This window comes from Cornus florida, unplaced genomic scaffold, assembly GCF_030987335.1.
Source record: "Cornus florida cultivar Cherokee Brave unplaced genomic scaffold, ASM3098733v1 CherokeeBrave_3.0.0_Hap2_Chr04, whole genome shotgun sequence".
Taxonomy (NCBI): domain Eukaryota; kingdom Viridiplantae; phylum Streptophyta; class Magnoliopsida; order Cornales; family Cornaceae; genus Cornus; species Cornus florida.
Genome location: NW_026775574.1, coordinates 6464209 through 6525156, shown reverse-complemented (window position 1 = coordinate 6525156; position 60948 = coordinate 6464209). Strand labels below are relative to the sequence as shown.

Genomic DNA, 60948 nt, shown 5'->3' with positions numbered 1-60948 from the left:
AGGAGTGCTAGCTTTTCTTTGTGATTTCCTCTTACGAGGAACAATATCTTTTGCACCGACTGGTCTACCACGCTTTAGGCGTGTTTTAGATGCATTTGCTGCATTACTGACAGAAGGTCCCTCAGGGACAACAATTCGTGCTGGCACATTTGCAGCTGGTATATGTGATTTTATCACTTTCATTGTATCAATAAATGCATCAGGTAATTGATTTGCAACATTTTGCAAGTGAATGATCCTCTGAACTTCTCGTTCACATTGGTTTGTACGAGGATCAAAATGAGACAATTCCAGGGCATTCCAAGTAAGATCACGTTGCTGCTGTGCCTTTTCTCCCCCTAATGGTGGGAAAACAGTCTCATCAAAATGACAGTCAGCAAATCGTGCTTTAAAGACATCACCTGTCAGGGGTTCAAGATATTTAATAATAGATGGAGAATCAAAACCAACATAAATTCCAAGTCTACGTTGAGGACCCATTTTAGTGCATTGGGGTGGTGCAATTGGAACATATACAGCACAACCAAAAACTCGTATGTGAGAAATATTTGGTTGTTGACCAACAACAAGTTGCAATGGTGAGTACTTATGATAAGCAGTTGGTCATATACGAACTAAAGATGCAGCATGCAATATGGCATGACCCCAGGCAGAAACAGGTAATTTTGTTCGCATAAGCAAAGGACGACCAATTAACTGAAGTCTTTTAATAAAAGATTCAGCCATACCATTTTGAGTATGAATGTATGCAATAAGATGTTCAACTTTAATTCCAACTGACATGCAATAATCATCAAAAGCTTGAGAAGAAAATTCAGCGGCATTATCAAGACGGATTATCTTAATTGAGTAATCAGGAAAGTGTGCCCGTAATTTGATAATTTGAGCAAGAAGTTTAGCAAATGCAACATTACGAGTAGAAAGTAGACAAACATGTGACCATTGTGTTGATGCGTCAATTAAGACCATAAAATAACGAAATGGTCTAGAGGGTGGATGAATTGGCCTACATATATCCCCGTGAATTCGCTGTAAAAATGGAGGAGACTCAACAATTACTTTTGAAGGGGATGGTCTGATAATTAACTTACCTTGTGAGTAGGCGGTGCATAGATGATTATTTGGTAAGATGATTTTTTGATCCTTTAGTGGGTGTCCATGTGAATTTTCAATAATTCGACGCATCATTGTACTCCCTGGGTGACTAAGTCGATCATGCCAAAGCATAAAAAATTTTGGGTCACAAGATTTTTTATGGATCACAACATTTGACTCAACTGTTCTAATGGTTGTATAGTATAATCCAGAAGAGAAAACAGGGAGTTTCTCTAATATCAGTTTCTTGCCTGAGGTAATGGAAGTAATGTAGAGATATTCCATATTTCTTTCATTTGCAGTCTCAATATGATACCCATTACGACGCAAATCTTTAAAACTCAACAGATTTCTCCGAGATCTTGTAGAATATAAGGCATTATCGATTTGTAATCTTGTTCCATGTGGTAAAATGATGTTGGCTTGTCTAGATCCTTCAATCAAGTCGGTGGGACCTGATATGGTACTGACACTGGCGTCTGTCAGAGTTAAGTGGGAAAAATATTTTTGATCTCGAAGGATTGTATGTGTTGTTCCACTATCTGCAAGACATATGTCTTCACCATTTATTTTGGAACTAGTCAGATCCATTCCTATTCATGCAAAACATTTTGTTATCAGAAAAGAAACTTTTATAATAAAGGAAACTTTAATACAAACGAGAAAATCAACACTTTAATATAAGGAAAATAGAATCATAGTAGACAGAACATGAAAAAAAAAGCATAAGATTAACTGGTGTGGACATTTCCATCACCAATCAGGAAGTCTATCCTTCTATCACGATCATCAAAAAAATCTGATACATCCAGATTGGTGATGTTAACTGGCTCATCATGATCAATGAAATTCATTTCCAGATTTGTGGTGTCAACTGGCTCATCATGATCAAGGAAATTCATTTCCTTTTGTTTTCCCTTTTCTTTCATTGAGGCTTGGTAAAGATCAGCCAGATGCTTCGGTGTACGACATATAATTTGCCAATGCCCTGTCATGCCACACCGATAACAAGTATTATCGTGTGCCTTAGAAGGTTGAGCCACATCCTTCCCTTTTACTTGTCTCATTTCATTATGATATTTCCTTTGAGGGTATGGTGTGGATCTCTGATTGCGAAAATGTGAGAATTGATATCCTTCACGATAATAAGAATGATTTCTACCACGACCATATTCATTATTGTGGTAGTTATTTTTGCCACGACCATATTCATTTCTACCACCACGACCATGACCACGTCCATGTCCGCGTCTACGACCACGGAATGAGGCAACATATGTTTCAGGGATCGGTGTCGATCCAGTTGGACGGGACTGGTGGTTTCTCAACAAAAGCTCATTATTTTGCTCTGCCACCAGCAAACATGATATCAGCTCTGAATATTTTTTAAACCTACGCTCTCGATATTGTTGTTGTAAGAGTACATTCGAGGCGTGAAATGTGGTGAATGTTTTTTCTAGCAAAAGTTCATCAGTAACAGTATCACCACATAATTTCAATGTAGAGCTGATTTTGAATAGAACAGAGTTATATTCAGCCACAGTTTTAAAATCTTGCAACCTCAGTTGCAGCCAATCAGCCCTGGCCTTTGGGAGGATGACTATTTTTTGATGATCATATCTTTCTTTCAAAATATTCCACAAACAAAGTGGATCTCTTTCAGTGAGGTATTCAGTTTTCAGTTCCTCACTAATATGGCGCCGGAGAAAAATCATGGCCTTTGCTTTATCTTACAATGATGACTCATTGTTTCTTTAATTGTGTCACCAAGGCCCATGGCATCCAAATGGATCTGAGTATCCAGAATCCAAGATAAATAATTTTTGCCAGAAATATCCAGGGCCACGAATTCCAGCTTTTTCAAATTTGACATTTTCAGAATAACTAGATGTGACAACAATATAAAAATATAATTTAGTATATAAATAAAATGGAATTAAAATGAAATAATAACATAATATAAATTATTTAGACAACAATAATGGTCAATCTGGTCATTATAAATAAATTATTAAATAATAAAGGCGGTAAAACCAGCCATAAAAATAGTAAATAATAAAGGTGGTAAGACCGACCATAATTAGTAAATTATTACATAATAAATGTGATAGAACCGACCATAATGTAAGCACATATATTATGTAAGTGAACAAAGTTATTTTATGAACAATAATCCATAATTAAAATTTTTTTACCCTTTGGAGTCACAAATATTATTTTCTTCGATAAAGCAAACCAACCCAACAATCTATCAAAACTAATATTACAAAATAGATATATAGTTGGGATAGAAAGAGAGAGAGAAAACTTTCTTCTTCAAATCTCAGATGGATAGCTCGTGCTGATGATGTATAATAAAATATGTGTATGTGTAGATATATATATAGAGAGAGATAGTAATATTATGTAAGAAAAGAAGTAACACTTTCACAAAATAAGAGAGAGCGAAAGACAGAGACAGAGAGAATGAAAGAGAGAGTAAAAGAGGGAATGAAAACCTTTTCCCACACATATCAAAACATTACATATGCATAGCCTTATATAGGCGTACAGGTAAGCTTCCCTAAGAAGCCACTAAATGCAATCTTCCTTTGTAAGACTAAAATCTTGATGTCATGGATGATGCAATATATTGTGGACCCCACTCATTTATTAGATATATACATAACACTTTAAGATTTATTGGTCAATTTATGAATTATATGCATGGTTGTTGTTTGGTTGATCGATTTGTTGATGAATTTTCTGAGTTCTTGATTACATTAGGTCCAATTGGTGAATTGGGTTGTAATTTTCTCTTCCTCCGCTGAACTGGGCGTACTCGGCGTGGTGTATAAGATTGTGGGTTCTTTTTTAGCTAATTTTTTTTTTTTTTTTAGTCATTTCATAAAATATTAATTTTTTATATATATTATTAAATGTGTAATTAAGGATATTTTAGTTATGAATGTGTAAATAGGACTTATTCGCACAAATATTATAATTTAGTAGTGTTTTTTTGTACCTGAAAGGTGGAGTATGCACTCACCCATAAGAAAAATACAAAGTGGGTCTAAGAAACGCACAGCAAGGTTACAGTAAAAAGAGACACAAATAGACCCAAAACAAAACAAATTTGCATGGGTTGATTTTGAACATGTGACCGACCTTGGTTTGGGATCAAAATATGAGTAAAAAATTAAATATATATAGTTGCTTGGCTTGTTCTTTCATTGACGCACCATGCTGGTATCATTTTTGATACCGTCGTCCTCTAGATCGGGCTGTTTTTTCTAACCTGATCCATTTACACTCTGGTCGATAGTCGAAAACAAATAGCGTGTTAATCGGCCCGAGTTGCATCTACCGTCTGTGGTCTGTTGACCTACGCAGAGATCTACATATAGGCTGATCTCACGAAGAAGGCGATCAATTGGGTCTCACCCATCTATCAATTCTTTCTAATCATCAAAAGCTAAATTGGGTTTTTAGGGTTTTTGATTGATGATGGAGGATCAGAAGCAGAAGAACAAGTACAGTATAATCGTCCCCACTTACAACGAGCGCGTCAACATTGCTCTCATTGTCTTTCTCGTCTTCAAGCACCTCCCGTACACACTCTTTTAACTCATATATATATATATATATATATATATATATATTAATCTTAATTTATTTGTTGGTGATGTTGTAATGTTCTTGAAAGTCTGTTAATATCTGATGTGAGACTTGTTTTTGCTTTTAGGATTTCAAATTAAGATAATTTTGTGGGAAAGTGATAAATAACTAGAACATTGAAGATGCAACAAATTTTTTCTCTCTAAATTGAGAGAGTTTCATCACACTTTAAAATTTTTCTTCCTTTTTTCTTTCATTTTCCTCTATTTATAGATTGTTTACAATGTTTTAGAAGATCCCTCACTCACTTCCTCCATTAGGCCCTCCATTAGGCCCATCATCGAGGCTTTTGTATCCATTGATCCATTAGTCTTTCAGGCCTTCAGCTTCACTCTTCAGCATTGGGCTTGTATCATGACAACTTGATTTGGGCCCAGGCCATTTGCCTGGCCCATTTTTCATCATGTGGGTTAGATCCGGCCCATGCCGTCCTTGGTATCCTCATCTGTCCCCATAATTACTCCCTTATTAATTAGGGTGTGATTATCAATAGACCTAATGATGACTTGACGGCTAATGATGATTCGACGGCTCGAGACGATCACATGGGGCATCGAGCGGTCGGCCTCAGAATTAATGTCTTTGAAATTTGAATCTTCTTAACTCCCCGACGTCTCGGTTGACGGGACCACTTCCCCTTTATAAACCACTCCTCCTATCCACATCTTCCCTTGTCGTACCCCCCACAAATCACTGTCAATCGATTTCAATTTGTTCTCTCAAGGCAACCCAGATTTTTCTAGTCCATCCAGATACTCTCCGGCGAATCCAGTGAAAGGTTCTTCACTCTCAATTCTTTTACAACATCCCTCGCTGATCTTCATCTTTTCAAGGTTAGTTCTGTTTATTCTTCTTAAAGTATTTGTACATTTTTCCAAAGATCATAACAGTCAGCATCTTGCCTATAGATTTGGATATTCTACGTATGAAGCTTCATCTCCCTTCCAACATTCAACTTAGAAAATGTCCCAAAGACGTTAATGTCAGAACTGGCGTCGGTCTTCTTCCCGGCGAAGTCTTGTTTTCCCTTCATCACCTCAATATTTTTAGATTCCCTCTCCACCCTTTCTTTTGCTATGTGTTCAATAGGTTGAAACTTTCTCCTCTTCAAGTCAACTCCAATTTTCTTAGGGTTCTGTCCGTTCTGTTACTTTTGAATCATGACAGAGGCCTAGATCTTGACTTGATTGATCTTCTCCTCTACTACAAGGTTAGCAAAATCAGGCTGGAGGATGCATATTACCATCTTTATCCCCTTGAAAAGAAATCCATCTGTACAGACAAGCTTAATTTTGAAAAGGGGTGGAAAAAGGGTATTGTTGGCGTTCGGGGTGCTTGGTTTGCTCCGGCTGCCAAGGACTATCCTATCCCTACAGCTTTCGGCGAATGCTCCGTGTCTTCGTATAAAAAATTCAAAACCCATAAGGCAGATTGCCCTTGTGAAATTTGCATCCCTCGATTCTATTCGTTTCTTTGCAATTCTTTGGGTATCCCGCAGGATAATGAACTTAGTTATAACATTTGCAGGGATAGGACCAATTACCTGAAGGAGTACGTTTTGAACGACATCTCTTCCTGTTCGGAACTTCTCACATCCGAGAATTTAAGTGATATATCTCTCCTCGGCACTACAATGAGCCAGCTTCGGATTCCATCCTTCAGCAGGAGGAAGGATCCTCCCAGGGTCAATGCTGCTTCTGCAGCTTCTTCTTCTCCAGTTTCGGCATCTTCATCTGCCGCCACATCCAGCACTACCCCGAACGTGGTGACTGTTCGCTTGATTGTCACCGCTCTACCTGTCATCCAGAACTCCGTCCCTTAAGCTTGGACTACCACTGCCCCCATTGCATCAGTTCAAGATAAAGAACGGGGAAAAATGCCTCAGCCTGAAAGCGAAGGCAGCCCTGATGACGTTCCTCTGACAAGGAGGATTCGTACCTCTGGGCCAAGTTTGTCTATCCCTCCTTAGGTTAGGCCAACTGCTCCTTTCGGGTCCGGCACTGCAGCCGGCTCTTCTTCTGGTGAGGCTCCGTGGACCCCCAAATTGGTCCGAGCTGACGGCTCGGTTGTGAAGCCGAGCGAAACCATGTTCAAGGAAGGTCAGACAACCATGACCTATTACAAGAACATGTGGTCTCCTAAGGACATTGAAGTCGCCAAATCTCTGTCTCAGAAGGAGGTCTTCGGCCGTTTTCCCCTTGCAGCCATGGAGGTAATTCCTCTCCCTTCTCTTTGTTACATCTGAAATGTCTTTTCATTGTAATTCCTCCAGACATGCGATCGGCTTAATTAGTACTCATGTATTGCTCTACAGACTCTCTTTGGCATGATGGTCATGCAAAAGCATGTCGAGGCTGCCAATGCTAAGGTGTGAAAGTTCGCCAAAGATGTTGAAGTGGGTCACAAAGAGAACAAGATCATCAGCACCCAAAATGCTGAACTCATGGTGCAGCTGGACAAGGCTGAGAAGGAAAGGGATGGTCTGAAGAAGGAAACAGACTCCCTTTAAGACGAAAAAGACTCCCTTTTGATCGAGAAGAGTGTCTGGCAGACCGAGCGTGAAGCGCTCAAAGCCGAAAGAGACTATCTTTAGCGCCTGTTTCATGATGAGCAAGCAGAGCGTATGGCCTTTGAAAAGAGGGCTCTGGATGAGCGTAATGCCCTGCTCGGTGTCATCGGTAGAGTCAATGGAGGGATGATGGCTCTGCACAGCCGTTTCTCCCGCGCTGGGGCCCTTAGGTATGCCGAGGGATACCGAGAAGGTTTCAACGATCGCCTTCCAGCTGAGGGTCAGACAGTCTCAGGCACAGGCCCGGATGATGTTGACAAGGAGCTGGGAATTGATCCTCTAGGAGTCTATGCTGATCCAGACCCCATTCTTGCCGAACACATTTTTGAAGAATGTGATGGGATTGCCTCATCTAGAGTTATCCTTGTTCCTCCTCCCGCTCTGCCTTTAGACATACCTCCTCTCTCTACTGTGGTTCCCCTCATGACTACCATTGAATGTGGAACTTAGCAGACTGAAGTGGTGATTCAGCTTGACTCCCCCACCTCACAGGGATACCATTACCAATGATGGGGAGGGTAATACTAACCATCCTGGGGATGCTACCGAGGGTGAGCAGGTGAACGAGGAGACAGATAGAACTTGATTATACCCGTCTTATGTATATCTTTGTAATCTTTGAGCTTATAATGAATGAAAAGATACTTTTTGACTACATCTGATCTGAATCTCTACATCACTTGGTAGTACTTAATAATAATTTTTGTTTAACACAAGTGTGTGGCATTCGGCTCATAACACCAACCACTTGTCTTTTTCATTACTTTTAATAAGTGTCTGGCGCTCGGCAAGAACGCCACTTGCCACTTGGCCCTTTTTTTTTATATTATTTTTTAGCAAGTGTTTGGCGTTCGGCTCGTGGTGCCAGTTGCCACTTACTATGCTTAAGTGCCTGGCGCTCGACTAGAATGTCACTTGCCACTTGGCTTTTTTCATTATTTTTTAAGCAAGTGTTTGGCGTTCGGCTCGTGGTGCCAGTTGCCACTTACTTTGCTTAAGTGCCTGGCGCTCGGCTAGAATGCCTTGCCACTTGGCTTTCTTCATTATTTTTTAAGCAAGTGTTTGACGTTCGGTTCGTGGTGCCAGTTGCCACTTACTTTGCTTAAGTGCCTGGCGCTCGGCTAGAATGCCACTTGCCACTTGGCTTTCTTCATTATTTTTTAAGCAAGTGTTTGGCGTTCGGCTCATGGTGCCAGTTGCCACTTACTTTGCTTAAGTGCCTGGCGTTCGGCTAGAATGCCAGTTGTCACTTGGCTTTCTTCATTATTTTTTAAGCAAGTGTTTGGCGTTCGGCTCGTGGTGCCAGTTGCCACTTACTTTGCTTAAGTGCCTGGCGTTCGGCTAGAATGCCACTTGCCACTTGGTTTTTTTCATTATTTTTTAAGCAAGTGTTTGGAGTTCGGCTCGTGGTGCCAGTTGCCACTTACTTTGTTTAAATGCCTAGCGCTCGGCTAGAATGCCACTTGCCACTTGGCTTTCTTCATTATTTTTTAAGTAAGTGTTTGGCGTTCGGCTCGTGGTGCCAGTTGCCACTTACTTTGCTTAAGTGCCTGGCACTCGGCTAGAATGCCACTTGCCATTTGGCTTTGCTCATACTCAGTCACCTTTTTTAAAGGAAGACGATACTTTTTTTTTATAAATTTTTCAAAGTTTTTGCTCTCTTGCAAGTATACAATTGAAGGTAGACATTAGTTAAACTGAAACTCAATTTTTATTGATAATACCTTTTTAAAGAAGTGGCATTACAAGGCTTGTTTACCAGCCTTCCAGCCATGGTTTCTAAGACATATGCCTTCTTTCCGATAACCTCTGCAACTCTATACGGACCTTCCCATGGTGACACCATTTTCTTAATAATACCGACTTTTCTTTTCAGAACCAAATCACCAGGTGCAAAACCCCTATGCCTCACCTTTCTGTTGTGACTGTTCATGAGCGTTTGTTGATATGATGCGAGCCTTATTATTGCAGCATTCCTCTTCTCTTCAAGCAAGTTGAGGTTGAATTTCAACATATGATCATTCTGCTCCTGATTCCACGCTAAACTCCGAATGGTAGGAACTTGGTGTTCTACCAGTATTATTGCCTCAGTACCATACGCCATGGCGAATGGGCTTTCTCCGGTCGGTCGTCTTGGAGTTGTTCTATACGCCCACAGGACGTTCGGGAGTTCATCCAACCACTTCTCTTTCTCTTCTTCAAGCTTCTTCTTTATACAAGTAAAGATCGTTCTGTTTGTGATTTCAGCCTGACCATTCGCCTGTAGGTGGCTAACCACTGCTAACTTTTGATTAATTCCATATTCGTTCAACAACTCCCTTAACTGCTTGCTATCAAGGTTAGTCTCATTATCCATGACGATCGCCCTCGGCACACCAAATCGACAAATGATATTATTCCAAATGAAGCGTCTCACATGAGTCTGAGTCACACTGGGGTACGGTTCTGCCTCCACCCATTTGGTAAAGTAGTCTGTTGCAAGCAGAACGTACTTGTTTTGCGATCTGGCGGTCGGTAATGGGCCAACCACATCCATCCCCCATTGCGCGAAAGGCCATGGTTTGGCCATTACATGTAAATCTTCTGGTGGTTGGTGGATCAGTGGTCCAAACCTTTGACACTTGTCGCACCTTCGCGAAAATTCCTCTGCATCTCGTGCCATGTTTGGCCAAAAATAACCCTGTGTCATCGCCTTGTGTGCTAGAGACCTTCCTCCTAAATGATTGCCACAAACCCCTTCATGGATAGTTTGCAGTAGCTGCTGAGCTTCTGCAGGGGTTACACATTTTATGTAAGGTCCTAAATAAGACCTCCTGTAAAGTTGGTTGTGCACTATGGCATACTTTGCGGCATTCGATCTGGTCCTTCTTGTTTCATTCCTCTGTTCGGGCAAAACACCATCCCGTATATATGTAGTAATTGGATCTATCTAGCTCGGTTCATATGGTATAACATTCACCTGCTAGGGATCCGAACTGGACGGTTTCTCAAGGATAGATGGCTGGCGTAGTACCCCGATTGGAATTACCCTTGCCAGTGTTTCTCCCGAACTTGACGCACTACAAGCCAACCGATCGGCATCTTCATTATGCTCCCTTGGCAACTGAATGAACCTGATCTGATCGAAGCTTCGTACCTCTTGCACAACGGCAGAATGGTATGCCTCCATTGTCTCATCCTTTGTTCCATACTCTCCAGTCACTTACCGGATTATTAACTGCGAATCACTGAAGGCAACTAAACTTTTGACCCTTAGCTCCTTGGCCAACCTTAAGCCAGCCAGCAACGCTTCATACTCTGCTTCATTGTTGGTTGCTTTGAACTCAAGCCTGATCGCTTGGCTCAGCGTAGTGCCTTCTGGTGTTTGTAACTTGATCCCGATTCCTGCCCCCATCTGATTTGAAGAGCCACCAACGAAGAGCTTCCATGAAGATTCTTTAAGGCATTCATCCGGCTCATCTACATCACATTCCAGTAAGAAATCAGCCACAGCTTGCCCTTTAATAGCCGTTCGGGGTTCATAAGCTATGTTGAAAGAACTAAGCTCTATTGCCCACTTCGTCATTCGTTCGGACAGATCGGGCTTATGCAAGATCACCCTTATAGGAAATGTGGTCAGGACGACTATAGGATGAGACTCAAAGTAATGCCTGAGTTTCCTTTTTGCGTTTACCAAAGATAGGATTACTCGTTCGGCCTTCGAATACCTTCTCTTTGGCTCGGTCAACGTTTTGCTTACATAGAAAATCGGGAATTGCTTACCCTCGGCACATCGTATCAGCACACCACTGGTCGCAATGTTAGAAACTCCAAGGTACAGGAAAAGCTTTTCGCCTGGCACTGGGGCGTTCAGGACTGGTGGGTTCCGCATATATTCTTTCAGCTTGATCAGCGCTTGCCTTTGCTCATCCCCCAGGACTGTTTTCCATGACCCCTGATTGTATCGAAGAATGGCTTGCATCGATCGGATAACTTAGAAATGAAACGACTCAATGCCGCTATGCGTCCGGTAAGAGCTTGGATCTCTTTGATAGTTCTTGGTTCAGCATTTTTTAGCAACGCTTCCGCTTGGGTTGGACTAACCTCAATTCCTCTCTTGTTGACCACGTGGCCAAGGAATTGCCCGGATCCCACGCCGAACGAGCATTTAGTTGGATTCAGCCTCATTCCATACTTTCTCAGCACGCCGAACACCTCCTGTAAATGCTTTAAGTGATGGTCCTTCTGTCTGCTTTTGACCACCATGTCGATGTAAGCATCTACTGTCCTGCCCATTTGATCCTTAAAAATCCTGCTAACCAACCTCTGATACGTGGCTCTGGCATTCTTCAGTCTGAATGGCATAACCTTGTAACAATAGATCCCTCGTTCGGTGACAAAAGAGGTCTTTTCCTCATTGCCTGGGTCCATCGGGATTTGATTGTAACCTGAATATGCATCCAGAAAGGTCAGTCGCTCATACCCGGTTGTTGCATCCACCATTTGATCAATCATTGGAAGTGAAAAACTATCCTTCGGGCAGGCTTTATTCAGATTAGTGAAGTCAATGCAAACTCTTCATTTTCCGTTCTTCTTTTGTACAACAACCACATTCGACAACCAGTCCGGGTACTGTACTTTTTTGATGAACCCAGCCTCCAGCAATCGATTAACTTCATCTGCAATGATCTGGTTGCGCTCCGGGGCGAACCTTCTTTGCTTCTGCCTTACTGGCTTGACGTTTGGATCTACATTAAGAGAATGGCAAGAGACTGATAGGTCGATCCCTGGCATGTCGAGATGGCTCCAAGCGAATACATCAGCGTTCTGGGAGAGGAAATCAACTAATTGACGTTTTTCTTCCTCGGCAAGCCCGGAACCTATCTTCGTGATCCGATCTGGGCTTAAATGATCAATTTGAACTTCAACCAGTGGTTCCTCGGTCAGCACCGGAAGCTCCTCCTCTCTGTTCATGCTGAGGGGAGGCTTCTGTAATTGCTATTGCTGATCAGCAGATCGGGCAGGAGCTTTTCCCGTCCCTACAACTTGCAGAGTCACCAAGTAACACTTCTTTGCTGCGACTTGATCTCCATGGATATCAATCACCTTACTCCCGTCTGGACTTATGCATCTCATCACCTGATGTAGGGTCGATGGGACTCCTTGTACCCTATGGATCCACCCCCTCCCCATCAGCAGATTGTAGGAGGGATGGATGGATTTCCACCACCACGAAACTTTCGACAAGGTTCCTTTCAGCTGCACGGACCATCAACTCCACTGTGCCGATCGGTTCTACCCGTTTGCCATCAAACCCCAACAATGGGTTTCCAGTAGACTTCAACTCCTTTGGATTGATTTCTAGGCGATTAAAGGTGACCGTTGGCATGATATTAGCACTAATCCCCGGATCAATTAGCACTCTTCGTACTAAACACTCTTGCCACTGTCAAACTGACAACCAAAGGGTCCTCATGAGGAATCTGAACTCACATCAGGTCTGTCTTATCAAACCGTATCGGTGTTGTTGTGCTTTGTTGGTGCAGAGTGTTGACACTGCCTATTCATCTCTTCATTTGTGCTTGTCGATGCGTTCGGGTCAACTCTTCGGACTCTTCGGCTCGTTCAGGTCGACCATGAATGGCATTTATAATCCGAACGGGCTAAGTGTTATGGTGATTCGACTTTTGATTTCTTTTGACTTGGTCAATTGGTCGATTCTGTTCTTGGGCTGGTCCTTGAATATACCCTGCAAACTCTCCCCTAGCGATCAGCATGTCCACTTGTCTCTTTAAGTTCTTGCATTCATTAGTCTGATGACCAAAATCACTATGAAAAGCACAATGTTTGGATTGATCCCTCTGCTTAAGAGGTTGTCTAATTGGCAAGGGAGGGTGAAACTTATCTTTGTTCTCTTGGTACAGCCTTGCCAGTGTAACTTTGAGTGGAGTAATCAGGTCATCCTCCCTGGGCCTCTTCTCTGCCTTCCAAGAGGTCTGACGTTGCGTAGGAACTTGTTTCTGCCGTATCTTCGCTTTGGACTTCTCTTCCATGGAGATGATAGATGTCTTCCTAGCATTAGTTGCTTCTTCCTCTTCCAGGCGTACGAAATCATCAGCTCTCTCATTCAGCTCGTCCATTGTCTTCGGCGTGTTTACTACCAGACTGGTATGGAATGGTGTCTCTCGGGTTATAGCTAACTTGAACGCCTGAACTGCTGTGGAAGGATGGCACTCTATCACCATGCTCTTGGTTAGGTTAAACCTGGTAAGAAAAGCTTGGAGACGCTCATCGTCATGTTGTTTCATGGTGAACAAGCTGGAGATATCTTTTGCCAGGCGCTTATTCCTATAGTATTGGCTTATGAACCGATCACATAAGCTACGGAAGCTGTCCACTGAGCCCCTCGGCAGGTTCTTAAACCAGTTGAGCGCCGGTCTAGCTAAGCTTGTAGGAAAATATTTGCACATTAAAGGATCATTCTCTGTGTTTAGTGCCATTTTCAACTGAATGTGATAGACACGATCAATCGGATCGGTCGTTCTGTCGAACAGAATGAAAACAGGCATGGAAAACTTCCTCGGGCTCGGAGCATTCAGGATCTCGTCAGTGAACGGCGAATCAACCGTCCGTGCTGCCGAACGGAGGGCCTCATTCTCTCTTTCAAACCTTGTGACAACTCTTTGATCTGTAGATCTTCTTTCCGAACTCCTATAATCATATGTGACCATTGAAGGCCGATAAGGTGGATCGAACGACCTTTCCTTAGTGAACCACGGCGAGTTAATCTTGTGACAATCAAACTCCATATCCTGTTCGCGATTGTGCCTTTCCTGATGCGGATTGAAAGCTGTATTTTCATCCCGCCTGATATGCTCACGATGAGGATCGAGATGTACAGATCCTTCTCGATCCTCAGCTCGACGAGCGTTTGGCGGTAAATTCTCCATCCTAACCTCCTCGCGGTGGAGATTGACGTGGTTATCTCCTTCTTGCTCACCTTGATGTGCGTTATCAGGTCGCATGCCTCTTTCACCCACCGAAGGCGGTCGTGGCGCAACCGGAACCTCTCGGCATTCCATTTCAGCTCTCAACTCTGCATTTTCTTTTCTCAGTGCCTCGATCATGTTCATCAAGCTTCGTCTGCTGGTTATTCTCCATTGGATTCGAACTCTCTTCTCCGATCATCATTCCGGATCGTAGCAAAGTCATCAACCGCAAATTTCTGATCAGATATGAGTTTTGCCAATGTTGACGCTCTAGATCTGGATACTAGTGCAGCTGAATTCTGATCATGATTAACTAGATCTGAATTGCTCCGGCGACGAACAATTTCAGCGACTCTCGACCGCACAACTCTCGAAAACAAGCATAAATCAAAACTGTGTAGATCGAACGCCAATTTCTCCGGTCACAATTTCACTAATCTTAATTCTGCCTTCAACGATTAGGCTTCGTCTTCAAGCGCTATACCACTAGATCAAATCAATCTGAGTGAATCATCAATGAATTCTCATCGGTTCCCACGGACGGTGCCATTGAAGATGCAAGAAATTTTCTCTCTCTAAATTGACAGAGTTTCATCACACTTCAAAATTTTTCTCCCTTTTTTCTTTCATTTTCCTCTATTTATAGATTGTTTACAATGTTCTAGAAGATCCCTCACTCACTTCCTCCATTAGGCCCATCATCGAGGCTTTTGTATCCATTGATCCATTCGTCTTTCAGGCCTTCAGCTTCACTCTTCGGCATTGGGCTTGTCTCATGACAACTTGATTTGGGCCCAGGCCATTTGCCTGGCCCATTCTTCATCATGTGGGTTAGATCCGGCCCATGCCGTCCTTGGTATCCTCAAACATATATTGAATGCACAGCAAAACATATAAAAGGAAGAGATCAATGAAGGCCATAACTTGCCCCCTTTTATATTGAAAACAATTTTAAAGTTTAAATATTTTTTTTCAACTCGATACAGTAGTTCCAAATAGAGAATTCTGGTTTGACATACAATGAATCGCACAAAGTAAAAAAAATAAATATAATTAAGATGAATGGATGTTTTGTGCTGCTTAGGCAGTTTTTTGAATTCGTTTAGTCTTGCAATGCCTTATATACTCCAAACTTCAGATTGATTATGTTAGTAAGTCGATAGATTTTTAGAAAATATATTATATTACCTTCATTGATAATAGCTAAAAAATATTGGCCGTATATTAGTATTACAATTTCCCGAGTGGTCTGAGGATTTAAAAGAATGGGCTGGAGAACACTTGCCCCGGATCGACTTCCAGATCATAATTGCTCTCGGGAATAACTAAAGATTACGTTTCTGGAGTGTCAGGGCCACATTTGATTACAAAATATGCAAGAAGTGGACATATGCATCATTGTGAAAAAAATGTGGAACTACTTGCTGGTGAACTTGAGATAATGTTCTTTGTTCCCTGTATATGTGGCTTTGGGTTAGTGGTATTTTGGAATTTTCAAGATACTATTTCCATTTCCGAATAGAGTGGTATATTAGCATCTGATAACTCGAATATGCTTGGGTACTGTGAGGAAATTTGGCTAGATGACACCTATGCACACTCCTGAATGCAAGTCCTCTGCCCCTCTGGCCTGTTTAAATATTCCCACCCCGCTTAGTCTTGGTTTGGCATACTTTTACATCAAGACCTCCTTTGATAAATGCTATAATTACTCTACAATTTTGCACGTAACTTTTTCTTTGAAGTTTTTTTGATAATATATTTCATTCAATCGGCATTAGAATTGGATTATAAACCTTTTTATGCATAAGAGATGTCATGGTTATAACTTCCTTATTGCCTGGTTAGGGAAGTTGATTTTGAAATAATAATCGTGGATGATGGAAGTCCCGATGGAACTCAAGATGTGGTAAAGCAGTTGCAGCAGGTTTATGGTGAAGATCACATTGTAAGTGTTGTAACGGATAATTTGCTCATTCATGAAGTTTAATGTTTTTGCTTATTCTTAGCTTGTTAATTGCCCCCTACATATTGGCTTATTTATTTATTATATTTTTTTAAATACAGCTGTTGAGAGCTAGACCTAAGAAGCTCGGGTTAGGTATGTATGTATATTTTTCTGAATTTTAATTTTAATTGTTTTTTATAGATAAATGCAATAACCTATCCCTGATTCGGATTTGAATTGCAGGGACTGCTTACATTCATGGTCTAAAGCATGTGTCAGGCAATTTTGTTGTAATCATGGATGCTGATCTATCACACCATGTAAGTTTGTTTTTTGGCAGGTAAGACACGCGTACACACCCACAATTACCCCTTATTGGGACTTGAATCTTCAACCTTCCATTTTGTTAGTAGAGCAGATACCTAGAATTAAGCTCTTGGTGGTACACATTGTAAGTATATTACGTGTTATGTAAATGATTATTTTGGAACAATCTTGTGGATATTTTTCGAGTTTTTAAATAATTTAGTTAGGAGGAAAACTCGTGGCAATGTACAAGTTTTCCGTGCAGGAAATGGAATTGTGGTCTTGTGTTTTTCATCCCGTAAGTTATTTTATTGTGTAAAACTCTTCTGAAGTTTACTATCTGTCATGAAAAAAAATCCTAACTTTTTCAATTAAGTAATAGATTTATTTAAACTATTATGGAATTTTGCTCTAACATGTTTTTTTCAATGCCAACAAAGTAACCTATACCATGATATTTAACATTCAGAAATCAAAGAAAATGTTCAGAATAAGAAAAAGGTTGGAGATATAACAACGTAGTGGATAGGCCTGCCAATTAGGAGCATTTTAGGCGACTTGTTAATTAGTGTTTCCCGTTTGTTTTTATGGGGCTTTCCTTTGGGATATGCATTTTGTGGGCCTATTCACATTTTGTCAGATCTGATTGTGACAGTTGTTTACCACAAAGATTTGTCTTTTTTTGCTATCTTATTCAAGATCTAATTCATTTGCTCTTTTTGGTTCTTGTTTCACAGCCAAAATACCTGCCAAGCTTCATCAAGTAAGAAAATGGAATCAGGCCTGGAGTCATGTTATACTTTTCATAAGCGTAGTAGTTCCAATTTCTTCTTAGCTCTGTTTCTTCAACAATTTTTGTAGGAAGCAGATGGAGACTGGTGCAAGTATAGTTACTGGAACCCGATATGTCAAAGGCGGTGGCGTGCATGGGTGGAATCTTATGCGCAAATTGACGAGTAGAGGAGCCAATGTCCTTGCACACACACTTCTTTGGCCTGGTGTATCAGATTTAACTGGCTCTTTCCGGTGAGCTAAATATATTATGATATTAAACTGCTTATTCTTCTGATTTTCAACTTTTTAGAAATTGAACTTTTTTGTTGCTTGTTTGAAGGCTTTATAAGAAATCTGCACTTGAAGATGTCATAAGCTCTTGCGTTAGTAAGGGGTACGTTTTTCAGATGGAGATGATAGTTAGGGCTTCAAGGAAAGGGTACCAAATTGAAGAGGTATTGTTACATTTTTTATTCATGTGTTCATGGTCATGATTGATGACTTGTGAGCTATAATCAATTTTTTTTTTGTTAATTTTTTATGTGAATTTGACTTTTGGAGTTTTTTTTTTTTTCTCATAAATTCCTTCTTTTTTCCTTACTTTTTCTGGTGGTAATCTGAACACGAGCATGCAACTTGGTGGTTAAAGTGTGTAGGTAGTTATAACGCTTTCAAATTGATTTGTGAGCTACAGAGGGCTGTAACAGCTGTTTTCAGCCAAGCTGTGGTGCAACTTGCTTATTTTCACCGTACCTTTTTACTTGATATTGTCAAGATTTATGCAAATAGTAGTGAACAGTGAATAAGAGGAGAGGAACTTGCTGTGTATTCAATCGTAAAAAGAAAAAAAGAAAAAAGAAAAAAAAAACATGAGTACAATACAATACATGATAATATAATAAAACCTAAATTAATAAACTGAGAAAAGGACAATACTACCCCTCAATAATGAAATAAATCCTACTCTAACACCCCCCTCAAACTCACGATGCAACAGTAAGAAGCATCGAGAGTTTTCCTAGAAGTAGATGAACCAAACGGGAGAGAGATGGTGCCAAGTTGCAGGTGTTGGCGCACAAAATGACAATCAATCTTGATATGCTCTGTGCGCTCATGAAAGACTGAGTTGTTTGCAATTTGAATGGCACTCTTGTTATCACAATGCATGGGAGTAGGAACAGGAAGAGGAACACCCATATAACCAAGCAACCATCGCAGCCAGACTGTCTCCACTGTAATAACAGCCATGGCACGATACTCAGCTTCAGCATATGAGCGAGCGACAAGTGTCTGGTTCTTGCTTTTCCAGGAGATTAGAGAATCACCTAGAAAAAACACAGAAGCCAGAGAGTGAGAGAAAGAAATGATCGTTGGTGCTAGTATTGTGCGATGAAGAGAACAACGCGACAGCTGTGATTCACAAACCAGAACCAAAGCTGCAATTACAAATTTAGAGTTTCAATTGGGCGACATCGATAAGCGAAGTCTGCTGCAATGCAATCTGACTGCTGGTGCCAAGTTGTAGGTGATATCAATTAGTGTTTGCTGAGTTCAAACAAAATCAAACTGCAATAATGAGAAGAGATTGAGAGAGTTACTTTTCAAAAAAAAAAAAAAAAGAGATTGAGAGAGTCGATGCTATTGGAGTTGAACGCTGCAATATTGCAATCGCCAGTTAGGTTTTGCGATTGCTGAGATGTGACAGTGATGGTGACGAACAGAGGCGATTAACAGGTGTGATATGATTCCCACAATCAAACCTAGCTCTGATACCATGTCAAGATTTATTCTAACAGTAGCGAATAGTGAATAAGAGGAGAGGAACTTGCTGTGTATTCAATCGTAAAAAAAAAAAAAATAATAATAATAATAATAATTTAAAAGTACAATACAAACATAATAATATAATAATACCTAAACTAATAAACTGAGAAAAGGACAAATACTACTCCTCAGTAATAAAGTAAATCCGACTCTTAACAATCCTTTTATGGCTCAGTGGCCATATGGATCAATCATGAAGACATTTAGTAAACTTAACCAAAATTCTTTAATTTGTGTAATATTTGTTTCTACTCCTTATGTGTATAATCATGCACATCTTATACCTTCATTTTGGATTTTGCTCAATGTCACTATTGCAAAAGTGACCCCAAGAAAATAGTGCCATTATGTGAAGTAATTGCCAATGTTGGTCAGCCCTGGATGATTGTTGTATGAATTTTATATTTAATCAAACAGGCTATTGATGCTCTATGATGGCCGTTGTTTTTCAAAGCGTTCATGGGAAGAGTACAATGCTTTATTCTTCTTATTATTATGTGGACAACTACAACACAGACACGCATGATGCCCCCTCCACCCACACTTGGGAGATGGAGGAAATAGAACTCAAGCCAATGCTTCGTGGTATATGCCGTGCTAGATTATGTCAAGGAAGAAATGGACCGTCTGGGTTTCATCAACTATAGTGACTGAAGGGGATGGCATGCGGTGTCTGAATAGTGTCTCATCTATGAAATTTTTTGGTGGTTGAAAGGGTGTTGGTCTATAACCATAATGGATTTTGAGCTTTATTGTGCCTTCATTTGAAGTAATAATAATAATAAAAAAATTCTTTTGTCCTACAGTTTCCAGGATTTAGAGTAGATTGCCTAGATGATGGTAAAACCCATGAAATGCAGAATGAGATACTGCATGTTAAGTAGTTACCGAGATACTACCTGAAGCATGGTTCGATTTATAGATCGTAGATTTTCTGTGCAAAATTTTGGCTACATATGCACTAGTTAGCTTTTGAGATGTATATGAAATTTGTTACATTCAGTTAGCTTTTGAGATGTATGTGAAATTTAGTTAGCTTTTGAGATGTATATTCTGTGCAAAATTTTGGCTACGTATGCACTAGTTATTTTCTTCCTACACTGAATAATTGCTGCCTCGATCTTTTTATTTATAGCCTAATTTTCTTCTCTTTTTATTTATTTATTTATTTATTATTTTTTTTGTCTAAATTACCATGCCTGTAGGTTCCAATTACTTTCGTTGACAGAGTTTACGGAAGTTCAAAGCTTGGAGGATCTGAAATAGTGGAATATCTGAAGGGCCTTATGTATCTCCTGGTCACAACTTAAAGTGGAGGTGGATATTAGTCAGAAGCCATCCATTTTTGTGTTTAGAAGTCGTTGAAAATAAAAATAGATATAATAATTTCATTTTATAGCTTGTCAATATTATTATTATTATTTTGCCTTGTAATAAATGACTTCAAGGTACATTTCTTCAAATATAATCCATGATTCTGGCAGTTTTTCATTTGCAACAATTTATCACCCTTTCTGTATAACAATACAACGGATTTACCAATCTATTTTGGTGGTGGTGGTGATGATTAGATTGGCGGTAACTCGTGTCATGTTTAAGGGACAGGTAATCTACGATTTATGTATTTTTTTTAATCATAAACTTCATCTAATGAAGTTGGATTTCTTTCTCTCGAATGCACCTTAGAAGTGGCAATTCACCATGCTAGCTTCTACTGGTTTGAGATTGCCAGTTTTCCTGAGACTTGTTAGTAGATGACTAGATGTGATCAACATATTCACTTCTCACTTCTAGTAGCTGAAGAAGCACCATATAATGACCAATCTTTAGGCAGGGTTAACACTTCCACATATTCTGAAGCAAAAGTTGTTAGCTGCAAGACAGATTATGCCAGTAGTCTAAATTTAGATTTGCTAATACATTGCGAGTTCGAATGAATTAAGATCAAGTCGCCTCCTCCTGATAACACTACAGACTAAATGTGTGAAATGACATGCAAAAACTGGCAAAATACATCAATCTCAGAGGCATAATGTTCCTCACTCTTTCAGTCTGGGAATCCCGGTTTCTGTAATTGGTACTGGCTTGGGTGATTACCCAATATGATGGAGTCCTGAACCATACACAGTTCTTCAGAGTCCAAACCTCCATGTCTCAATACCGTGTTCTTCACAGAGTCCAAACCTCCATGTTGCTACTTTCCCGCTAAGGACTACGCGGTTCAGAGACAAAAGATGATGAAAAATGAAAAATGATGCTCGTCATTTTGTTTATTGAAAAAAGGGAGTTGGACCTCCTAAGTTTAATTTTGATGATACAGATGAGGTTAAAGTTCCCTTCACTCATATTCTGTGTGATCATGTTGTCTACAAATAAATAAACTATATATATATATATATATATATATATATATATATATATATATTTTTAATAAAATCAATGGAGGCAAATTGAACCAACCAAATTGAACCGTGTCAAAACTGTAAGTACTTTCCAAGATAAATACTGATCATGATATAGTTTTTGAAGAGCTAAAAAACATGTAAAGAATTGGACAATGACAAGTTGTCGGGGTTCATTTACAAACTAAATGCAGCACTTGTCATTCAACAAAGCATACTCCACTAGGCTTATTTAAGGGGGTGAACACCATGTGATAAGTACTCATTATAAATATATATTGTTTGCTTAATGGCATAGATAGGAATATTGCGTATAACATGGGAAAAGGTACTTCAAGGTGAGAGTCTGTATCTCAAAAATCTAGCATGAAAATATACTAATGAAGCTGCTTATGTCAAAATACTTTAAAAAATTGCTTAATGTATGTATGCCTTCGCTGGCATCGCGTTGTATAGTCTCTGAAATGACTCTCACATTCTTCTATACACAATCCAGAAAGACTCGAGGACATTCATTTGAGCGAGTGATTTGATTCTCACAATTAAATTGAAACATAATGTGAGAATATGTCAACTCTGATAGGGTTAATTCCATCAGAATTTCAGAAACGTAGGTTCATCTTCTAGACCAAAAGTTGACTTTAATTCTTAACACTAAAACAAATTAAAAAATTTCTACAGTTGAATAGTCAATAAAATGTGACCTAGGGAAAAGAAAGAAAGAAAAAGAATAGTCAACATAATGTGAGAATATGTTAACGCCAACCACTTCTCATTGTCCAATTCTTTACAATGGGTGAATGGCAGTCAAAGCTAACTTATCAAGAAAATTGATTTAAAAAATAAAACAATCCATGTATAGACGATTCAGAACACCTCCCCCCCCCTGAGTTTGGGTCCTTCCATAAAATATTATCGTAAGATAGGACTATAACAACGATAACCCTTCTGAGTGCTAGAATACCTAAGAAACACACACTTAGTGGCATCAGAGTCAAGTTTGTTAAGACCATGTCCAATGTTATGAACATAACAAACACACCCAAAAACCCAAAGATTAAGAGTGAACTGGACTTAATCAGAAAATAGAATGGAATGGGGAGAATTCCCTTGTAACGCAGATGATGTTATACGATTAATGAGATAACAAACTACAATCTTCTTCTTTTTTCCTTGATATGCATAAACTCCATCACTACAGCAGTATGAAAAAGGTGCTACTTCTATCTGGCTTCCATTATTGTTATTGTCAAGGAATTTCCAGTATGACTGCTCTCACCTGTTGATGTCTCTGCATCCATAGAACTTCTTTCTACAAAGAAACCAGGCTGTTTGGGTTCAGGCAATGCCACTCCCTCATTACCCAACATGAAAACTACTGATGACATGGAAGGTCTGTCTATTGGCAGTTTTTGAACACATAGTAGTCCCACTTGAATACATCTTTGTACCTGAGATTCAATGTATGAATTTTTCAAACATGAATCCACTAGTTCCAGGGCTCTGTGATCATTCCACAGCAACCAAGCCTATAACAATCACAATCCTCAAATTTAGTAATTCACAAAGGAAGTTAGAGAGAAAAATAAAACAAAATAGGGTACATTTCACCACCATACATGTCCCAAAAGCGAATGATAGTGATCAGGATGATGAAATTTCCTGTTCTTCTTGCCGCTCACTATCTCCAATAAAAGCACACCTAAACTAAACACATCAGATTTTACTGAAAATTTTCCATCAATGGCATACTCCGGCGACATGTAACCACTGCATAAAATTATCAAATTTAAGCATTTGAAATCTTGAACAAGTACTATCTTGACATTTGTTTGCAAAACTTACTATGTTCCGATTACTCGCTTTGTTTTGTCTTCAATTTGATCTCTCCCAAAACTTCTTGCTATCCCAAAGTCTGAAATTTTGGGGTTTAGTTCATCATCTAGTAAAATGTTGCTGGCTTTGAGATCTCTATGAATGATTTTTAATCTTGAGTCCTGGTGAAGGTAGAGAAGTCCCCTTGATATTCCCATAGCAATTTCAAATCGCTTTTGCCATGGAAGTTCTAGTCTTCTATTCTGATCTGCATGACATTTCCATCCATATAAGCTTTACATCAGTTATCATTTTAAAAATAGGGCAGAGGACTCTGCTGCATAAATTGCAACATGAAATTAATATAATAAGATAAATGGTCAAGAGACTAGACCAAAAATAAAATAGTCCAAGCTTTTGTTCGGCATGTACTCGTATATTAGCATCCTCTCTTCTCCTTCAACGCAATAGCCCAATAGCCTAACAAGATTCCGGTGTTGAAGTTTGGATATCAACATAACTTCATTTTTGAACTCTTGTAGACCTTGTCCAGAATTATTTGAAAGCCTCTTGACTGCTATTTCTTGTCCCGTTTTTAGCTTACCCTACAAGTTTTTGAATAGCAATGTTAAAATCATTGGGTTCACTTTTTGATTAGATATCGAACCAAAGATTACTTATTTAACCTTATAAACAGGACCAAAACCACCCCCTCCGATCATATTTGTGGAAGAGAAGTTCTTAGTGGCATTTGCAATAGTCTCCAGATCAAAAATTGGTAACTCGATGTCTTCACTCTTAGTTTCCATACCTGCAAAATAAAAAATGTTATAGATGAAACTAGATAACTGTCATCACTCAAATAACCGTCTGGCATGCTAATGGATCACCCTGACTCTCTTTCCAGAATGGTATGGCATGACACTCTCAAATACAGCGGCAGCATGATAATCATTTGTTTAAGAAAAAAAGAAAAAGAAACTTTTAAGCAACAAGTGAGAACCCGAAATTTTGAAATATATTATTATCGTTAAAATAGAAAAATAAATAAATAATAAATAAAGGGTCTATGACTTAAGAAAATAAGGGGTCCTTTGCTAAGGGATCACCCTGACTCTCTTTCCAGAATGGTATGGCATGACACTCTTAAATACAACGGCATCATGATAATCATTTGTACAAGAAGAAAGAAAAAGAACCTGGTAAGCTGTAAGCAACATGTGAGAACCCGTAATTTTGAAATACTAAAGTTAAAAATACATTATTATCATTAAAAATTAACTAAAAAACAAATAAAGGGGTCAATGACTTTATGAATGTGACCTTTGGTATGATACATGGCTAAATGAGCTTTTATTTCGAATAAAATAAAATAAAATAATATGCAGAGTCATACAAAATTATAAGACTCACCTCTTAAGTAGCTTGATACTTGATGACCCAGACATCTTGATACTTGATGGCCCAGTAGTTACAATAGTTACATGATTCTATATATTCCTTACACATTAATTACACGACCTTATATTTTCTGCATTCACCTATAAATTAGAATCCGGATGGGTAGATTGCTAATCATTTGAGGGAATAACAAACAGAAAGAAAACTCATTTTACAAACTATGGAGTGGAGTAGGTTGGTTTGTGAACAGTAAGGCTTCTAGAGCGTACTCTTTTCTTGTGGAGTTATTCAACACAAGGTAGGAGATTTACTCTCAGTTTATATGCCCAAATAGATGGGATCAAACTTAAAATTATTCTATTTTGTAGTATATTTTAACCTTTCATCTATGTGCATGTTATATGTTCTTGAAAGTGATTTGCATGCGTGTGCTCGTACATTTATAACCATTTTCTGGAACTTAGTTGGGTGTTAGCGGTCCGCTGGAGAATGACCAGGAATCGACTGACGTGTGCAATATTCATGTTGGGGATTGTTCTGTGGATTGAGATTTGACGTTGTAACTCAAATTTGAATTATGTTTGGAGTATTTGTATTATTATTATTACTAATATTTTAATTCAATGTTACTTAGGCTTTGTTATTTGTGAGTACAGGTATGTTATAATATTGCTCTAGGCTTGGTGGTGTTGCCCGAGTGGTAAAGGGCCAGGCCTTTAGTGCCACCCACCCTACTGATCCTAGGTTCGATTCCCCCCTCTCCCAACTAACCACTAACCATTTTCAAGGCAAAAAAAAATTATGATATTGCTCTTCATATTCTATCTTCTTGTATATATGGATTTAGAGTATTTTTCCTACTGAGCGGTTGTGCTCACCTCAATATTTTTCTTGGCCAAAGTCGGAAGAAATGAAGTTGTTTCTGAACTCAGTTGAGAGTGTGTTTCTTGAAACTAAAGTTTAAGACAATGTTTTTTTTTATTTTTTTTATTTTTTTTCAGTTGTTATGTTTGTTTTAATTTGAAAAGTTGGAATATTGAAATGGTTTATCTTTAATGTTATAAGAGCTTATTTTATATTATCATGTCCAAAAAATCTGGACATGACACAACACCAGTGGATGGAACAAGAATTGAGATGTCTATTCTCCTTTGTTATATTAGCAGAAAAGAAAGTGAAATAATGTCAAAGTAAAGTAATGACGCCCTTAGATATCATTTTAGCAGCATTGAGTTGTTTCTTTAATCATTTGCCTACTTCAGTAAATGTCATCTATAGCGGTATTGCTGTCACTCCCAGTGCAAAAACCATATTGGTTCCAAATGATAAATTTCTAGGAGGCCGGGTTAGCTACTTGTTTATTTGTTATGAGACTCTCATGATGACCATTGATATCACTAGCACCACAATCTTCTCTAGGTCTTACAAAAGAATCTTCACCTAGTAGTTTTGTCCTTTTCTAGTAGTACATATTGTATCTTTCTATAATACTCTAGCAGATTTTTTTTTTTTTTTTGATTAGTAAAAATATTATAACAAATGCTCAAAAGGGAGCGGATCCCAAAGAAACATAAAGGCCAAAAAAAAAAAAAAAACGCCTCAGGCCTTCAAAGAGGCCAAAAAAGCAACAATCTTCTCTAAAGATCTATAATCTCTCTCTCAGACCCAACAAAAAAGAGTAGAAATAATAAAGAACTTAAGCATAGAGACAGGCTTCTCCTTTCCCTAAAAAAATCTCTGATTTCTCTCCAGCCAAATGCACCACCAAATACAAAGAGGAGTAGCCCTCCAAGCATCCAGAATGGGAGCCCCAACTGGGAAACCTCTCCAAGCCTCAATCAACCCTCTAGAGGAACAAGGCATAAACCAGGGAACCCCAAACAAACCAAGCATCAAAACCCAGCAGTCTCTGGCCATACTGCAATGCAACAGAAGATGATCAACTGTCTCCTCATCACACAAACACAAGAAACAACGGTTGACCACCACCTGATTCCTCCTCCTCAAATTATCTTGGGTTAAAATCCTACCCAAGACAGAAGTCCAAGCAAAGAAGGCCACTTTGAGGGGGGCCTTGGAACGCCAAATAGACTTTCCAAGGAAAGGGGCTTCTAGCAGATTTTGGGAGATTTAGTCTCCTTCTCTAGTTGGAGAGCTCTTCTACCCTGATAATTAAAATTGAAACACGTGTTGGACCAAAATAAGGCCACCTGTGGGGCGTGATGAAGGATCTAAATATTCAACTCATACTGTCTCTAACAGCTCAAACTTAGATGGTGGTCAACAGATGTTTTCAAGCAACATAACAGACAACTTCTGTGTCTCTACACTCATCCTGAAAAAGTCTTGTAAGCCTAAGAGAAAGGATTATGATTAAGATGCACAATCTGATGGGTCCATTTTAGAGATTATTTGCCAATAAAAAAATTGGTTGGATGACTTTATCAATAGTTAATAACATTCAAAAAGCTTGATTTTGGTACACTTCACAGTACATGAGACATCAGAATATAAAGCTAAAGTGGCTCAATTAAAATGAGGAGGTACAGAATGAGACCAAGATAAAGTGGCAGAGGAAATAAATTTGAAAATCTTGACATATGATGCCGACAAGACATGAGACATACATAAAATAGAAACTTGGAATCTACTAAAAAATGGGGTTGGATTTGCCTCGGTAAGAATTTGTAGTTTTCTTTGCAAAATACGAAAGGGAAGTAATTTGAGTCTTCTATATATCTTACCTTCTCTCTTCAGATTCCTCCTCCTTAAGAAATACAAGAGAAGGAATAGGCCTAGGAGTACCAATGCTGTAAGTAATATAGGAAGGACTATAATCTTCAATCGTCTCTTTACATGGGAGCTGCTATGCGTCTCTGGACTCTCTGCACAGTCAAAATTTACCACAATGTAAAGCAACTATAATTTAAGGCAGGAAAACTAAGAAATAAAGTAGAAGTAAAAGAAGACACTTTTCGGTAAATGATTGCCTTTAGGAGTCTTTCACTCACTGGTGTAATTCATCCTGAAGGCCAACCATGAAGCAGGCATTTTAAGAAGAGTAATTGCAGCAAATTTGCTGCAATTCAACCTAATCTTAAATCAATTGATATCATTTTCTGGTTTAGGACTCAACCCCAAATGGAATTAACATCAAAACTGCCAATTTCTGAAGTCCTTCAAGTGTCAGCATCATGGACAATTTCATTTGGCAACTTTGTTCACCACAAACTTAGTGGCATTTGTTAGTTGTTTTTGGCCTAGCACAGCTCAACCTTGAACCTTGCATCATAGGTAGTCCTATTACTGTGACCACTCAAAATTTCATCATCAGCAGTCAATTTGAGCATATTCGCTGCTTCTTTGCCCCAAAACTAAATAATTTTTCTTGCACTGATAAGGAATGCAACTAGGTGCCTTTACGGACTTAATGGTGGAAAAAAGGCCAAATGCTCGTCTCCCAGTTGTAACTGAATTGGAAGAAAAGTTGGCGGAGAAAGAAAAGAAAGGTGAACATAAAAACTAAGGGCTCATTTGACATTGCTATTAGAATGAAAAAAAGCGCTTTTATTAGTAGACCTGTCATAAAATTGCTATTAGTAAAAAAACATGTTAGGTTAGGTGCACTTTCACAATTAAAATACTTTTAAATTTCTTTGATAACAATATTGTTTAAAGTGCTTCTATTCCTAATTTTACATTTGTGAGAGCTTCTACATGCCTCCTTTATGTTGAAAAGATGGCAACTTTCTTTTATTTCCACACCAGAATGTAAAAGCGACTAACTTATCTATGTGTTTGGGGATATATATCATACATACCTAACTCAGAGGAGGCCATTCTTATATAAATATCTTGCCCACTTTCAGGGATTTCCCTAATATCAATCAGGTCATCAAACCAGAGCAAGCAGCCACTTCCTCCTCCTCTTATGTCTATATTGGCATAAGCCATACAAGAACAGTTTCTCAAGCATACCGTCTCGCATTCCTTGAGTGTCATGCTCCTATTAAACCAGGAATTCCGTGTGTCAGGCAATTTAACACCGGAATACTTGAGAAATCCATTTAATGATCCATTGTGGCAATCCAAGGGCGTTCTTCGAACACACCCACCTGACCAATCTGCTGTATCCCAATCTTTTGGGTATCTTGGTATAAATTTATCAAGACAGCCACATACTGGGGAGTTACCAATGCTGCAGCTACCATAGGCCTGACACAGCCCATAGAAATCACAGTTATCTGCTGGTGTATTCCCATAAACTGTCCAATCCTGTATTTTATAATTCCATGTCAAGCGTTGTATAATTCCATGCTGATTCAAAACCGACCGTGAGAAAACTGAGCTATTAACAAGCATATATTCATAATACACCTCCTGTTGATCAACAACAAAATGGTATGTGTAGATGCTGTTTGGTTTTAAACCCACCGACCCACTAAAGGAGACACCATTCCATGGACCAGAACGGTATTGCTCAATCGAACCTTTCCGGAGGACTAATTCTGGGAATCCACGAAGATCAAGTCCATGAGAATACTCACCCTTAGAAGGGTCATCACTGGACTTCCCTGACCATAGACGCCGATCAATTCCAGTCACTAGGTTCTTTCCAAGCTTCATGCCCGGCAACAAAGTGTCACATGGATAATCAAAACTCTTCCATAGGAAATTCTCATCATTTGAATCTCTGACAACAAAATTACCCGAATCCAAAAGCTGTGCAACTGGGTTCACTTTGTTGTTATTTGATAATGAATTTGAAGAAGACCAGAAGATGTTGCTTGTACTATTGATAAGCACGAGAATTCCTCCATCAGCGAGCTTTAAGACACCTCCTCCTGATGTATCAGTAAGTGGAGTATCTCTGTTGGCAACCCATACCACAGTCCCATCAGATATTTTCTTGTACCATATTCCCAAGTATCGATTCCTGGAACTACTACCTGAGGGGCTGAAAAATCCCAGTTCAAATGTTCTATCTGAAGAGACCATGGTCTGTCCATCAGTAAGAGATTGAGTTGTAGTTATGGTGTCTAATTCTACTGCATCAAAGATTACCGTCAACACGGAAAAAATAGAACATAAGAAAAGAATTATGGTAAAGCCATAATTCTTTGATGATTCACTCATGTTTCACATCATGGGGTTTGTGTTTATCTGTCTTTTATTCGATATTAATTCAGAAACCCATAGATAGTTCTTGGGTTGGCCGAGGCAAACAAGAGCAAATCAGATCAGAAGTCCTCAAAGTCTTCCTTTCCCACTTTTTACACGACTAAATTAAATATACTCCCAAAGCAGGTGTTGTGCCAGCATGGAAAATGTGCAATTAATTTAGGGGTCGCGTGCGGATAATCCACACACCACCATCTTCATCAACGGCGGACAAAACAGAGACCACCCTTGTTATCAGTGACCCACCGGTGGACAGCACCTTCAACACCATCTTCACAATTGCTCATCGTGGTAAGTTAATTAATAAAATTCAATAAACATACTAAGACATGAAATTAATATATAATATGATATAAAATTGAATCAAAGAGCATTAAAGAAACTTTAGAGAGAGAACATACCAGTCAGTGCCCTCTCGGTAAAAGCCCATAAACCTTCCTAGCAGTAGGCATAATTGACCCCAAACAGACTCACCTCTCTCTCTCTTCTCCCTCTCTCTCAACAGAGTCCAACCCAATTCATAACATCAATTCATCAAACACTCAAATACCAACATCATATCAACAAATCAAGAGTACAAAGAAGAAAAAAAAAATAGAATACAAAATAAAAGAAAAGAAAAAAGAGGTAAACCAACAAACAAGGGTCTGGAAGGTAGTCAGTCCCTAACCGTTCGTCAAGGACTCAAATCCCTAACCGTTTTGAAAACGTTGAGGACTTTGAACAGCCGCTACGGCGCCGCTTCTTGCCACACATCACCGCCGTTCATTGGCCACCGGAATCGCGACTCTAATAGTCGCTAGCACAGCCGCCTCTCTCTTTAAGATTTGGGTTTGAATTTAATTCTTTCTTCTTTATCTGTCTCTGAAATTTTCACTCTTCTCTCACTAAGATTTAGGGTATTGGCTTAGAGAGAAATCAAATTGGGTTTACCCGCCGTTTTTGCTCCAAACTCGCCGTGGCCGTTTTCTTTTCAAGCAAATCGGGGAGGACCGATACCGGCAATGAGGAACTGATTAGAAAATGGAGTCACAACAATGTGCTCGGATTGAGCAAGGAGGTCGGTGGTGAGTCATTTCCCAAGACACAGCTGAGGGCCGTGAATATGGTGAGGGCTATTATGGAATATGAATGGGCAATTTTGGATTTTAACCCATTCTCTATCAGATCTGGCGCATTTAGTTGCAACATTAGTGTGAATCTAGTTATGCACAAAATAAATTAGAGAGTGTGATTCGCGCCAAAATAAATTATAAGGTGTTTTCTGGACTCTACCCTTAACCTAGTTATGTATATTTGCTTAGTTCAATGGTCAGTTAAGTCATTTTACTAACGCCAACCAGGGTAAAAGCCAGCCAGCCAGGCCTGGGCATCCTTTTTCCAGCGTACTGATTAAAAGCACTAATAAGTGACCTTTCAATTGTGGTCCCACACCCATTTGAGATTCTATTCATTTATTTATTTATTTTTTGGCGTGGTACAAGCCTGGGGTGAAGCCTTGCCCTAGGATAACTCCGGGTGAGTCTGGAAAGACAGAGGCTAGGAGGCGAGTCCGGGCCTCTTCTGTGAAAACCCAAGCTCAACCATCACTACTACACTCCGAGAATGCAAAGGCTAGGAATCGAATCCGAGCCTCTTCTGTGAAAACCCAAACTCTAACCATCACTACTTCGCCCTGGGGGCGATTCTATTCTTGAATAATACTACTCCACTAGTTATGTGGTGTAAAATTCTAGAGACGGATGTTCCAGTGTTGGACCACATTCTTATGGAAGGTTCTAGTATGGGTTTGCTGGGCCTCTGGCAGTTGGGCTTTGTGGTTTCCCCTAGTGGCACAGTCTTGATTTTTCTATTCATTCCAATAGTGGGCTTGGGCCATGGTGCATATTCAAATCTTTGCGATATTGCTTGCACATTTGGTGGGTGCTCCGCAGTCTGAAGATCCATCAACCGGTTAAGCTTATGATACTCTTGGTTCTATATTGGTGGTCATGATGGTACTTTTGTAGAGCTGGTTTTTCCACTAGTACTAGTGCTGATACCCTTTCCTTTGATTGTCAAGCATATGATCTTGACTATAAGGGGTGTTAGCTTTGGACTGTTGCAGTTTCATGTGTTATGATCTTTTGCTTTGGCCTCTCGTTCAAATGTGTAGATACCCTTTCCTTTGATTGTCAAGCATATGATCTTGACTATAATTGGTGTTAGCTTTGGACTGTTGCAGTTTCATGTGTTACGATCTTTTGCTTTGGCCTCTCGTTCAAATGTGTAGATACCCTTTCCTTTGATTGTCAAGCATATGATCTTGACTATAAGGGGTGTTAGCTTTGGACTGTTGCAGTTTCATGTGTTATGATCTTTTGCTTTGGCCTCTCGTTCAAATGTGTAGATGCCGTGTGGCTTCTGTTTAGATTGTTTGCCAAAAAAAAAAGAAAAAAGGAAGAAACTTAGTGATTCAAACTTATTTGTCACCCTCAACAGTTTGACCTAATTAATTTGATATTTTAAAGTGAATTATTTTAGAGAAATACTTTAATGCTTTAAAAAGTTATAAGTGATTTGATTAACATCTCCATCATGAAAGTACGTGGGAGTTTAATTTGTGAATTTGATTTCATCGAGATCCTTGCACTTTGATTTGATTTTTAGTCCATTAATTCATTTGGAGTTAAAAGTTGGTAAACTATTAATTTCGATTCACGAATTTAAGTCTCCAAAAATCCAATTCTAACCAATTTAACCAAATCAATTAATTACTTATACAATACATACAAATATTATTATTATAGTCCTGATCTCTTGTTCCCTATGGAGTAAGAAAATTAATCCACACTTTTTATATAAATCGTTAGATTAAATTTAACGGTCATTTTTCAAACCCACCTAGAGTATCTGTGAATTTGTGAGTTTGATTATTGAATGATGATGATGATGATGTACTGACTATGGTCTCAGAAACAACATGGTAACTCAAAAAAAATGAGTAAAGCTCTTCTCACAACCTTATCCATGGAAAGTAATAATTTGTCCACACTTTTGTCCATGGATTCAAATTCAACGCACGAAGAAATGCTGAGAGAGTTGATAATTACCTTTTATTGTTACGTAAGTGGTAATGATAAAATTAAATATAAAAACTAAAAATAGGATGAGAATGCTTTTGTGTTAAAAGGAAAGATCAAAGGTGGGTTTGAAAAATGATCATTAGATTTAATTTTATATAAAAAGTGTGGATATATTTTCTTGCTCCATAGGGAATAAGAGATCAGGACTCTATATATGTATATTTATATATTTGTGTGTTCGCGCGCGCATCTAAACACGAGATTCAATTAGAGGAACTCGGAATGGATAAAATAATATTCTTATTATTTGTATTTTTCTCTTTTTGATGATAAAATATTCTTATTATTTATTTTGTAAAAAAGTTTCTTTCAGATTTTCGCCAAGATGTCTAAACAGATGTCATTATGGCTTGCTAAAACATGTAATTATTTCTTCGCCTTAACTTTCTTGTCTTAATTGTGTTTCAATTTTCAGTACTAATACAAATAATTTTGTTTTTGTAACTCAGTGTTATATTCGGTGATGGCTATTCCTGGTTTGTGTGTTGGTAGCCGCTTAGCTGATGGGTATGTTTCACCCTCTTCCTCCTATTTGAATTGGACTTTACTTAGTTTGTAACTTTCTACAATAATTAATATCACATTGACTTCCACTTTTCTAAAGATGCTAGTTGATTTTTAGCATTTTTTGTTTGTTGGTTCTAGTGAGAGATGTCTAGGAATTTTTGGTTTTCTCTGTAATTTATTTATTTATTTGTTGACTTTTTTGTTTTTATTACAGGATAGATAAATTGATGGACTGGATGATAGAACGGTTAGTGTTTTTACTTTTTACCATGTAATTGAGTTTTTTGAATGCCCTTTTGTTACAAATTATGTTTAGGTTTAAAAACACTTCTATGTTTGTTTTTTTTTTTTTTTTTTCAGAGGTATGTCTCCGGAAGAGAAGGAACTGGAGGCTCTAAGGGCAAAACACGAATTGGATGCGCAAAAGAAGGAGCTTGAGGATCTACGGGCAAAGTATTGTGATTATAAACACTAGTGGATTGTGCAAACCTTCTATGGGATTGTGTGTTAAAAAAAATTGTTTGCAAGTACAGTTTAAGGACTATGACTCTCTTTGCTTGAGACTAGTAGTATATCTTTCATTTGGCTTATGTGAGAGACCAAGTAATAGAATAATTATACAACTTTGTTTTGGGAACCTTTATGACAGACAGCTTCAAGGTGTGACAATGAGAAAAATAGAAATTGGGTCTTCAATGGGTCAGACACAATTAATGGAACCATGCAACAAAAAATTGAGATCATACGAACCTGAGCTTTCAATGGCCATTCACTCACACACTAACCTCCCTTAAAGTTTGTATCTTTGTATCACCGTGTTCCACTCCATTAACGTCCGTTAATGATCAGTGAATGTCTGGAGTTGCTGATGTAAACAACTTTTTTCCATTTAAAGCTCCTAAAGTGCCCATTTAGTGTTGTTTTGACAAAATTGACTTCACCCAAATAAAATTACTGAAACACCCTCCAACCATTTTTTTCCCCATTGCCCTTGATTACGCCTCTGCAGCGATAATCTTAGCTCTCTCTGCACTCTCGAAGCAATCCCCTCTAAGGGTTTCACACACAGGATTGGAGAAGAAGCGGCTATGGGTGGTGCTGGTGTGAAAGGAGAGTAATCTATATAAAGCTGTGTATAATGAATTAGAGGGTTTACATTGAGATTACGAGGAAGCTCATTCAATAAATTGAAATTCATTAATCCATCAATGGAAATCAAAGCAATAAACAACAAGGAAAAAAAAAAAAAAACCACATTACTCCAAATGAAGCAGCAGCCAAGTGTGAAAGAACTGAACAGAGGTTAATGAGTCCCACCACAGAGAACTGGATATCAAAGCATCCATAGCCTTCAATAAAGATAGCATACTCAATACTAATAAGAAAAAAATTAAACTAAAACTGAAGATGCAATATTTCATTTCTTCTTTCTTTCCCGCTCTCTCTCTAGAATTATTCTCTTCCATTTTCCACCTGTAATGGCCTATTTATAGGCCATTACCCTTATTGTTGTTAACTGATTACATTGGGCCTATATTCAAAAGTTTCCTTCCTTCTGGGCTTGATCTTCCAATGGGCTTGACCTTCCTCGGTGGATCCCCCAGGTTCGGCCCATTCTAGGGCGCTTTGGCATGGATCCTACTTCAATCGTTCGACCCGATCCCGTTCCAGCGAACTATATCCGGCCCATGCCACTTACTGCATCCTCAACTGCCCCCATAATTACCCCTTATTAATTAGGGGGTAATTATTAGAGGCTGCTAATGATAACCTGGCGGCTCGAGAAGATCGTGTAGGAGAATGGACGGTTAGATTTAGGGGTCGGCGTTTCGAGATTCAAAAAACTCATCGCTTTCCTGACTCCTCGACCCTTGGGCTCACCTTATCTTTATAAGCTTCATAGATGTTCCATCGATCCTCTTTACCGTCTTCATCTCACTTTCTGCTGTTCGAATCTTCTCCGGCGATCTCTTGCGAAAGATCCTCTTTCCAGTGGCTTTGCAGTACTTTCTGCCGTTTTCACTCTTAAAGGTTAGTTTCATTTGCATTTTTCTTTTGGAAGACTTCTTTCTCCTCCTCGGAATCTTCATTCACTCTCACCATGACAGTAGATCTAGACGTTCTTCGTATGAAACTTCACCTCCCTGACGATGTAGAAATTAGAAACTGCCCCCGAGAAGTGAATATTAGAACCGGTGCTGGCCTTCTTCCCGGCAGGGTCCTGTTTTCACTCCTCCATCTTAATCTCCTTAGGTTTCCTTTGCATCCTTTCTTTTGCTATGTTTTCAACAAGCTAAATCTTTCCCCTTTGCAAGTAAACCCCAATTTCCTTAGGATTTTGTCTGTTATGCTACTCTTGATTCGTGACAGAGGTCTGGATCTGGACCTCGTAGATCTTCTCCTCTGTTACAAGGTCAGCAAGATCAGAACTGATGAACCGTTTTACCACTTTTTCCCCATTGAGAAGAGGTCCATCTGCACGGATAAAATCAAATCCGAGAAGGCTGGAGGAAAAATATTATTGGGGTTAGGGGAGCCTGGTTCTCTTCAGCTGCGGAGGATTTCCTTATCCCGAGCGCTTTTGGAGAGTGCTCTGTCTCTTTTTACAAGAAATATAAAAACCATAAGAGTGACTGTCCTTGCGAGATTTGCATTCCTCGTTTTTGTACTTTCTTGTGCCATTCCTTAGGCATTCCTTGTGATGATTTGAGTTACAGTGTGTGCAGGGATAGGGATAACTACCTGAAGCGGTACGTTCTGACCAACGTTCCCTCCTGCTCGGACCTCCTCACCTCAGACAATCTCCTCGATATCTCAGTCCTCGGCAAGACAATGAGCCAACTCCAGATCCCTTCCTTCGGCAAGAAGAAAACTGCCCCCAGGCCTGCTATCACCCCTGCATCAAATTCCTCACCGGCTTCAGCATCTTCCTCTGTTACCCTTTCTGATACCACTCCTTCCACCGATCCATCCATGACGGCTGCTGACCCCGTCGTTAACACAGCGACTGCCAGTCCGAATGTTACCCCTTCTGTCAACAATCCTCCTGGTTCTACTACTACTTCCGCACGGGAAAAGGCCAGAGGAAAAAGGCACCAACCTGACAGTGCCCTCAGCATAGATGACGTTCCCTTGTCTCAGAGGGTTAGGTCCTCTGGGCCGAATGTGATATCCCTAGCGAGACCTCCTCAAACTAGGCCCCCTACCCCTTCTGGGCATGCCTCCGCTTCAGGAACGGCGCCATGGAGCCCTCGCTTCATTCGAACAGACGGATCGTCTGTAAAACCGACCGAGACCATGTTCAAAGATGGTTAGACCGCAATGGCTTACTATAGGAGTATGTGGACTCCCAAGGACATCGAGGTAGCCAAAGGTCTGTCTCAGAGGGAGGTGTTCAGCCGATTTCCCTTATCCGCCATGAAGGTAACTTCTGCCCCTTAGTCAATAAATCTTTACACACTCTTTACACTTATTTTCTTCTAACCATCTGCTCGGCTTAACCAGTTGTCCTGTATATCTCTACAGACCCTGTACGGGATAATGGCTATGCAAAAACAAGTTGAGCATGTGAATGCCAAGGTCCGCGCGCTTTCTGACAGCCTTAATGCAGCGAACAAGGAGAACGATGACTTGGCTGCTCAGAAGACCGGGTTGATGGTTCAGCTTGGTAAGATTGAAAAAGAGAGGGATTCGCTAAGGAAGGAGACTGACTCTCTTCAGGATGAGAGGAATGCCCTGCAGCTTGAAAAGAGTGTCTGGCACACCGAGCGGGAATCCCTTAAGGCTGAGAAGGAAGAACTGCTACGCCTTCTGAGTGATGAGCAATCTGCTCGGATGGCCTTTGAGAAAAGGGCCTTGGACGAGCGCAGCGCTTTACTTGATACCATCAGTAGGGTAAATGGTGGTATGCTAGCTCTGCATGCTCGGTTTTCTAGAGTTGGAGCCCTCAGATATGCTCAGGGGTTTCGAGAGGGTTACGCCGATCGCGTTCCGGATGAGGGTCAGACCGGTTCTACCCTTGATAATGTTGATAAAGAACTGGATATTGACCCTCCTGGTGTTTATACCGATCTAGACTCCACCGCTGCCGAGGGCATATTTGATGAATGTCAGGAGATTGCCTCTTCTCGGATCACTCCTACTCCTTCTGCTGCTCTGACTTTGGACATTCTTTCTCTGTCCACCTTGACTCCATCTATTGTTACTGCTGAAGATAACCCTCAGCAGAATGATTCTTCCAACGCTATTGAGGGTAGGACTCAACAGAACGATTCTGTCATTCACCTCGACTCTCCACCTCGTGAGGATGGTGATACCACCAATAATGAGGAGACAGCCCAGCATCATCAAGAGGCTGACGAGGCAAACGCCTTTTAGATAGAACTTTTTTTTTTTTTTTTTTTTTTTTTTTTTTTTTTTTTTTTTTTTTAAATGTACTGACTTTGGTATATTCGCCATCTTTACACCTCATTTTTTTTTTTTTGTAACTTTCTGAGCTTTATTAATGAGGTAGCCGACTTTTGATCAAGCTTTTTGTGTAAACTCCTTTTTTTTTGGCAAGTGTTTAGCGTTCGGCTCATAGTGCTAGCTGCCACTTACTTTGCTTAGGCGCCTGGCGTTCGGCTAGAATGCCACTTGCCACTTGGCCCTCTATTTTTCTTGGCAAGTGTTTGGCGTTTGGCTCGTAGTGCCAGCTGCCACTTACTTTGCCTAGGCGCCTGGCGTTCGGCTAGAATGTCACTTGCCACTTGGCCCCTTTTTTTTTTTTTTTTTTTTTTTTTTTTTTTTTTTTTTTTAGCAAGTGTTTGGCGTTCGGCTCATAGTGCCAGCTGCCACTTACTTTGCTCAGGCGCCTGGCATTCGGCTAGAATGCCATTTGCTACTTGGCCCTCTATTTTTCTTGGCAAGTGTTTGGCGTTCGGCTCGTAGTGCCAGCTGCCACTTACTTTGCCCAGGCGCTTGGCGCTTGGCGTTCGGCTGGAATGCCACTTGCCACTTGGCCCTCTATTTTTCTTAGCAAGTGTTTGGCGTTCGGCTCATAGTGCCAGCTGCCACTTACTTTGCTCAGCCTTTTAAAGAGGAGTGTAATCTTTATAAATCTCAGAAACTTATACATTCGACTGTATTCAATTTAAAATGAACAAAATTCAGTATTGAATCTTAACTTTTTATTGATAATACCTTTTCAGAGAAGTAGCATTCCAAGGTTTGTTAACCAGCCTTCCGGCCATGGTTTCTAAGGTATATGCCCCTTTTCCTATGGCCTCTGCAATTCTGTATGGGCCTTCCCATGGTGACATTATCTTTTTGACTATCCCCACCTTCTTTTTTAGAACCAGATCACCTGGCCTAAAGTCTCTGTGCTTTACTTTCTTGTTATGGCTGTTCGCAAGCGTCTGCTGGTAAGATGCGAGCCTTACCGCTGCTGCGTCTCTTTTTTCTTCCAGCAAATCGAGGTTAAACCTTAACATACTGTCATTATGCTCACGGCTCCATGCCAAGCTTCGAACAGTCGGAACTAAGTGCTCGACTGGTATAACTGCCTCGGTTCCATACGCCATGGTGAATGGGCTTTCTCCGGTCGGTCGTCTAGGGGTCGTTCTGTAGGCCCATAGGACGTTCGGCAGTTCATCTAATCACCTTCCTTTCCTTTCCTCTAGCTTCTTCTTGATACAAGTAAAGATTGTTCTATTTGTAATTTCCACCTTTCCATTGGCCACTGTGGGTAACTTACTGCTGCCAGCTTTTGATTAATTCCATATTCCTCCAACAGCTCTCTTACTTACTTACTGTCAAGGTTGGTACCATTATCCATGACGATTGACCTCGGAACACCAAACGGGCAAATAATATTACTCCAAATGAATCATCTCACATGAGTTTGAGTAACGCTCGGATATGGCTCTGCTTCCACCCACTTAGTAAAGTAGTCTGTAGCCAGCAGCGCATACTTGTTCTGAGCTCTGGCAGTTGGTAGAGGACCAACTACATCCATCCCCCACTGTGCGAAAGGCTATGGTGTGGCCATTACATGCAAGTCTTCAGGTGGTTGGTGAATTATTGGTCCGAACCTTTGGCACTTATCGCACCTTTTGGACAATTCTTCCGAATCTCGCGACATGTTCGGCCAGAAGTACCCTTGAGCCATTGCTTTGTGTGCTAAAGATCTCCCCCCTGAGTGGTTTCCACATACACCTTCATGAATAACTCGTAATATTTGCCGAGCCTCTGTGGGGGTAACACACTTTAAGTATGGTCCGGAAAAAGATCTTCTGTATAACTGGTTATGCACTACGGCGTACTTCGCAGCATTCACTTTAATTTTCCTAGCCTCATCTCTTTGTTTAGGCAGAGTACCATCTCGGATGTAAGTTATGATCGGATCAATCCAACTTGGCTCATATGGAATAACATTCACTTGCTAAGGATCCGAGCCTGAAGGTTCTTCGAAAATGGATGGCTGGTTTAATATTCCCACTGGAATCACCCTTGCCAATGTTTCTCCAAAACCCGAGGCACTACATGCTAGCTGGTCGGCATCTTCGTTATACTCCCTCGGAATTTGAATGAATTCAATTTTTTCAAAGTTCTTCGCCTCCCGCATAACAGCAGAACGAAATGCTTCCATCGTTTCATCCTTGGTTTCATACTCACCCCTCACCTGCCGAACGATTAACTGTGAGTCACTAAAAACATTCAAATTCTTGACCTTAAGTTCCTTGGCAAGCTTTATTCCTGCCAGCAACGCTTCATACTCTGCCTCATTGTTCGTGGCTGCGAATTCAAGCCGAAGCGCTTGGCTTAAGGCTGTACCTTCTGGCGTCTGCAGTTTGATCCCAATACCTGCACCCATCTGATTTGAGGATCCATCAACGAAGAGTTTCCATAAGCAACTACAAAGATCCTCCTCCACGTCCTCTGAATCACATTCAAGTAAAAAATATGCCACCGCTTGCCCTTTGACTGCTGTTCTAGGTTCATAAGTGATATCAAATGAGCTTAACTCTATAGCCCACTTCGTCATTCTTCCTGAGGGATCTGGTTTGTGCAGGATTATTCTGATAGGGAAAGTGGTTAGAACGATGATAGGATGGGATTCAAAATAATGCCTGAGCTTTCTTTTCGCATGCACTAGCAAGAGTATCACCCGCTTTGCCTTTGAATAACGTCTTTCGGCCTCAGTCATTGTCTTGCTAACATAGAACACTGAATATTGCCTCCCTTCTGCGTAGCGGATCAGAACGCCACTTGTCGCGATGCTGGATACTCCGAGATATAAAAACAGCTTTTCGCCCGATTCTGGAGCTGATAGTACCGGGAGGTTCTGCATATATTTTTTCAGAGCAGTTAACGCTAGGCGCTGTTCATTTCCCTAAACCTGCCTGCCGTGGTTCCGTATTGTGTCAAAAAATGGTTTGCATCGATCTGACAATTTGGAAATGAAACGGCTCAGTGCAGCAATCCGTCCTGTAAGTGTTTGCACTTCTTTGATTGTCGTCGGCTCGGCATTCTTAGTCAGAGTATCTGCTTGGGCAGGGCTTGCCTCGATGCCTCTGAGATTAACCACGTGCCCTAGGAATTGGCCTGAACTTACACCGAACGAGCACTTGGTCGGATTGATCTTCATTCCATATCGCCTCAACACATCAAACACGTCTCGAAGATGTTGCACATGATCAGCTTTCTTCTTACTTTTGACCACCATATCATCAATGTAAGCCTCCACTGTCTTCCCTATTTGTTCCTTAAAAATCTTGCTAATAAGTCTTTGGTAAGTTGCTCCGGCGTTCTTCAGTCCGAATGGCATAACTTTGTAGCAATACGTCCCGCGTTCGGTAACGAAAGAAGTTTTTTCTTCATCAGCGGGGTCCATGGGGATCTGATTATAACCTGAATAAGCATCTAAAAAGGTCAAGCGTTCATATCCAGTAGTTGCATCCACCATCTGATCAATCTTTGGCAGCGGGAAGCTATCCTTCGGACAAGCTTTGTTTAAATTGGTAAAATCAATGCATACGCGCCATTTCCCATTTTTCTTCTGCACAACGACCACATTCGATAGCCAATCAGGGTAGTACACTTCTCTTACAAACCCTGCATCAAGCAGCTTGTCAACCTCCTCGGCAATAATTCGATTGCGCTCGGGGGCAAACCGTCGTTGCTTCTGCTTTACAGGTTTTGCATTGGGGTTAACGTTCAAGGAGTGACAAGATACAGAAGGATCGATCCCTGGCATGTCTAGGTGACTCCATGCAAACACATCTACGTTTTGAGACAAAAAATCAACTAATTCCTGCTTTTCCTCCTCAACAAGTCGTTCCCCTACTCTGGTTTTCCGTTCCGGTCGGAACTGATCGATCTGCACATCAAACAGGGGTTCTTCAGTCAAGCCTACTGGTTCCTCCTCCCCACTCTGCTTGGAGGGAGGCTCCTGTAATTGCTATCTCGGACTTGCTGAACGAATGGGAGCTTTCCCCTTTCCGGCATGTTTCAGTGTTACAAAGTAACATTCTTTAGCTATAACCTGGTCTCCATGAATGTCAATCACTTTGGTTCCGTCTGGCCCCAGGCATCTCATTACCTGATGCAGAGTGGAAGGAACACCTTGAACTCTGTGGATCCACCCTCTGCCCATCAGAAGATTGTAAGAGGGATGAATTTCAACAAACACAAAGGTTTCCATCAAAACCCTCTCGGTAGCATGTACCGCTACCTCCACCGTACCGACGGGCTCCACTCGCTTTCCATCAAACCCTAGTAGTGGATTCCCGGTGGATTTCAGCCGATCCTGTTTGATCTCAAGCCGATCGAATGTATCTCTTGGCATGATGTTCGCACTACTTCTAGGGTCAATTAGATCTCTACGCACCAAGCATTTGGCCACTGTCAAACTTACGACCAGCGGGTCCTCATGAGGGATCTGAACACGCAACAAGTCTGTTACGTAAAACTTATTGGTGCAGAGTGTTTGCACTGCCTATCCTTCTCTTCATCCGTGCCTGGCGAAGGCGTGTTCAAAGCAGTTCATCTGATTCCTCGGCAGGCTCTGGCCGACCGTGAATTGCATTGATTACTCGAACTGGTTGCGTGTTGTGAGAATTCGACTTCTGATTCTTTTTCATGTACTCCATTGGTCGGTTCTGCTCCACCGCTGGTCCTTGAATATAACTTGCGAACTCCCCTCTGGCTATCAGCATCTCTACCTGTCTCCTTAGGTTCCTGCATTCATTAGTCTGGTGGCCAAAATCAAAATGAAATGCACAGTGCTTAGACTGATCCCTCTGTTCGAGAGGTTGTCTGATTGGTAAAGAAGGTCGGAACTTATCTTTATTTTCTTGGTACAGCCTCGCTAGGGTAACTTTCAATGGGGTAACCAGCTCTTCCTCTCTGGGCCTCTTCTCAGATTTCCACGAGGAGCGTTGCGGCTGAACCTGTTTTTGCCTGATCTTTGCTTTGGTCTTTTCTTCCGTGGCTATGACGGACGTCTTCCGAGCGTTTGACGCCTCTTCTTCTTCCAAGGGCACAAATCCATCGGCTCTTTCGTTAAGTTCATCCATAGTCTTCGGCGTGTTCACCACCAAACTTGTGTGGAATGGGGTGCCACGGTTCATGGCCAGTATGAATGCTTGAACTGCTGTTGAAGGGTGACATTCAATAACCATGCTCTTGGTAAGGTTAAACCTGGTTAGGAAAGCCTGGAGACGCTCATCAGCATGTTGCTTCATTGTGAATAGGCTCGAAATATCTTTCGCTGGACGCTTGTTTCCATAGTATTGGCTTATGAACCGATCACACAAGCTTCGGAAACTATCCACTGAACCCCTCGGCAGGTTCTTGAACCAATTCAGAGCTGGTCCGGCCAGACTCGTAGGAAAGCACTTGCACATCAAAGAGTCATTCTCAGTGTTTAGAGCCATTTTCAGCTGGATGTGATACACGTGATCGATCGGATCAGTCGTTTCGTCGAACAGAATGAAAACGGGCATGGAAAATTTCCTCGGACTCGGAGCATTCAGAATCTCATCGGTGAACGGTGAATCAACCGTTCGAGCTGCTGAACGGAGTGCTTCATTTTCCCTCTGGAACCCCGCGGCTGCTCTCTGGTCTACTGATCTCCTCTCTGAGCTGTGATAGTCGAACGTCGTCATGGAAGGCCGATAGGTCGGATCGAATGATCTGCCCTCAACAAAGTCTTTGCGCCATGGAGGCATAGCTTTGTGACAATTCAACTCTGTTGCTTCACCTCGGCTGAGCGTTTCTTGATGTGGATCAAAAGTCGTTACTTCGTTTCGCCTGATCTGCTCACGCCGTGGATCTATGTGAGTTGATCCTTCACGATCATCCATATGACGAAGATTTGGCGGCAAACCGTCTCGCCGGATTTCCTCGCGGTAAGGATCTACTAGATTGTTTCCAACCTCCTCACCGTGATGTGCTGCATCGGTACGTGCACCTTCTTCTCCTATCGGGAGTGATCGTGGAATTACTGGAGCTTTTTGACGCTGCATTTCAGTCCTTAGATCCGCATTTTCTCTCCGGAGAGCTTCGATCATGTTCATCAACTCATCAAGTTTCATTTGCTGGACGTCCTCAACCATATTGGAGTTGTCACCCCCTATCATGATTCCAGATCGAAGCAAAGGCATGAATTACGACCTCCGAAACAGATCTAAGCGTCACCGATGCAAACCCCGTTAGATCTAGGCTTAACTTCACCGAATCGTGATCACTGTTTGCTAGATCTGAACTTTTCTAGATTTGAACTCACCGGATCTGACTACAATTGAGCAAATCACAATTGCGTCATTCCGAAGCAAATGCTCCAGAGTCCACAATAAGCAAGGATTCTCTCTGAACAATACTACAATCTCACTGATTTGGATTCAACTTCCAGAAACCACACTGTGTACTCACAAACTCGATTGAACTAATATGGTACTGATCGGGCTCGAATTGATCTTCGTCCTCGATTCCCACAGACGGCGCCAATTGAAGATGCAATATTTCATTTCTTCTTTCTTTCCCTCTCTCTCTCTAGAATTATTCTCTTCCATTTTCCACCTGCAATGGTCTATTTATAGGCCATTACCCTTATTGTTGTTAACTGATTACATTGGGCCTATATTCAAAAGTTTCCTTCCTTCTGGGCTTGATCTTCCAATGGGCTTGACCTTCCTCGGTGGATCCCCCAGGTTCGGCCCATTCCGGGGCGCTTTGGCATGGATCCTACTTCAATCGTTCGACCCGATCCCGTTCCAGCGAACTATATCCGGCCCATGCCACTTGCTACATCCTCAAAAACTATGTTTGGTAGCAAAATCAAGTTGGAGCTGGGTTTGAACTTGTAGCCAACCAGGGTGAATATGGTTCTAAATATTTTGGACTGAATTTGGGCCAGATTCAAGTTTTGGGCTGCTTTTTATAAGTGTTGATTTTGCTCAAAAATGTCTGGGATTTGGGCTGTTAAGGAAGTTGGGCAGTGTATGGGCTTAAATAAAAAGTGGGCTGCTGAGCTAAAATAAAGTGGGCTTCTGGGTTAAAAATAAACAAGTGGGCCGTTGGTCTAAAAATAAATAAGTGGCTGATGGTCTAAAATAAATGAGTGCTGGACTGCATAATGATATATAAACATTGTAGTTCTAATTTATGCATATTGTTGTATATTTCATATTTGTAACTTTGATACAACTCTTAACAATTGAAGTATGTGGAGTTTACTTGAACTGCATAATTATTTTTATCACTGTCTGGAGTTTTGGTATCTTCTTCCCCCAACTCATGGCCTTTCAGATGAATTTCGAGAATGGCTTAGATTCTCGTGGAGTTGTACTCTAATTGGGTTATTTAGCGTTTTTAAGAAATTTTGATTGTGGGATCAAATTAGGGATTTGACAAGATTTTCACTCCAGAGAAGCTTGGAAATGGTGGTAGTTCTTGCAGGACCATTTAATGGGAAGGGACATTATGTCTATACAAATTTTAGTATCTTTCAAAAATGATGACAATTATGATAATGACTTGTGTCACGTTACTATATGGAATCTAAGCCAATAAAGTCCGCCCAATTCAACTTAGCACGGTACTACTGTATAGAGTTAACTAGCTGAATTATTTTTCTCCATTTTATGCCCCCTTTAAGAATCATAAAGCTAGTTTAAAAACAAGACTCAAACTAGATTTAAAAACTATAAGAGCTGTAGTTTACTCACGGGCATTCCCTCTGCTAGTGACGGGTTATAAAATCATATGTGGTTGAAAAAAATATCAAGAATAGAGCGATATCAGATTAACCAATTAGTTCTAGAAAGGAAACAAAAAAAAAAATACATGCATATATATTAACAAAGATGTGGAGAAGTTTTGCATACAATATGAAGAAAGAGGCAGCCAGCCATGTGTGACAATGGATGCACTGCTTTCCAATTACCCAATAAACACATTCAGGATTTCTATGCTCAGAATGCAAAGTTCTATCCCCGATTCGTACTCTATCCAACCTGGCCTTAAAGTAATTTACCCGAGCATGAGCTTAAGCATCAACACTAGATTGACAGCATTTTATTAGCCTATGTTTGCCTAGTTTTCTGCACGCTTATACAGATGAGTATATGATATATTCACCAATTTTTTACTACCATGAACTTTAAATTTTCAATATAAATGATACCCATAGAACAAGTGAACCATTGATGATGTACTTTTATCACCACAATTCAATCTATTATCAGGAAGGATAAGAAAAACGACTTCAAAAAGAGTAGCAACCAATCTACCAACTCCATGATTTGGTGTCAAAGCCTTTGAAACCCACAATTGAAGCTCTTCAAACTATAATTTCTACATAGATGATGATGGAAAATAATGTACTGAAACATGGATCGGAGTCTGCTAACAAAACTTTTGCTCAGCTAGAATGTCAAACCAATCAAATATAGTTAAAATTGTGAATATTAAGAGCTACACATTCATCGAAACAATTAGATACACACACATACAAGTCTATGCTAGTTTCAGTCAGTTGACCACACAAATTATGCCATTTCATCCTACAAGCATCCAATTACAAATGAAACATCGTAGAATCAATCAACGACCTGAAAACCTAATTAAAACCCAAAATCATTCTAAAAAACTTGGGCATTTTCGGCACCATTTCCATCAAAAATAACCCTACATATCAATTTCATACGGCAAAATTAGCAACTAAATCTGATGAAATCAAATTATAGAGCATATATATATATACATATATACGTATAGAGACAGAAGAACCTGTGTAAACGGCGATCAGTGCTTGTTCGCCGGGAAATGCAGAGCTGATGAGTTGAAGGACGTGTGGACTGTGGAGGCAACGAACCTTTTCCGGAGTGGCCTAAACTATTATTGACCGGATTGGCCGGTCAATTGGCTCATGGTTACCTGTTGTTGTCGGTCAGAATGTTTGCTGCGTGCATGTGCTATTATAGTACTGTATTTTTTTACTCTGTCAGATTTTCTTCCTTTATTTATTTATTTTTATTATTTCTCAGGTGCATAAATATATAATAACCATTTGTTTTTGAATGACTCAAATGTATTAAACTTGGCTAGTTATTAATTTTAATTTTTTTTAATATATATCTTAACAAGATATTATCGAGCTTCTAATTTAAGTCAAAATTAGAGCAAAATGAGAGAGATGAGAGTATCACTTGGAATAATTGTGCGACTTAAATTATACCTAGTTGATAACTTAATTAATTTTTCACAATTTAACCAATATAGTAAATTGAACAACACTTGTCTGGCTATGCATTGTGAGAAAGATTTTTTTTTTTTAATTGGACCAAATGTCTAGAGTGTTAGATTTGGAAGCTTTTAGATGGGCCTGGACCAGCATGGGATTTGGGCTCTTTCTTGCTTTGACAGCCTTTAGGCTGGTATTGGACTTTATTTGGGTTTAATGCACCATAGCAATGAACAACACCAAAAAAAGAAAAAGAAAAAAACTCTAAAATAATTTTTTTTAACTGCAATTTATTTTATTTTATTTTTTCAAACTCAACAACATTTTTTACCATATTTTTATTTTTTTATTTTAAAAAATCTTACAACAAATATACATTACCAAACATACTTTTAAATAACATTGAACATACTCCAAAACAAAAAATATTGAGCCTTACTTGGTTTGTAACTTTTCAAGAGCTATTTTCAGAAAATTATAAAAAACAAATATATGAAAACAGATATTTTTATAGCTTAATTTTTAGAAGACAATTTTCAGACAATTGAACCACGCATAATTTTTGTATAATTTTTTATTATCAAATCTCTAAACTAGTTTTATATTTTCAGAGCATGGTTCGCTGACCTGGCCAATCCGCAACGGAAAATCAAGGTGCCGGTACCAATACTTATCGATTTATCGGTGAGTTTATAGCAAAACCGCCCGATTCCCTGCACAAATCGCCGTTTTTGGCAAGGAATCGCCCGGTCCATACAAAAAACCGGCGAGCAAAGAAAAGAAGAAGAAAGCTAAAACTATATGAATCCATTCTTACAGTCTCTGTCAGAGTTCTTCCTGTTGCCGATGAAGACGATCAGTTCCTGTTTTTGGTTGAGAAAGACGCCATAGATACTCGCTATATCTCTTCCTCTTTCAGACCGTCCTCTGGGTTGTTATATCGGTACATTTTAGATCATTATGTGTGAATTTTAAAACATTCACGAATTGATACAGGTCTGATTCCGTTACGACAACCTTGTTTCTGAGTTATAAACAAAGCAGGCCCATTGCTTCTGCTTCAAGTCACCAAACATGCCCTTCCTATGTTTGTTTCCTAGTTCTCCATTTCGAGAAATTGAAACTCACTCAACAACTCCACCTAAATAGACACACACAGTTAAAATGAAGTTTGGGTCCTTCCTGCAGATATGCAACTGAAGGTATTAAAGCATCATGTGATTAGGCATACAAAGGTGTGACTGAAGATTCAGTACTAGAAGGTAAGTAATACATGCTTTTGCTTTTGATAATTATGCAGGATCTTCTCTGCAGAACAGGATGAATGATCTAAAACTGCTTTGCATATGCCTACTTCCAATCCCGACTACCATTTGTCAATCTCCGGTTAGCTCAAGGTGGAGTTCGGTTAGCAGCCACTCGGAACAGCACATTCCGATGACAGCAATCCGACCATCAATTTGCAGGTAGCTCTAGGGTTTCTCTGATGTTATGGGAAAACAGAGGATACCTGACCACAAAACATATCGGAACCATGTAGTGCCTTATTGTTGTTCTGATTTGAAGTTCTGAATTGCTTTCAGATGAAAAAAGATGCTGTTCCTGTGGCTAATCCTAATGTACAGCATAGTAATAAAAATGCAGTAGTTGGAAATTCATTGTGTTCTTACTGTAGTCACAGATTTGGTCATATGCAACATTTATAATGTCAATCAATCTTCTTGTTTCATATTTGGCCGAGCCAACATAAACGACATAACCATTGATAAGGGACATTCATCCACAAAACTTTACCTTTGAGGAAAGCAAGCGCGAGATATTAACTATAAGTCAGACAAGCATTCTGCATAGCCAACTAGGTTTATCTTCCAAACACAAGTAACAGTAGTGCTTGAAGAGTAAACAAAGTAACAAACAAAAACAAATATTCACATTGTCCTACCGTGCAACATGCATATAGGATCTTAATTTTCTAATGACAATAACTGTCATCCGGTAACGAAGTTGCTTGCACCAAACAGAGACTTCGAGAACATGACCAAGTTTGTAGAATCCAGAAAAAGGCTCAATTTCATTAGCAATTTCTACAATGATTCTTGCGTAGAAACTTACAAAATGGATGCCAAAAGAAGCATACTACTTTTCTATTAGATGAAATTGTGTCTTTTTTACTTTTGGAAGATTCAACAACAAAAATCTTTTTCCTTCAATCAATTCCAAAACAAAATAATGAAAAGAAAAACATGAAAGGGACAAAAAAAAAAAAAAAAAGGCCCTCCAAGGCCAAACTAAGACGGAGGGCAATTAGGAAAAAAAAAAAAACTACACTAGGTCATTGTGAAGTGATCTTTTTACTGAATCTCCACAGCAGTGGAATCAGTTGGACTCCCTATGGCGAAGAAACTGAACAAATTTAGATCTAACTTCTGGTGGTATACGGACAGGACGGTAGTTTTTATCCAGCCAAACTGCCGTAGCCTTTGCCTCCAATATAGGCTGCACAAACACAATATTGAGTTCCTCAGCATCTAAATAAGTCCTTGATAGAATTTTGTGGTTTTTTATTATTTTTTTCCCCTTCTTATTAAAGAATTAAGTATAAAGATAACAAGAAGAAACCTCTTGGTTTGGTAGCTTGAAGATCAAGTGTTCAAAGTATAGGCGAGCGGCTGAAGAATCAGATACCCTCACCTTGACAACAAACCTGTCTCCACTCTGGTTGTACAAAAAGCACCACGAGAACAGCCACAAGTATACTTAACCCAGTCATGAGCTTTAAATATTGAGATGTAAACATTTTATAAAACAATTAATTGCTGCACATGCATCACATTGTTTTATTCAGTATTTAAAATAATATACAAAGATAGTTTTCTCCGAATTATAGTGCTCTGATTGAAATAATAAGAGATGTAAAGAATGTATCTGCTTAACTTTTTTTTTTTTGCCTCTTTCGGGAATATAAGAGTCCAGAATGTAAATTAATTACTTCTTTGCCAACTTCTCAAGTAGACTACTCACCTTTAACCCAAAAAAAGAAAAAAAAGAAAAACCTTCTCAGGCAGCCACCTTTGACTTCTCGATGTTATTACTGCTTTCTCAAGGGAACTATTTGATCAAATATCTTGGGTAACATGATTTCATGCTATCCAAACAGAATTTAATTTTTGCATAGTGGCCAGCAGAAGCCATTCTAACATCACACTCAGGATAAAATGTTTGTATAGTTACCTCAAGAAGTTTCCTTGTGCCTTAGTGTAGGTGTTTGTATAGAACCCCCCCACCCCACCCCATCCCCACACACACACCAGGGGAAAAAAAAAAAGTTACAGGTGTCCATGAGCAAATTTTTACTCCTGAAAATTTAAGGAAACCAAAGAGTAACAAAAAAGTTGAGAAATAGCATGACATTTAATAGCTGTGAAAATGGAGATGAATGGCATACTCTTAAAGGTCCAAGGAATTTGAGCGATAGCTCTGACAGTGCTAATGCATCGCCAGTGCGGGCAACTGCATCAGCGTTTATCCCAATCCTTTCAAAAAGTTCATGACGGCCTGTTCAAAATGTTGGAGGACAAGTAATAAGCCTACTTCAAACAAATCCCAGAAAACAAAATTAAAAATGCTAAACTAAATGCAAATGGTTTGAACAACATGGTGGAACGATTCAATTTTCAGGAGACACCTATGATCTCCTAGGAGTGTGTTATCTTTCTCAATCACCAACATTTGTTTCAAGATATTTTCATGAGTGACAGATGGAAGGGAGACTAAAAGACTTTTACTACCAATTGAGCACATTGGTGCATACATACTTTATACTTTATTATGTCATAAATTCCTTGAATGCAATAATCATAGGGTTTAAGATGAAAAAAGGAGTATCTTAAAGCAATTTTACCATATGCGCATTAACGAGAGAGAGACATGAAGTATACATACATGTTAACAACAAGAAGAAACATGTACATGTGTTTCCATGGAGTTAACAAAGAAATGCACCAAATCAAACAGGTCCATGAAATGGTGTATGAAAACACCAACTACTTTTAGAAAACCCAAAACAATTTGATCTCTCTGAGACCTTTTAAAAGATAATGTCATTTCTTTTATAAAGGAATTACAAACAACCTACCAAATCCGACAGTCAGTTTTCCATTCAAAAAATTATGCTTCTTAATAATGTTCCCATCTTCAAATGACAGCCAGAAAGAAGACATTTCTTTTGCACATGGAACCAAAAAAAAAAAAAAAAATGCGTACCAAGAACAACATTAAACTAAGAAGAGAGGTATCTAGTTACCCAAATAAACTCTGCAACAAAGCAAAAGAACTTCATCTTGAGTACAACCTTTGTCCATATAAAAGCACAATGAAGCAATCAATTAATACCGGCATCAAATTTGTCAATAAACATGCAAAGTATTCCTACTGAATTTGATGAACGGCTGATTCAAGGAGACTGAATGAAGACAGCATAAGACCACAAGAAAGAGGAGCTATGTTAGAAAGTTCTCGTGCAAAGGCATTGTTGTTTTCTATCTAGAAAGGGTTTTTAAAAAGTATGGTCCCTGTTTATGAAGGGGGCTGAGAGGGGTAGACTGGACAGAAACTTAAAACTTCCTCGTCATTTGCACACTGTAGCTGCTCTCAAATTTCAAACCCGGGTTCTAATGAAAAATTCATGATGTTTACAACAATGATTTGCTCATAAAAAAATCCTTGAAGTGAGAATACCGTAAACAGTTAGCAAAGCTGTACTCTTATATGGCTAGGTTCAAATTTTAACAGTCTCACCATGTTGGCAATAACTTGCATAAACAGCATTGTTTACAACACCATACTGATCCAATTCATAATCACGGACTTTAAGCTCAATATCATGGAACCCACACATTCTGCAAAAGAAAAAGAAAAAAAGAGGGCATTATTTACCCATTAAAATTTCATCAATAATACCAAATTTATATTTATAATTTGATACAGATTACACGCCAAACGATCTCAAAAGCTCAGATCACAAGGAAATTCAATACTTTAATAAAACTCTCTCACTCATTCTGTAATCACATGCACATAGGGGAAAAAGAAAAAATTGACAATCACATGAAACCCAAGTATTTATAGAACACAATGGTACTTGAACACAAGTTCATGATAAAAAAAAAGGGCACCAAGAATAATTAATTTAATTCAACAAAATTCAGCTTAAAATAAGAAAACTTGAAAGAAAATTGGTCACAACCTGAAATCTGAATGAAAGTAACCCACCATCGGAATTATTACTAAACAACATTGAGTCTACTTGAAAGCTAAATTACCCATGAATTAACCAGCTAAACCTCTACTTCCAAACAATAAAAGCTAGGGTAATAAAATTTGAAGCACAAAATTTTTCAAAAGGAAGAATTGGGGAGTAAGAATATGCATACCCTTTTCCACCCTTGAAATCAAATTCTACTGCACTACTGCCTTTGATAGGAGGGAGTGATCGGAGACGTGGCGGCGGCCGGAGGTGAAGATTCCGTGATGCAGGAGAAACAGCTGACGGAGGGTGAAGATTGAACCACGCAGTCTTGGCACGTGAAATCGGAAAAGTCACGTGAACAGGGGAGACGAGAGCCTGCAACATCTATTTCTATGCTCAACGACAGTGGAGAAATTTTTTGAGTTAGGAGAAAGTTTCAGATTTTTGGGAATTTATGAGTTTTGTTTGAGCATTCGTTGTTGGGCGTTAGTTTCAATCTGAATCTATCAGCAAATAAATCCATTCTCTATAATTTAATGGAGTATTAAAAATATGGAACAATAATTTGGAAAATTATTTTAACACTTCCCAAAATTTTGAAAGATGAAATCAACACTATACAAACTAAAAATGATATTGGCACTTGAATTTTCTTTTATTTGAAATTTTTAACAAATAAAATGACAAAATTAGGCTTAAAAATGGAGTACATGAGGACTAATTTGAGTCCGTGTATTTTCAAAGGAGAATTATGTCATTTAAAAGTTAAAGGAAAACAGCTAAAAGAAAAGGAGTGAAGTTTACCCTTTTTCTTTTTCTTTTTCTTTCTTTTTTTTTTTTTTTTTTCTTTTCTTTCTTTCTTTCTATTTTTGTCCCTCCTTATAATACACTTCTCCAAATAATAATATTTATTTATTTTTTATTTTTATTGTCTCCAAATATTTGTGAAAAATAATTCAAAAAATTCTCTTGCGATTTATCTCATTAAGATGGCTCAAATTCATTATAATTTTAAAAATTGAAACTCGTTTGATATTGCTTGTAAAATCCACAATTAAAGTATATTACACGCGTTGAATCAGCGCCTTAGGAATCACCTTGGTTAGCCGGTCCGGATAGCCTTAGCCTCACTCTTGCTTGACAATGTTAGCAGCTTGTTTCGCTGAGGGTTTGGCGTTGCGAGCATCTCCTTCTACTGAAAGATTCGGGCTATCATAATGTTGTGGTTGAAGGCGATTGCCAATCCGTGGGGCGCCTCCAACTCATATATAAGGCTCTTATGGTGAATTTTAAGGATATCTCTTTCCAAGTTCCTCCCTAGCTTAGGTTCTGGAAACCAAAAATATTGTAACTCGCTTGGTGAACGGGAAGGATCTAGTAGTCGAACATGGTGATATGGAATGGAGCATCAGGCCAGTTAAATGCTATCCTCCTATAATATTTTTAGGGTTAATTACATTCACACCCTCTGAGGTTTGTCTTATTGACAACTAAATGAAAGTTGGCTCATTTTTGAACACTCAGACCCCTGTCAGAATTTTGATCCAAACAGGCCCTTAAAGGGTGAGAAAAGACGATATTACCCTTTAATAAAATATTAATCTTTAAACTACAATATCAAAATCTGTATATGACAAAATTACCCTTACAGAAGAACAAAAATTCATAATTTCCTTGCCCCCACCATTGCCATCTCAACCATCCCACCATTATCACTGCAACCTCCTCCACCACCACCACCCGCAACGCCATTATTAACCACATCTGTTTTTACTGCATCATCCACACATACTACAGCATACACAGAGGGAATAGGATAAAAGATATAGAGAGAGAAGATCTAAAGGAAAATCACAGACCCACCGTTGGGAACGTACTGCATCAGGACACCGACGGCGGCGAAGTCACCAGGGAAATTTAAGGAAAGCTAATCAATGGGTTAGGGATTTTGCTTGTTGCAGATGCTGATAGGGTGGTTTTGCTTTTTACGACAGTGGTGGTGGTTGTGGCGTCGAGGTTGCGGTGGTGAGTGGAGAAAGAAAGAAAGAAGGGGTGGGCGGCGGGTGGTGGTGCGATTGCTGTTGAATGGTGGGTTTGGGTTGTCATAGATTAGGGGCAAATGGCAGAGATAGGGCGATTGGGGAAGAAAATGAGGGTGAATCTGATATTTATTAAAAAAAAATTATAAAATCAAGGGGCATAACCATGGTAGAGGTGGTGTGTCGCTAGTAGAGTTGGCAACCACCCTCTTCTTCCGATCATCCCCATTCTCACTTTATATATATATATATATTATGTGTAAAGATGAATAGGGTAGTTTAGTATATTAAAATTACTTAGGAGGTTAAATGGGTAACTTCAATATTTTAATAGGTTAATTAATAAGTCAAAGGGCATTCTAGTCATTTTGTCATATGTCAGAGTGTTTAGGGGTGTATTTGATAAAGGCAGCAAATTTGAGGAGGTGTCATTGTTAAAAAATAGCCTAACTTTCATCTGACTGTCAATATGACAAACCTCAGGGGGTGTGAGTGTAATTAACTCATATTTTTATATTTTAAAGGTTTAATTTATTTAAATTATTTACATTATTTGAATGTATTTCATTATTTATTTTATTTGATTTAAATTGGTTAATAATGACTATGATTATTTGTTGGTTTGATTATCTAATTAAATTATGATGGTCGGATAATTTAAATTATTTATGTATATTTTTTTGTACATGCGTGCTTAATTGTTTAATGTGACTTTAATTGTTATATTAATTTAATTGTTTGTCTATTTTAATTTAATATGGATTGAACTTAGAGTTAGTAGAACCCAAAGTAATGAGTTTGGGTTAGTTGGAGGAAGCTTAGGTGGGCTGAGAATGCTTTAGGCCCATGTAGGGATAGCAATGGGGCGGTTTGGGGCGGGTTTCCCATTCCCCATCCCCACCCCAGTTTAATTTTGGTGCTCCCAAAACCGCCCCCTAACCGGTTAATTTTTTGCCTCTAATCCCCATAACTGCCCTCGCCCTCGCCCCCGCCCCCGCCCCATCACCCTCCCCATAACTGATTATATTTTTATTTAAACACAATCATATATATATATATATATATATATATGGAAGTGTTAAGTGTAGGGTTTCCAATATATATATATATATAGAGAGAGAGTGAAAGTTAATTTGGTAAATATATTAACATGGTAAGATAAATTAATAATTTAAAATATTAAACGGGGTGGTTATGGGGCGGGTATGGGGTAGGGATCTTAGTCCCCCGCCCCCGCCCCGCAACCGGCTAGTTTTTTTTTTTTAACCCCCATCCCCACCCCATTTAAGTAAACGGTTCTCCAAATCCGCTTTAAATGGGGCGGGGGCGGGGCAGTTCCCCACCGGATTGGGGATTTTTGCCACCCCTAGGCCCATGGGGTGATGTGTGTATATATATATATATATTATTTGTACGGAGTTAGAATGATGTATGTGGATTGTGACGCGGAAGTGTGCCGACGGGAATGTTGGCCCGCCTAGGGAGGTGGATTGTGACGACTTTGCGGAAGAGCACATGAGCTACATGCCCAGAGCGGACAATATCATATCATATGGTGCAGTGGGTTGTTACATTGTATTTATGATACTAATCATATTGGAGTACTATGGGATATTGTAATTGATGATGTTAATTATGCCTTTTTATTTTAAAATGATAATTATCATATTAATGGTTTGTACTATACACAAGGATGAGCTTATTTAACTTATAAGTTGTAATTGATAATAATCATTTATATATGAGTTGTGTGCATTGTGGAGAACATGTGGGTTTGGCTAATAAGTATAGTGATCGGTTGATCAACTATACATCAACCTTCGCAATAGCACGAATCATTGTAAAATAGGGCTATTGGTCGGGTAAGTCGAACCACAGGGACTACGCTAGTCTAATACAACCTAAATGTCTAGAATCATTCTTAGAATGATGAAGGGTGTATAGAGGTTTTGTTGGATGTCACTTAAGCTAGGAAATTAAAAGTGCATAAAACAATAAATTGCAAGAATTCAAGGGAGTGAAGTACAAGTAAAGAAGGCTAGGGAAATGAATCCACCTCCATCCCTATACACATGCTAGGTTAAGATTAATTTAAGGGAAAAACAACATATATGATAGTCATGATACATAACAATACTAGGTTGCTATAATATCCTTAAGAAGTTCATTTAATTAGAAAGGCAAGAATAAACCATCAAAGGTTCACATGATCAACTACCTAAACTAAAATGTAGCTTAGAACATGCTTACTAAGCCAAGGATTATCAAGCCCTAATTTAAATGGTGAATGCACATAAAGCTAAGAATCAAGTATAGCCCATCAAAGGGAAACCCTAAGCCATGAACTATCTAGGTTCTCCAACTCCATGCCATTAAAACCATTCCATGATCTAACTTCCATTGTCACCATGGAAGTGCAAGCAATATGATTAAGAAAAGCAACCATCCAAGACAAGATGAATAACTCACAATAATCATTTAAAACATTCAACATTCATTACAACAAAAATGAGGCTCTTGACCATGGAAAGACTATCAAAAATACATTGTAATCCCCAAAAATAAACTATACTAACACATGCTTACAAGGGAGGGGTTTCATCACCTCCCTAGATGAGGTTTAGTTACCCATTGGTGAGCTAGAAGAAGGAAGAAGCATCATCCTCATCTCCATTTTCGAGCTCTTACTGTAGCACTCAAGAACACCCTTTTCCTTGCTCTCTTCTCTCCCCTTTCTCTTGCTCAAGATAAAGCTTAATGATATATGTGGCCTTTGGGTAGCCTTTTATGCTCCAACAATACCCTCTCTCCTCCAAGGAACACCTCCAACCACTTCATAAAGAAGGAAGATGGCATTGAGGAAACCAATGTGCAAGTGGGCTGAAATGAGCCATTTCCGAAGGGCATTCTGCCTGATTTTCGAGCACACGCTTGGTGACTTCGAGCACTCTAACTTAGTGCAATGTGCAACATGCTCCTCTTGCTCAGTGCTGACCTATTTTGGGAAAACTGCTATAACTTTGTGCCCCGAACTCCGAATGACGATCTGTTTGAAGCTTTGGAGAGCTGATTCAGTGCTTTAAAAACTTCATGTTTTGATGAAGACCCAAATCTCAAGTCTGGTTGGTCGAAAATGGGGAGAAAGGAAGTACATCAGTGCTGATAGGCAGTTCTGCGCACCTCTGTTGTGAAGATCATAACTCTCTGCTCCGAACTCCGAATGATGAACCACTTGAAGATTTGGAAAGCTGATTCAGAGCTCTAAATCTTTCATGTTATGAGGGAAGTCCAGTTCTCGAGTTTGGAAGGTCAAAATGGCAAGCAAAGTCCAGGCTCTACTGCTGCCAGAATTCAGCATTGGCACCTTTTGTTGCTCAAGATTCCACAAGGCCTTATTCTTGTTCCATTTTGGCCAATGAACCTGAAAATGCATAAAAACATAGAATTGGAGTTAATCTACATAAAATAATTAATAACTGGACTTTGTTAATGTAATTTAGGGCGCTTGAATATACATTATTCGGCGCTTATCACACCCCCAAACTTACATTTTGCTAGTCCCTTAGCAAAACTACAAGGAAAAACATAAAGAAAAGACAACCATGGGCATGCTACTACAAAAATATCCTCCATGGTAAAATGAGATAGAAACATAGCTCAAATACAACTTGAAACAGACAAAAACTGGAGATGGGGTCATTGGGAAAACTACCTTGCATATATGAAGCATTGATACAAAAATTGGCTAAATACTTTTCTACATACATGCATCAACATCAAAGTCTATATAAATAACTCAATTATCATCTCTTGAATGGAAATCAACTCTAGCTTCAGTGAAAGTGAATTGAATTCTCAACATGCGGCTTTTACTTTCTTTTCCAATTCCAAGGCACAAGTTTTCAAGTCAATGAATTCCCTTTTACATGAAGTCCCTAAGGCATGATTTTATTTTCAAGACAACTTTTGTTGCTTGTTAACAATTTATTTCAACACATAAGCGAAACATAGAATGGTTGTGCAATGCTGAAGTCCCTTAAACTTTCTAACCAACCCTTGTAGCAAGCGTTAGGCCAACAACTCCCAAACCAGATGGCTTTAGGGTGCTAAGTGTAGAGACACTCCATAGGGCTTAATAGCTCAAGTTGGAAAGGCTACGAACTCCAACGAACCATGTTTATTACTAGTTTAATTTTTTTTTGAATGACCGTGCAATGTTTAAGTCCCTTAAGCTTTCTAACCAACCCTTGTAGCAAGCGTTAGGCCAACAACTCCCAAACCAGATGGCTTTAGGGTGCTAAGTGTAGAGACACTCCTAGGGCTTAATAGCTCGAGTTGGAAAGGCTACGAACGTCAACTGGTCATTATTTTTTTTTTTTTTTTTTTTTTTTTTTTTTTTTTTTTTTGTTTGAAAATACATGCCAAAGGTATCCATCTATCAGGTTCATCAAATCAGATTAACTAGGCCAAGGTCAAGGTCAATCAAGTTGCATGCCTCACAGTTAAGTTTCCAATGTGCATCTGTGCATTGTGAAGCTTATAAGAGTGTAAATCCAGCAAGAATCTAATTGAGGCATTTATACAGACTACATTGTATTTACATGATCATTTCAACTCAAATTTTTCTTTATTTTCAAAATTTTTCAATTGCCTCTATACACAAGGTATTAAACATATGTTTCATCTCCGACAAGTGTCAAGTTATACTATCATTGCTTAGCAAAAATTATGGAACCAAAAAAATATGCCAAGAATGCTTGATGCACCCCCAAACTTAAACGACACAGTGTCCTCAATGTGGACATGGATGCAAGTGAGAGACAAAAATGACAACGAGTATAAAAGGAACAACAATACCCAGGGGGAGGGAACGGCATTTTGAGACAAAAACCCCCAAACTTGAACTGGACTGCGCAACCTGAATGATGTCGGTCATAGTGAAAGCATAGGCGGTGCCATCAATGGATGTAGTGAGAGAAATGGGTGGCTCTTCAGGGCACTGGAGATTCTGGTAGAAGAGGCGCACTACACGGGGGTAGGCAACCCTGGCAAGGGGTGCGCAAATGTGTTGCAGACGCCGGTTAGTCAATTCGGCGACAGCCCACGAAGTTGTGGGTAGAATGTCAAAGGCATCCGTGAGCGGAAATGAGAGTTCGTAGTTGAGTTGTTTGCGATCCCAAGGATCACGTGGTCGCTCACGAGTGACAGCACGGGCACCTGAAGAGGGTCGAGGAGGGCGAGAAGGACCGGCACGAGACATTTAGAGAGGTGGACTTGGTTGAGGAATTTCAGCGAACACCTGGCGTGCACCACAAAAAGGAGAAGATGAAAGTGAGTGGGATGGAGGAGCAAACCCAAAAAAATTTGGCAAGATAACAAGCTCTAGCATAGAGCAACATCAACAACAAGCAACCCAAGCATCAACAAAATCACCAACATGCAATCCCATCCTCCTTATGATGAAATAAAGACAAGGAAAGGAGAAAAAAAAAGGAAGCTCACATACCTTGGGACAGAATAGGAAATGGGAACTGCAGAGATGAAGGGGTGGTGGCAATGTGGGTGGCTGGTGGTGGATGAGAGATGGATTGTGGGTTTGGGGTAGAGAGAGGAAGTGGTGGCATGCATTTGGTGCATGGAGGGGTTGGTGGGTGGGGGGGTCGAGAGAAAGGTGGTGTGAGGTGGTGAGGGTGTGGGAGTTTGGTGGGTTGAGAGGGAGGTGGAGTGGGGAGGTTGGTTGGTTGGTTTGGGGAAGGGGAGGGGCCGAGAGAGAGGGAGGTAGTTGTGAGGTGGAAGAGGATTGGGGGTGGTTTTTGTGGGTTGAGAGGGAGGTAGCTGCGAGGGAGAGAAGGGGGTTTAAAAGAGAGAAGAGAGAGCTTGGTTCGAGCACTCGAAGTCCCACTTCGAGTGCTCGAAATTTGGGCAGAGAGCTGGGTTTGGCATAGGGTGTGGGTATGAGGAGTTCGAGCACTCGAAGCTGGGTCTTCGAGTGCTCGAAAGTTGAGCAGTGTGAGGGTTTGAGTTGGTTGAGGTGAATGGCATGGTGAGGGTTGATGGAAGGTGGAGGGGTGGTGGGATTGGTTGGGTGGGGAGGTGAGATGTTTGGTGAGAGGGTTGGCATGCATGCATGGGCGTGCATGCATGCAAGGGTGGTGAGCTGGGTGGGTTCGGCATAGGGTGGTGAGCTGGGTGGGGAGGTGAGAGGTTTGGTGAGAGGGATGCATGGAGTGGGTTGCAGGGAAGGGTGAGGGGTGGTGAGGGTGTTGCATGGAAGGTGGTTATGGTTGGTGAGGGTGTGAGGGGTGGCATGCATGCATGGGCGTGCATGCATGCATGACCGAGAGGGTGGATGGGTTGGGGAGG

The 60948-nt window shown here is 39.8% G+C and overlaps 4 protein-coding genes across 6 annotated transcripts; 1 reads left to right on the top strand and 3 right to left on the bottom strand.

The window, feature by feature from the left end:
• Positions 1 to 1826: 1826 nt before the first annotated feature.
• Positions 1827 to 2810, bottom strand: LOC132304671 (uncharacterized). The gene has a single exon (XM_059802408.1). It carries the CDS (start codon positions 2808 to 2810, stop codon positions 1827 to 1829), a length of 984 nt encoding a protein of 327 aa, XP_059658391.1.
• Positions 2811 to 4221: 1411 nt separating this feature from the next.
• LOC132302608 (dolichol-phosphate mannosyltransferase subunit 1-like) lies at positions 4222 to 20624 on the top strand. The gene is made up of 8 exons (XM_059799517.1): positions 4222 to 4685; positions 16138 to 16237; positions 16357 to 16390; positions 16481 to 16557; positions 17281 to 17306; positions 17405 to 17569; positions 17658 to 17772; positions 20347 to 20624. The coding sequence occupies exons 1-8, from the start codon at positions 4579 to 4581 to the stop codon at positions 20449 to 20451; spliced, it is 729 nt and encodes a 242-aa protein (XP_059655500.1). The 5' UTR covers positions 4222 to 4578; the 3' UTR covers positions 20452 to 20624.
• A 1976-nt stretch (positions 20625 to 22600) lies between these two features.
• Positions 22601 to 31135, bottom strand: LOC132302607 (G-type lectin S-receptor-like serine/threonine-protein kinase At4g27290). Of its 2 annotated transcripts, XM_059799515.1 has the most exons (8): positions 30342 to 31135; positions 28581 to 30211; positions 27504 to 27644; positions 24045 to 24169; positions 23753 to 23963; positions 23389 to 23626; positions 23163 to 23313; positions 22601 to 23072 (listed from the first exon to the last, which is right to left on the bottom strand). In XM_059799515.1, the coding sequence occupies exons 2-8, from the start codon at positions 29893 to 29895 to the stop codon at positions 22767 to 22769; spliced, it is 2487 nt and encodes an 828-aa protein (XP_059655498.1). In that variant the 5' UTR covers positions 29896 to 30211; positions 30342 to 31135; the 3' UTR covers positions 22601 to 22766. The 2 variants fall into 2 exon arrangements, with proteins under 2 accessions (XP_059655498.1, XP_059655499.1); XM_059799516.1 differs by lacking the exon at positions 30342 to 31135 and having other exon boundaries at positions 28581 to 30324.
• An 18271-nt stretch (positions 31136 to 49406) lies between these two features.
• LOC132302606 (acyl-acyl carrier protein thioesterase TE3, chloroplastic-like) lies at positions 49407 to 53170 on the bottom strand. 2 transcript variants are annotated; one of them, XM_059799513.1, is made up of 6 exons: positions 52731 to 53170; positions 52096 to 52196; positions 51602 to 51649; positions 50744 to 50853; positions 49918 to 50013; positions 49407 to 49794 (listed from the first exon to the last, which is right to left on the bottom strand). In XM_059799513.1, the coding sequence occupies exons 1-6, from the start codon at positions 52928 to 52930 to the stop codon at positions 49675 to 49677; spliced, it is 675 nt and encodes a 224-aa protein (XP_059655496.1). In that variant the 5' UTR covers positions 52931 to 53170; the 3' UTR covers positions 49407 to 49674. The 2 variants fall into 2 exon arrangements, with proteins under 2 accessions (XP_059655496.1, XP_059655497.1); XM_059799514.1 differs by lacking the exon at positions 51602 to 51649 and having other exon boundaries at positions 52731 to 53166.
• Between the last annotated feature and the right edge of the window lie 7778 nt (positions 53171 to 60948).

Bases quoted from the DNA above. Each gene is read 5' to 3' on its own strand.
- LOC132302608 (XM_059799517.1), top strand. From the start codon at position 4,579: ATGATGGAGGATCAGAAGCAGAAGAACAAGTACAGTATAATCGTCCCC. The intron at 4,686-16,137 runs GTACACACTCTT...TTGCCTGGTTAG, and splicing joins CTCGTCTTCAAGCACCTCCC to GGAAGTTGATTTTGAAATAA. The intron at 17,307-17,404 runs GTAAGAAAATGG...CAATTTTTGTAG, and splicing joins TACCTGCCAAGCTTCATCAA to GAAGCAGATGGAGACTGGTG.
- LOC132302607 (XM_059799515.1), bottom strand. From the start codon at position 29,895: ATGAGTGAATCATCAAAGAATTATGGCTTTACCATAATTCTTTTCTTA. The intron at 27,645-28,580 runs GTATGTATGATA...TTGACTGTGCAG, and splicing joins AATGGCCTCCTCTGAGTTAG to AGAGTCCAGAGACGCATAGC. The intron at 23,314-23,388 runs GTAAGTTTTGCA...AATTTTATGCAG, and splicing joins AAGCGAGTAATCGGAACATA to TGGTTACATGTCGCCGGAGT.
- LOC132304671 (XM_059802408.1), bottom strand. From the start codon at position 2,810: ATGATTTTTCTCCGGCGCCATATTAGTGAGGAACTGAAAACTGAATAC.
- LOC132302606 (XM_059799513.1), bottom strand. From the start codon at position 52,930: ATGTTGCAGGCTCTCGTCTCCCCTGTTCACGTGACTTTTCCGATTTCA. The intron at 50,854-51,601 runs GTAACTAGATAC...CATTTTGAACAG, and splicing joins TTGTTGCAGAGTTTATTTGG to GCCGTCATGAACTTTTTGAA. The intron at 50,014-50,743 runs GTATGCCATTCA...TTGTACAACCAG, and splicing joins AATTCCTTGGACCTTTAAGA to AGTGGAGACAGGTTTGTTGT.